General features: G+C 32.6%; 1 protein-coding gene and 1 pseudogene across 1 annotated transcript; one reads left to right on the forward strand and one right to left on the reverse strand.

Annotated features, from left to right (window-relative positions):
* The first annotated feature begins 36,539 nt into the window (after positions 1-36,539).
* Positions 36,540-37,756, forward strand: LOC132253348 (O-fucosyltransferase 19-like; annotated as a pseudogene).
* Positions 37,757-59,291: 21,535 nt separating this feature from the next.
* LOC100260767 (large ribosomal subunit protein eL20z) lies at positions 59,292-69,105 on the reverse strand. Its single transcript, XM_002268760.4, has 4 exons — positions 68,695-69,105; positions 67,326-67,401; positions 66,219-66,333; positions 59,292-59,630 (listed from the first exon to the last, which is right to left on the reverse strand). The coding sequence occupies exons 1-4, from the start codon at positions 68,876-68,878 to the stop codon at positions 59,574-59,576; spliced, it is 432 nt and encodes a 143-aa protein (XP_002268796.1). The 5' UTR covers positions 68,879-69,105; the 3' UTR covers positions 59,292-59,573.
* Between the last annotated feature and the right edge of the window lie 2,984 nt (positions 69,106-72,089).

Genomic DNA, 72,089 nt, shown 5'->3' on the forward strand with positions numbered 1-72,089 from the left:
GTATGATTGAAGATGTAATTCTTTGTAGATGGCCCCCATATTTGATTAGCAATTTGGAATGAGGAAGTCTTGGTGATTAATTTTTTTTTTTTCACTTTTTTGAAATTTAAAGTCAAATGTGCAAAAGCAGAGTACTTGTTCATCTCTTACTACTAGGATTGAAGTTTTTTCTTTATAAGATATATTATTGAAATGTTCAATGTGGTCAACAATTTTCAGGCAGTTGAACTTTATTCTTTTCAATATATCTTCATCTATTACATTTTTTTTAGTTATTGTTTTATTTGGATTTCACTTAAAATTTTCAATTTTGTTTGTGTTATAGAATTTCATGGTTGAAGCTATTGCACCAACACAAAATTTCATGGTATTCTCTACAATTTTGTCTTCTTAGTGCACACTTGTAGAATTCCAAATTAGTGTATTTATTTTTCATGATCCTTTTGTAAGAATCATCCTAATTATATATATTTATTTTGTTGTTTTTAGGTTTCTAGGAAGCTCTTTGGAGGAAAGAAGCAACATACTTTGGATTTCCACCCTAACAATTTTTATCTTGTTAAGATGACTATATTTGATGACGTTTGTTTCTTTACAAATTCTTTTTAGAAGGAATTTAAAATTAGAAAATATAAAAATGACTTGATTTATGAATGACTATTTTGTAATTATATTTTAATGATTTATTCTAATATTTGAATTTATAGCCATTAATTGTCATGATTAAGCAATTTGAGAATTTCAACAAAAAATTATTTACAAAAAACACTATTTATAACTTGATCTTAGTTGTGACCAAAACTTGTATGCAATTATATTATCCCTTTCAAATTTTAGTCACAACCAAAATATGCCCCCAATTAAAAGACCTTTTAGTAATAACCACTTACCACCCTCAACAATTGAATCTTTTTAATTGTAGAATAAATATGGCCACGACTATAGCCTCTAGAACTAATAGTCATGTTTTTTCTTATGGTCGCAACTGCGCCATCTAAAGTCATGCATTGTCATGGTCTCTTATATTTGCTCTCATATCTTATAGTCATGTCTTTTTGGTTTTTAGTCATGACCTTTGGTTGTAGCTATAAACCTATCATCTTGTAGTGTTCCCTTTTACAACAATAACATATTCTTATTCTCTGGTAGCAATTTCAAGAGCAATGACTTCTAAACTATCATTCTTCTTAAATGCTTAATTTTTTTTTTCTTTTAGAAAGTCGAGCAGGTTTGCTAGAGCCTTCTAATCTCACGACTCTTGTCTTGCTTCATTGAGGAACATAAGACATCATCATTTCACTATTAAAATTGAGAGAATATACTTTTTCATCTCTTTTTTATCGCTATCAAGTGGAGAATAGTCAAGATTTGATTGTGGTGTTTAGAATTAGGGAAATTGTTATCTTTTATGATGAGAGGGCTCATCTATATACAAAGGGTTTGAGTTGCAATGAGGAAAATTGAAGACTATCGCATTCAACAATTTCCTCTACATAAGCCACTCTCTTTCCCTTCTAGGCCTCTCAAGCACTTGTACGAATATAAACTTTTGCTTAAGGGACAAAAAGTAGTTGAACCTTCTACGATACTCTACAAGAAGAAAAGAAAAATATGGAAGTGAAAACAATTATTACTGCTAGAAGTGGGAAATAAAATAAAACACCTACATGCTTGCGCCCTTGCATGGAACACACCCCAAGTCTAGGGTTGTTAGTTGTAAGTACTAATTTAACATGGTGAACAAAGTGTCAAACCATAGAAACCCACTTTAAAGATTGCGGATGATATAATAGAAAGAATTTAGAAAATGAAATGTGGAAAGTCAACGACTATGAAGATTTGTTTGTACATAAAAGAAAATTAAATAAAGGTTGGGTTTGTAAAAGCAAAAAGATGAATCACTGGAGGAGAAGAGGTACCTTGATAGTCACTTTATAGGGTCGAATGCATAGTTTATTGAAAAACATAAAAGAACCAATCATGGTGAGCCTAATTTGAAAATCTAACTTTCAAAACCCTTTAAGACATTTCATCAAACATGTTATGTTCTACCCATATTTTCTCATTCGTTATAAAAAGACTTTTTTTTTTCATTTCTCAACACAAGATTAAAAATATTGTTAAATCAAGGTAAACACAGTAAATCAAAGGATATTCAAACCCTAACAATTTGGTGTTTTAAATTACAACAAATTAAAGAGAACAAATCCTAAGCATTTGATGTTTCAAGAAAACAACAAATCAAAGAAAATAATTATAAGCATTTAATGTATCAATAAGAATTAATTAAGTAGGAAAGTAAAGATTAGTAAATATAGACATTGAATATATATATCATAGTACTAAAGAGTTGTTTTTTCAAATTATTTAATATTTATATTGGTAAGTTAAAATAAGTGAAATGAGTTTGAAATAGTATATAAAAATGATTTATTGATTTTAAATATAGTTCTAATTTTCCTTCACTATTTGTTTTCTTCTACTTCTCTTTCTCTTGTATTTTTCTTCAAATTTTTTGGAAACCAAACATAGCTATAAAGTTTTTATCAAAAGGGCATGGATCTCTAAGTCTTACAACCCACAAAAATCAATAACAAGAAACTGAAAATGAAAATGAAAACTTCATAATGAAAAAGTAAAAATCTTAGAGAGCCTTCTTGTCATTTGTAAAGGTTAAAGTCATCCCACATCGAAAAAGACAAAAAAGGGGAACTTCCTTATCCTATAAAAGGAGGCCTTCACTCCATATACTATTAATAAAAAATAAAATAAAAAAAGGCTTTCATTCTTTTGTAAGTTTTTATGTTCTCTCTTTTTAATTAAAAGAGAGGTTATAGTTTTGTCTTCATATAGAGGATTTTTTTCGATCTTGTTTCATAAAGGTTTCCTTCTTAATTAAGAGGGTTTTGCCATGTAAGTGCTTTTATCCATTATTTTATTTATTGCTCTATTTTTCCTTTTTATTATTCTATTTTCAAATTATCATTGTGGGTATCATTTCATAACAATGGTATCAAAGCCTAGGTTTAGGACAGTAGGTGGTTACTATTAGGATAAAGACTTTAAAAACATGACATGATGTAATAAACTCTTGGATTTTATTATTTATTTAATAAAGTTTCGGTTCACTTTTATCTATCCTATTTCCATGCATTACATCTGGTAAGTACTCTAGCCTACATCTTTTGCATATACGTGAATTGGGTGCATTAAGAGTTACATGGAAGATCCAAATCATGGGCTCCTTGCAAATAGATAACTTGTTCATAGTCAGTTCATGGGTTTAGGCAACTCATTAAAGGCTATAGTACACCACCTCCTAATTGGAAGGATGGTCGGTCTTGGCTATTGAGATGGGTTTCCCATGGTGAGTGCACTAGTGTGTATACACATTGAATAAGACTTATTGTGAGTCATGACTTAAGGCTATCAAGTAGTCATGAATTCACCAAGCTACTTCGTTGTGTTGTTTCTCAACCTTGAGAGAATATTAAGCTTGTGTTGAAGTTAGTAGTGGCTTTGACCGATGGGTGAGATCGTAAACTGATCATATATTCCTTATGTATTAGGTCACTGTTGATGGAAGTCGGTAGCAATATGTATTCTTAATAGAGTCACCATGATATCTCTTAGGATTAAGACAGTGTGTCTCCTTGGGGGACCCTAAGGAGGTGTGTTCATGAAAACTATGGTCATAGTAGTTCCTTAAATGGAACTTGATGTAAGCTCTTTAAGGGTTTAGATATGTCTATTGAATACATAATAAGAGGATTTATAGTTCAAGGATAGTAGAGGTAGTCTTCAAAGATTGATAGCTTTCACCTTGTTAGATTACAGACATAAGTTAATAGGGAGACTGAACATAATGGATAGCAAGTCACGGACCTGAGCAATTGGTGTCTCATTATTATTTACATAGGATACTAAAGTTTAGTTGATTTTCTATAGTGGGATGTTGAATCAACTTCAGAATTGATTTTTTGTACTAGGTTCACTTTTATGCATAAGGACATTTTGGTAATTACACAAGGTTGCAGAAGGGTAAGTGAACAAGGTCTCTAGATGGGGCTAATTGATTAATTAGTAGGTCCTATTAGGTTAATTAATCAATTAGGCCCCGTTTTATGCTAGATTAAGTGACCTAAGCCCTTAGTGGACTCAAGTCACTTAAGCCTAGTAAGGAACCCTATAATTACCCCACTAGAGATTAGGAATCCCATAGTTTTTTTCTAGAGAATCGTCTTCCATGTCTAAAGAGAGAGAGAGTCATAGCCTCCACCCTTTCTTTCTCCACCGAATGTGTGTCAAGATCAAGATTTGAGTCATCAAGTGGAAGACTTCGGATTTACGAGACTTTTGCGATTTCATTCTTCATCTTCACCACATGGATTTGATTTGGGATCATCCGAATTTGAGGTATGGTTTTTGCTAGCATTTTCTGAATCTCTTTAAAGTTTAAAAATATTATTTTTCCATTGTGCATAAAATTTAGGAAACCTAGGATAGTTATGCATGTTCCTAACTTGATCCAAGCTTGGGAAACGAAAAGATCTGAGTTTTTCCCATTAGTTACTTTTGTGGTTAGTAAATGTCTAGGAAAGTTCTGTCAAAAGGGAGATAAAAGCTCAAGGAAAGTAGGTTTTAAGTGGGACCATTGTGACTCATCTACTTTCCTAAGGACTTTCTTGGTGTATTTAACACAAACACTTACCACTATGCTTGTTTATTGTTTACTATAAAAGTGATTCAAATTGCGACGAAATTTGAAATACAAAAATTCAATAGGAGAAATTTTGGGCTGTGGAAAATGAAAACGAAAGCCATCATGAGGAAGGAAAATTGCCTAGAAAGGCTATAAAATGTTGAAGATAAAAAGTAGGAATAAATGGATGGGGATGTCGTTGCAAGCTTGCATTTAGTAGTAGTAAAAATATACTATCAAGCGTCTCAATTACAATTAGCAAAATAAATTTAGGATACTTTGACAAACTTATATGAACCCAAGTCGTTGCAGAACAAAATATTCTTGAAAAGAGAACTCTACACTCTTTGGATGTTAGAATCTAATTTGGTAACTGAACACATCAACACCCTGAAAACTTTGTTTTCTCAACTATCAATTATGGAGCATAACATAGAAGAGAAGGAACATGTTGAACTTTTACTTTAAATTCTACTTGATTCATATGATCATCTCATCATAAATGTGGTGAATGGTTCTTTGAGGATAATGTTAGTCTTTAATGATGTTATGACTGTTGTACTTGAGGAAGAAAGTAGGCGTAAAAACAAGGAAGATAAAATATCATCTTCTCAGCAAACCGATGCTCTAATTATTTCTAGAGGAAGATTAGCAGAATGTGGTTCAAGTGGAAGTCACAAACAAAATAGGTCAAAGTCACAATGTAAGAAGAAAATTAATGTTATCAATGTGGAAAGCAATGACACGTAAAAATGAGTGTTGGCACTGCAAAGGAGAAGTAGAGAAAAATATGAAAGGAATAGAATATGAGCTATCAAATACTCAAAGTTGTGTAACAAGCACTATGGATGAAGGTAAAATCTTATACAATGAAGCAACAACAATTGCAGAAGGTTGAAAAGGATTTGCTGAAGTTTGGTTAATTGAATCAGTAGCAACATGACACATGACTTCTTAGAGAGAATGGTTTCACCAATATGAACCCATCTTAGGAGGATTAGTGTACATGGGTAATGATCATGCCTTGAAGGTTGTTGGCGTTGGCTCCATCAAAGTAAAGATGGATGATGGTGTGATGTGCATTATTCTAGAGGTATGACATTGATTGGAGCCCAAATATTTTCTCTAATGGCACATACTTGATATGATTTATGCACCATAAGACACTCAAATCATTCAACTTGATCAAAATTTTTGCCAAGGCCTTAGCCATGAATTTAACTTGCATTTTGGAAATTTATCTTAGGTTAAAGGAAAGAATAAGGTACAAGTTGAATCACTTTAGATTTTGAAAGATCAAGAAAGGATTTAAATGAGGAAATGGGTGACTCAAGACTCATTGACTATAAGGAAAGGCAAGAGAACATGTATAATGAAGCATGAAGTAAATTCATCAAGTTGAATGGAAATTTGGAATGCAAAATTTGGTGGCAACATGTACTCTAACTTTGAAGAAAAATGTGGAGCACTTCCTAAAGTCTATTTTAGGCAAGCTATATATCTATTCAAAGCTCTAGAAGTCAGGAATCCAACTCTTCAAATAGTATGCAAATTGGAGCTAAAACAAAGAAGTTATGACCGTTTGAAGATAACTTTGTAGAGATAAAGGACCATTTCGAAATCCAATTCAAAATGACCCCAATTTCGAATTCACACACTGCCACATTGATATTTTGCCTCCTCTACTTCGGGAATTGCATCTCAAGCACTTCATTCGCCCTAAGTGGGCCCCACACGACTAGAAATCATGATTTTATTTTTTTAGTCATTTTAGGTAATTATTTGTAAAATAAGTGACCAAAAGAAACATGCCACATGTTAGGTTTTTTGATGGAAACCATAAAAACTCGATATTTAGGTTTTCTAGGGAGTTCTTGATTTTTATTTTTAGGAATAGAGATGGCTTGACGATTCTTAGAGGAAGAGAAAAAGACCTTGAAAGTTTTTCTTCGTTTGTTTGTTTGTTTGTTTGTTTTTTTGTATTTTTTATTATTGAATAAATTATTGTTTGCAATTTCTTTGAAATCAAGAATGGTTCTTTTTTATTCTTTTATGGCCTATGTATGTGATGATATGCCTATAAGAGGCTAAAAAGCCATCTCAGGGTGAAACATGAAAAACCTAGGGTTAGATCCAAAGGGAAACAATGAGTAAAATCATATTAATAATGGAATGAATGAAAGGTTAGGACACTAGTATTGAGATCAAAATACCCTTTAAAGTTAGTTTGAATTAAGAGATGATACAATCACATATTCCTTGATACTAGGGATCCTTGGTAATTCTTGATCCCTAGTTATCAAAGGTTTTGTCATTATTATCTACTCAAGGCAAATCTACATAGAGTAGTAAAAGCTTAAAAACCTTAGACCTGAACCTAGACTTCATGTCCATTCACCTATTAGGTAATTAAATGGAATAAAATATTAAAAGTTAGGATACAGATTGACTTTGAGGTGTAGAACTCAGTTTGATATTGATAGACCATTCATTTTGATTACCTTAAGACTATTACATTATATACCCTTGTTTCGTTTAAAAGTTTATACTCGAAGTTGGATTATGGACCTGCGATCTTGATTAATTGAATTAAAAATCAATAATTATTCTATAATTTAAATAGGTTTATTTAGGAAAATTTTATCCATATTTTATTCTGATTTATTTGAATTAGAAATTTTTTTGCCTTTAGTAAGTAATTAATCATTTGAATCTAAGAATAAATAAACATATTACACTTAATCTCATAGGATGACAACTTGGAATATTACAAAGTTGTGGTAACTCTATCTATGGTTTTTCTTAGCTAGAGTTATCATGTATTTAGGCTTTAGTATTTTATTTACAACAGAGATTTACAATCAAGAAAATGACATCTAAAAGGCTTAGAGAAGAATCTGCTATCAATGAGACAACTAGATGACCTCTTGGACATGAATTCCATGCTAAAAAGGGAATCATGAAGATTATCAAAGGTCCGCTTGTGGTGATGAAGGTAGATAAGACTATCGCAACTTTGTATATGCTACATAGGAAGACATATCAGGAAACAGAGATTTATGTTGCAAACTCTAGAGAAAAATTAACAATGAGATGACATCACAAACTTAGTCACATGTTAGAAAATGGATTGAAAATCCTCTATAATCAAAAGTTGCTTCCTAGACTCAAAACTATAAGTTTACCAATCTATGAGCATCGTGTTATTATTAAGCAACATAGATTAATATTCAATAGATCTACTACAAGAAGTAAGGGCATTCTAGACTTTGTTCATTCTAATGTTTGGGAATCACTAGCCACATCTCTTGGGGGTGTAAACAATTTGGCGTTGTTTGTAAATGATTATTCTAGAAGATGTTGGGTGTAGCCCATCAAAAGAAAGTAAGATGTTTTTTTCAGTATTCAAAGCCTTTGAAGAGCAAAGAACACTTGAAATGGGAAAGAATATTAAATGTTTGAGGATAAAAAATGGAGGAGAATTCTATAGCCAAGAGTTTGATGCATTTTATAATCAAGAAGGCATATAATGACAGAAAACTATTGCTTATACTCCACAACAAAATAACGTAGCAAAGTGGACAAATGGAACTCTCGTAGAAAGAATGAGAATTATGTTGAAGATTTTAGGATTACCCAAAACATATTAGGCTGAAGTAGCCAAAACTGCCTACTACATAATTAATAGGTTTCCATCAATAACAATTGAGATGAAGACACTTATGGAGATGTGGACTGGTAAGCTAATGAACTATTCCTCTTTACACATATTTGGGTGTCCTGCTTATGTGATGTACAATGACCAAGAAAGAACAAAGTTGGATCCAAAATCCAAAAAATGCATATTCTTGGGATATGCTAATAGAGTAAAAGGGTATATCGCCTATGGGATCCCACTACCCGCAAGGTTATCATCAGCAAAGATTTCATCTTTATAGAAGACATGCTACAAAGTGGAGAAAGAGATAGCAAACTAATGAAAATGACAGATAATATAAGTTTCGTTAGAAACAAATACTCAAAGCCAAAACAGTTAGAATCTTTTGAAGTAATTCTAGAGCATAATGAACAAGTACCAATTGAGTTTGAGATACCTAAAGTGTGACAGTCAATCCAAGAAAGAAGAGAACCTTCCTGGCACTCAAAGTTTGTTCTGAAAACCAATGTTGCATACCGTCTTCTTATAGAACATGGAGAGCCTTTAAATTATCATAAGACCATAAACAGTTCAAATTCATTTTTATAGATGTCAGTAATGCAAGAAGAGGTTAAAGCCTTGCATAAGAACCAGACATAGAAACTTGGGCCACTACTACCTGGAAGGAAAGCTATTGGAAACAAGTGGGTCTATAATATTAAACATGATAGTAATAACCAAGTGGAGCAATATTGTGCAAGACTAGTGGTTAAAGGATATCCTCAGAAAGAAGGTGTTGATGTTAACGAGATTTTGTCTCCAATTGTTTGACTTACATCAATTCAAGTAGTCTTAGCTATATGTGCTAAATTTTATTTACACCATGAGTAGTTAAATTGCGTTTCTTCATGGAGAGCTTGAAGAAGAAATTCATATGCTCCAACCAAAAGGTTATGAAGAGAATAGGAAAGAGAACTTGGTTTACAAGTTAACCAAATCTCTGCATAGTCTAAAATAGGCACCAAGATGCTGGTATAAGATATTTGATTTCTTCATATTAAGCCTTGGGTATAATAGAATCTGTTCATATCATTGTATATATTATAAGAGGTTTAAGGGTGATGATTTTATTATCTTGTTGTTGTACGTGGATGATATGTTGGTTACAAGCCTCAACAAAGATCAAGTCCAAGAATTAAAGACACAATTGTCTAGAATGTTTAAGATGAAGGATTTAGGACCAGCAAACAAGATTCTAGGGATGCAAAATCACCGAGATAGACAAAGTAGGAAGATATGGCTCTCGCAGACAAACTATGTGAAGAAAATTTTATGTCACTTCAACATGCCTTATTCTAAGCCAATTTCTACTCTACTTCCTCAAGTATGAATTATAAATTATCCTCAAGTATGAGTCCTAGTAATGAAGTAGAGAAGATGGGACTATTTTGAACACTGTATGCATCAACAGTGGGAAGCATAATGTTTTCTATGATTTGTGGAAGACCAAACATTGCACAAATAGTGAGAGTAGTAATTCGGTTCATGGAAAATCTGAGGAGAGCACATTAGAATATAGTTAAGAGAATCCTTAGATACATCAAAGGGACCTCAAATGTTGCATAATTTTTTGGAGGATTAGAATTCATTGTTAAAGGCTATGTTAATTCAAACTTTGTAGGTGATCTTGATAAGAGGAAATCCGCAATGAGTTAGGTTTCAAAACTTCAAATTGTTGTGACTCTATCTACGACAAAAGCAAAGTACATGGTAGCTACACAAGCTTGCAAAAAAGCTATCTGGATTAAAAAGTTGTTTGAAAAGTTTGGGGACAAATCTTCTAACTAAAAGCTTAAATAGAAGTCTTTAGCTCTAAATATAGTCCTCTAATTTCAGCACCCAGAATAAATCAACTAATGAAATAACTTAAATTAGACCTAGGAATCAATTCTATGCACCGATTTCTTTAAAATATAGAATAAGCTCATGAATAAATAACAAATCCATGATCTTAAGAATGAGTTATAACATAGTAATTAAAATATTATTCATAAATTAAAATTAGTTATTCTAGTGAAGACCAAACTATGGATCAAGTAAAATGAAACTTTCTTCATGAATAAAATAAAGATGCTCAAGTTTTGCACATGCACTATTGTAGGCCTAGTTGTTGTCCTTTGTGGGAAAACCTTACCCAAAAATTTTCTTTCATGAATATAGTGAATCATAGAAATACGCTACTTAAATTCTTAGGATCCTTAGAACATTTTAGTATAACAACTTACCTTATCAACCCATATACAAGATTAGTAATTTATGTCATATGACAAACTCAAAACATATTACTAATTTGTACATTATTCAAACAAGTAATTAAAACAACTTCTCGTATCAATACAAAGAGTACTTTGGATAATTCAATTAACTAATTAATTTGGATTTTGAGTCCATGTTAGTAAATCAACACTTAGAAGAGAAACAATGGAATTAAATGAGTGTTTCATAATTGTCATCATTTTTTCCTCTTCATTAGGATAAATTTGTTTAAATTTTTTAATTGGACTTTAAATTAAAATTAAATATTTTAATGATATATTAAACATAATAAACTTAGCAAAGAAATCAAATGATCATAATAACTTAACTATTGAGAAAACAAATAATTGAAATGATTTGGAAAAAAAAAAAACCTAATTCATCTTCTATTGCATTAGGTATCCAAAATTTCATTCATGCGACTCATAAATTGAAATCAACACTAGTAAATTTGATTAGTGTTTGAAAATTGCAAAATATAGAGTTATAAATTTTAAATTAAAATTAAGAATTTGATAGAAAAACACAAACAATAAGGAATATGTGTTACCAAATTATTCCATGTTGACTGAAAATTTAGAAATTTAAACACATAAATTGCATAGTCAATCAATATTAAAATAAGCAAATTAAGAAAAAATATAGAAGAAGAAGGGTCTAATTTGAAGAGGGACGTGTAGACTGATAAAATAAACTGAGCAAAAGTAAAACCAGAACAGAGAAGCAATTCCACACTTTATTTGTACTGAGACAACCAATAAATAGGCAATACAATCAACTGGCTTGACAAAGCCATAACAACAAAGGCATAAAAATAGGACCATGAAACCATGTTTCAATAAATCTGCTGCCACCATCACCAAAAATCAGGAGATAATAAAGAGACTCAATAAACAATTTCCTATAGACCAGGACAACATAACAGATATAAGACTCAACATAAAACAATTTAATATTATTAAGACTTGGTCAAATGACCCATTGCACGAAGATATTTTATCACCCTTCCTTAAATTGATATCTGCAGAAATCAGTTTAGGAATCAATTTGCAAAGCCTTTCCTGAAGCAGCCACAACCTCCTTTGAAGAACAAACTCCAAGCATACTTCGAAGTTTCATAAAAACAGCAGGCTTGAGGGGCTTAGTCAAGATATCTGCAATTTGATTTTCACTTTTGCAAAACACCAAATCAATAACTCCATCTTTACATAAATCACACAAGAAGTGGTACCTCACATCAATGTGTTTGCTTCTCCCATGTAAGACTAGATTCTTTGAGAGTTTTATTGCAGAGAGGTTATCACAGTAAATCACTGTTGGACCTTGCTACTGGTTGTACAAAACTTCAAGTAACCTTCTCAGCCAAATAGCTTGACATGAGCTTGATGTTGCAGCAACGAACTCAACTTCCGTAGTTGACAAAGTCACAATCTGTTGCTTCTTTGATGACCAAGTAATAGCTCCAGAATTCAACATAAACACTGCTCCAGAAGTGTTCTTTCTATCATCAAGATCTCCAGCATAATCACTATCTGAAAAACCAATCAAACTTGATTTTTCACCCCTTTTGTATAGAATCCCAAAGTCTACAGTACCTTTCAAATAGCGAAAAATTCTTTTTGCAGCCAAAAGATGAACTTCAGTTGGATTCTCCATGTATCTACTGATTAAATTGACTGCGTGCATAATGTCTGGTCTTGTAGATGTTAGATACATAAGACTTCCAATGATCTGCTTGTAAAGAGTACTATCCACCCTCTTTCCTGCTCCACTCTTTGAGAGTTTCAGGCCAACTTCACTTGGGGTGATGACTGAATTACAATCCTTCAACATAAACTTGTCCAAAATCTCTAGAGCATATTTCTTTTGAGAAATGAAAACACCAGTAGATGATTGCACTACCTCAATGCCAAGAAAATAGTGCATTAATCCCATATCAGTTATATCAAATTCTTTCATCATAGACTTCTTAAAATCAGCAAGCATGGTTTTATTATTACTAGTATAAATGAGATCATCAACATATAAACACACAATTAAAATCTTCTTATCAACACCATATTTAGTGTAAAGAGTGTGCTCATATGGACATTTAATAAAACCTTCCTCAGTAAAATAAGCATCTATACGACTGTACCAAGCTCTTGGTGCTTGTGTCAGTCTGTATAGTGCTTTCTTTAACTTATATACCTGATTCTCATAACCTTGCTTCACATACCCTGGGGGTTGATCAATATAGACTTCTTCTTCCAACTCTCCATGCAAAAATGCTGACTTCACATCTAACTGATGGATAGACCATGAGTTTTGGGCAGCCATGGATAACACCAAGCGAATAGTGTCAAGCTTTGCTACTGGAGCAAACACCTCTTTGTAATCCACTCCGAATTCTTGCTTGTACCCCTTTGCAACAAGCCGAGCTTTGTACTTATCAACTCCACCATCTTTATTCAACTTTGTTTTATAAACCCATTTAACACCAATGGATTTCTGCCATTTTGGAAGTTCAACTAGCTCCCAACTATTATTTTTCTCTATAGACCCGATCTCCTCATTCATAGCCTTATGCGACTTTAAATCCTTGATAGCTTCTTGGAATGTAATGGGATCACAATCTAATAACAAAGCATAATGGGCAATTGTATCATAGTTATCAGATTGAACTTCAGTTACCTCAAAATCTTGCATCCATGCGGGCCTTTTTCGAACACAGCGAAGTCGTGATTCAGCAACTACATTACTCTCTGCTGCTGTTGATGAAGTTTCAGCGGCTATTGGAACATCATTTGGTGGACTTTCAGGTATAGAAATTGTAGGAATTTGTTGTTGTAGAAGCTGCTGCCTTTCTTCTTCAGCATCATTGTCAAAAATGACTTGAGTAGGCTGTTGCCCATTCCAATTCCAAGTGCTCTCCTCATAAAAAATAACATCTCTACTGGTCACAATCTTCTTCGTGAGTGGATTGAACAATTTATATGCTTTGGATGCTTCACTTACGCCAAGAAAAACACATTTTTCACCCTTATCATCATGTTTCTTCATTTTCTTGTCTGGGACATGTGCATAGGCGATGCAACCGAAAATTTTGAAGTGATCTACAGCTGGTTTCCGTCCACTCCAAGCCTCCTCTAGTGTCATGTTTTGAACAGAAAATGTAGGACTTTTGTTCAACACATGGATACTCCAATTCATTGCCTCCGGCCAAAAACTCTTTGGAATTTTGCCCCTTGCAAGCAAGATCCTCACCATGTTGAGGATGGTTCTATTTTTTCTCTCCGATACACCATTCTATTGCGGTGTATAAGCAGCTGTGAGTTCTCTTCGTATGCCTTGATCATCACAAAAATATTCAAATTCATTTGAACAATATTCTCCACCACGATCAGTACGAAGAATTTTGATGGATCTCCCTGTTTCTTTTTCAACACGTGCCTTGAAGCTTTTAAATGCACTAAAAGCTTCTGATTTTTCCTGCAAAAAAGAAACCCATATTTTTCGACTATAATCATCAATAAAGATAATTAGATATTTTTTACCCCCATTAGAAGTTGGATTAATTGGACTGCAAATGTCAGAGTGAACCAGTTCCAAGACATTCTTTGCTCTTCGCGACTTTCCTTGAGGGAATTGAGAATGATGTTGTTTGCCAACAACACATTCTTCACAAACTTGAGAAGGAATGGAAATTTGAGGAAGACCTGTCACCATATGTTTCTGTTGGAGAGTTTTTAATCCACCAAAATTCAAATGGCCATAGCGTAAATGCCAAAGCCATGAAAGATCTTTCACTTTAGCCATTAAGAAAGACTGGACACTATCAATCTTCAATGGAAACAACTTGTTTGAAGCCATTTGAACAACAACAATAGCACCTCTCGAAGGATCATATATCTCACAAGCACCCTTCTGAATTGTTATTATGTAACCCTTTTCTTGCAATTGACCAACACTTAACAAATTACTTTTCAAGTCTGGAACATAAAAAACATTGGAAATTGTTTCTACAAAACCATTCTTGGTTCTAATATTAATATCACCCTTTCCCATTACATTCACAGTAGAACAATCACCAAAGCTCACTGTAGAACGAAAACCTTCATTTAGAAAACAAAAAGAAGACTTACTACCACACATGTGGTTGCTGCAGCCTGTGTCCACATACCACACTTCTGCCTGAGGTTGTTCATTGACTTGAGCAGCCATCAACAAGGTTTCAACTTCTTTCTTTTCTGCATAATTAGATTTCTCTCATTTTTCTTTGTCGTTAGGTAATTTAGTATAACATTCAGAATGGTAATGGCCAAATTTATGACATTTAAAACACTCTACCTTGGATTTGTCAAATTGTTGATTTCGGCCTCTGCCTCTATTTTGGAAATCTGGTTGATCTTCATCAACTCTAAAATTGCCTCGTCCATTTCTTCCTCTACCTCCATCTCTAACTCCTCGAACTCCTCTTCCTTTGCCTCTACCTTGATTTGCTGATCTATTTGTTGTCAAAGCATTGTTGTTAGTTGAAGCCTTTAAAGCTTGCTCCTCCTTGTCCTCCTGGATGATTTTCTGCTCATGAACTAACAAAGATCCTTGCAACTCGTCAATTGATAGTTCATCAAGGTCTTTCGATTCCTCAATAGAACAAACAACATAGTTAAATTTTGGTGTCATTGACCGAAGAATTTTCTCAATAACAGTCACGTCTTCCATCTTCTCGCCATGAATTCGCATTTTGTTGATGATTGCCATTGTTCTTGAAAAGTAATCAGAAACTGACTCTCCTGGCTTCATTCGAAGCATTTCGAACTCAGATCGAAGTGCTTGAAGCTGTTGCCTCTTGGTTCTCGTTGATCCCTGGTACTTCTTCTTCATGGAGTCCCAAATCTGCTGGGAGGTGTCCTTGCACAGAATAGTTTCCAAGATTGAGCGATCAATAGCTTGGAACAAATAATTCTTTGTCTTTAGATCTTTTAATCTCCGTCCTTCAATATTTGTTTTCTGTGCATCCGTCATTGGTGAGTTCGTTGCTGGTTCTGCTATCCCTTTAGAAACTACTTGCCAGTACTCTTTAGATCGTAAGAAATTCTCCATCAACATGCTCCAATAGTCATAGTGACCATCAAAACGTGGAATTGCAGGTTGCACAAAATTTTCAGAGGCCATTATTTTTTTCTGCTGCTGAAAGGAAATAAACAAAGCTGCTGCTATATGACTCTCTGTCTCACAAACTCTCTCTCTCTGTTTTGGCACTCTCAATTCTCACTTTCTGGTTTTAACCCACTTTTCTAACGTTAACCGGGCTTTGATACCACTGATAAAATAAACTGAGCAAAAGTAAAACCAGAACAAAGAAGCAATTCCACACTTTATTTGTACTGAGACAACCAATAAATAGGCAATACAATCAATTGGCTTAACAAAGCCATAACAACAAAGGCATAAAAATAGGACCATGAAACCATGTTTCAATAAATCTGCTGCCACCATCACCAAAAATCAGGAGATAATAAAGAGACTCAATAAACAATTTCCTATAGACCAGGACAACATAACAGATATAAGACTCAACATAAAAAAATTTAATATTATTAAGACTTGGTCAAATGACCCATTGCACGAAGATATTTTATCATAGACACGCTATCCTAAAGCTACTATCACCTTCTAAAGTGTAGGTACCAATGATCGATAGTTGGTCTTAGATATCTCAACAATGTATTTTCTATGAGCACGTTCATAGGAAGATTGACTAAACCATTAACATCTCATTGTTCAAGAAAATAAGAAAATAACATAAATAGAAAAAATGTAAGTTTTTTAAATATTTATGAAGTTTTAAACTTTATAGAGGATTGTTGGGAATTCGATATTTAAAAGTTTAAAACTTTCATTATTGAAAATTGAATATTTATTATATATTTCATTTGGTTTGGAAAATAAATTACTTTTAGGGTTAGAAAATTATAACTTAATATGTAATTCAATAACCTTAAATATTTCTAAATGAGCCTTAATATTATTATCCGTTATATATATAATGGATAATTCTCATTAAAACTCATAACTCCCAACCTAATAGTTGGAAATATTAAAGATTATTAATAAAATTAAGAGATTTTGACTTGCCAAAATATTTTTTACAAAATATTTTTATTCCATTATTAAAATAACTAAAGTTTTAAACTTTGTTTTACCAAAATCTCAATAGTATGGGTATAAAAGTCCTCTTTAGTAAAATAAATCTTATCTTAAATTGGGTAAAGGTATCAATTCTAAAAAAAAAACTATTATTCCATTTATTCAACTAAATCTAAAAGTAATTGAATTGCCTACCACCTAACAAAAAAGTCTAATAGTAATATTATTAAAAAAAATTTAGGAGAACCAAGTCAACCTATGAAACAATTATAGGTCTAGAGGTGAAAATACGGGACTAACAACCAAGATATGTTACTTTTGACCCTTTGGTTTTAGGCCAAAGGCAAAATCATCATAAACACCATCACATATTCTTGAAGTTACATTTGTTAAGAATGTATTGGCTTGACCGAACATATAACTTAGAATCCATGGAGTGCCCATATGATCAATATAGTAAAATAAGTGAAATAGTATATAGGAGGCTAACAAAAATAGTATAACATTATAATGATGGTAGCTTGAGATAAGTTAATTTGTAAATATTATGTTTCATTAAATCATTTTCCTCTTTTTTCGAGTTGTCATCTAGAAGACTACTATCTATATATTTTGGATCTTGGAGTTAATAGTTTTATAAACCACTTCGGTAGTCTCACTTTGACAAGAAAAATACTTTCAATCTTTGATTAACATGTAACAAGCTCATAATCTAAACAATTGATCTAATATTATATCATACTCCAATAGAAGGTATCTAATTGATTTTTTTTATGTAATTTCTTTCACATAGGATTGCAATTGAGAAATATATTTTAAATGCACTTATAATGGTGTTCAATTGTTAGAAACATGATTTTCGAAAATTTGGTGAAGAGATATTATTCAAATAAATGATCTATTTCCTTTCTATTTAAACTTTAGCACATACTATTAAAAAATTTCTTTGATAAAGATTCAATAAATGATAAAGTGTAGAAAGATGAATGTTGTTTATTAACCGTCTAAGGAATGGAAATTAATATACCTTTTGGTTCTAAAAAACGGATCTTTCTTTTTAAAGTTATTTTGAAGAACCTTAAAAGAAAGTGGAAAACTTAAATTAGTAGCATGAAACTTATTTTGTCCTTTTAATACCTTCTCTTATTATAGATTATAACTTAAGTACTATAACACATATATTATTGTAGAGTAACACATATAAGGATAGGTGTTGCTTAATAAATGTGTCACCTAGTGCCATTTGCAAATGAAATATAATAAAGAAAGTTACAATTATAACAATGACAAAGAAGACATCTTAAGTAATTTTAGGATTGATGCATTATTAGATTAAATAAATTAAAATACAAATATCTACCATATGTCCCTATTTTAATTAGGCTACATTGTATTTGAAGTTTTTAAAATACATTATCTATAATTATGAATAAAATAAGATTTTGTTTTTTTGTTTTTTTGTTTTTTTTTTTTGTTTTTTAACTTTCTAAGCTTGTCTCATTCTCATCGTTACTCAAGGCAAAGTTGAAAACATTTTATAGAGACAAATATAAAAAAAACTAAAAGAAAAATATGTGTTGTAATATTTTAAGGATTAAATAATAATTTTCAATGAGATATAATTATAATTTTTATTTTCTATTAAATTGATGATGAATCATGCATTTTATTTATTAATTTCACTATCAAGACAATATATTTTAAAATTACTTTTTAACTCTAAAAGCAAGATATAAGTTTACTAATTAAGAAAATAATATGTTTCAAGTTTACTATCTTACCATACTAAGATGTTATTTCATTTTTAAAAATTTAAAACACACATCTATTTATTTTTGTATATTTAAAATATAAAATGTGAAAAATAATTTATATAAATAAATTTAGAAAATTAAGAAAGTTTAAACAATATATTAAGGTTTATATCTTCCACGTGCATTTTGTGTGCGACATTAACAAATCTATCAAAGAAGATTATAAAATTAGTGATTGTGATCATTATTAAGTTTCCTTATAATCAATACCAATTTTCTAACAACCTTACATTTGTAGTATTAAAATTTATTCAAATATATATTTATCAAATGAATCAAGTCATGAAAAGTGAATCTTTACTATTTCGTCTTAATTCTTTAATTAGTTGGAAAAAAGTGCAAGATATTTTTAACAATAGTGTTTATATTTTAGAAAAAGAAAACATAAAATTTTCATTTAAAAATATTATATACTTTTAATAATTTATATATTTCTCTATTTTATCTTGTATTTTATGATTTTACACGTAATGTACACGTTCATCTAATTTCTTTTTAATGAGAAGTTAGTATCAAATTGGATTTTTAGTTTAGTTTATGTATTGTTCTTAATTAGTTATGGTGGTTATTATTTATTTTGTAACACACTTCAAAAAATTTTGCATATATTTTATTATATCAATTTTAAAAAAAAAATTGACATTTTTTTAAAGTCATAATAATTTATTCCATTCTTTTTTTTAATCATCTAAAATAAAAATATATAGTAGGTATATGAAAATAAGACAAAGCACACATAAAACTTAAACAAACTAAATATTTAAAATTTATTATGAAACCTTGTTCTTCCTTTAATACAATGGAGAAAATATTTTTTTTAATGTATAAATCTTCTTTAAAAAGGTATTTAGAATTTGTTAAACCTTTCTTCTCAAAAAGTAAATAAAAATTAAAAATTAAAAATTACAAATTATATTCATAAATAAAAAAATGATATAAGTGAGTGGAATCAAGTAGTTAGAATAGAAAGAAAAATGATAAGGAAATATTTAGCAACAAAAAATAATAATCAAAATATACATAAGGCATGCATGTACAACATAAATCAATCCTAGTTTTTATCAAATCATTACTAATTACAACTCTTTCTCTAGTTAATAAACTTGATTCCATCTTTATAGGACCTTATGAAAGATGACACCCTAGAATGGTGAATGACATATATATATATATATATACATATACATACATACCCCCAAGACCCAATATGACTAGAGTATATGATAAAATTCAAATATAATAATCATTCAATTTTTTTCCTAAATGATAATACTTTTTTATTTTTCATTAGAAAGCATATATGAAGTCAAACATTCCTAGTGTCCTCATGGATGCATTTTCTCTTGATGCCTAACCTCCACATGAAGAAGTAATATGTCTTGGGGGGGGGGGGGGGGGGGGGGGGGGGTGGGGTTCATAATAACCTATTCAATACGAAATATTAGAATTAGGATAATTTTTTATTGAAAAAAAATTGAAACTTCAAAAGGAAGTGGAGATGATTCATCACACATTTTCTAACCAAGTCCCAACTAAGCAAATAAGTTTACAAGACCATATCCTATAGCTTTGATACCATTTTGTGACACCCCAAACTTCGAAGTTGAGGGCACCATGGTCCTTCCCATATCAATTTGAAATCAAAACTAAAATAAAATATCTAAAAAATAAATTACATTTTCTCTCAAACACTTAAATAAAAATTATAAAAATTAATATTAATTCAATCTTAAGTAAGCAATCTTAAAAAAAAAAAAAAATGGAAAAAAAATCAATTCTAACAAAAACAGCATTCCTATTCTGATTTCTCCTCATCAATATCACTTGTACTTGAAAAATAGAATAATATAGAAGGATAAGCTCAACAACTCAATAAGGAAAAATAGCTTAATAAGAATGATCAAGTATAGTACAAAATTAAATGTTGGGAGATATCATTTTTTTAACATAAAAATCAATTAATAGGTAAACTCATTTAATTCAATAATTAAATTCAATTTCTTTGAAAAATTCAACACTTTCAATTTAAAGATAGAATAAAATAATATACTTTATACAATCAATTAATTTTTAAAAGAATTTCATAAACAAATATTTTACTTTGGTCTACTCACAATAACACCATGTCAAAATAGTGAGACTTACACTCAATAGCTAGCCTAAATTTGTTCCTCTTATTGGTGGAGGAATAGTTTCCAATCATTGGTATATCAAAGGCCAATAACATCTTATTGGCTACCAAAGGTAATTGAAGATCAACAACTTATCCCTTATTGACCAAGGCCATTAATATCTAGAGTTTCCAAAATAATTTCAATTAATTGAAAAGGTGAAATTCACTTGCATAACAATCAAATAAATATGATATTCCCAATTTATTTTATAAACCAAGGAACAAATTAGAATATATTTTAAAAAAAATCACTTAATTCACTTTAGGGAATTCAAACATTTTGATACCTTAAAAAAAACATATGATAACTAATAGGAAATTATAAAATTACTTATTGCAATATTAACCCTAATATCAAATAAGTCACTCAAAATCCTGAAAGACTTACTCCACACCTAACATAAAATTCTAAAAATAATTATCAATATTTACTATTTATAATTTGACCTTCCTAATGATTTTATTTGTTAATATTATTATTTTTAATTTTTTCAATTAATATCATTTTAATTAATTAATTATCTAATGATATGGAATTAGTAAATGGCTAATTAGATAGGAGTATTTCTTATTAATATATTCTATTTATTCATTTAACAATTATCTAGCCATTGCATTAATATATTATTATTTTATTATAATACTCCTTCGTGTACTATTCTTATTTATTTATTTTTCAAGCATGTCAAATTTTATGTACACTTTCATGCCAAGAAAGCTAATAAAAAATTAAAACTCAAAAGGCATTAGAAATTAAAACCTTACCATCTCCTCCAACAAGGTCTAACACTTCAACCACCTCTTTTGTTTCATCACAACATCATTGTAGCATCCTGTATGTGAGTCATACACCACCCAAAAACTCTTTTATTTTTATTATTATTATTCTCTTTTCTTACGGTACACATGCACAATAGTGCTAAGTTACGAACATAAAAAGACCTTAATTCTTATGATTCCCAACCAAATCCTTGTTTTCTTTTTCCTTTATATATATATAGACAATTACACCCTCTTTTATTTTTTTATTGATTATTATTTTCTATGAGCCCAAAATCAATTTGTACAAGTCAAGCCCAAAGTCCAAAATTTTATTTTCTTAAATAATTAAATTATACATTTACCTTTGTTGTAAAAAAAAAAAAAAAAAACCAATTTTCATGTTGACAAAAAATTTGACAATTAAAATAGATGGCGAGTGTATGATTGAATTCATGGATAAAATATATATTTTTTCAATGAGACTTAAATTAAATTTAATTTCATATTATTATAAATTAAATTTATAATTTTTTTTGAAAGTTGTTTTTAAAAATGGTTTGCCAAATACCCTTATGTGGACCCGCGTTTTTTATGTGCGTCCCCACTCGACGGCGAGACTAGTTTTTTAGTTATTTGTGAAAAATTGATTTTTAGAAAAAGACTTGGAGTCGCCATTTATTTTAATTTTTTTTAAAGGGAAAACAAAATAAGAAAGAAAACTCTATGTGACTCCTTATTTGGGAAAAACATGTCTACAAAAATAAAATCTGAATTCGGGGGTCAGGTTATCTATTAGGAAGGTACAGTGGTGAGCTGTAGCACTACTTTAAGCTCGTATATGTATGACCTCTACTAAACAAATTAAGGGAATTGGGGCAATTAATTAATTAATTATGGATACCGAGAAAACTAATCATGCAAAGAGTATGCACAAGTCATGGTAAAAATCAATTTACACAAAAATAATGATGAAACCTAATTACAAGAATACATGAAATAAGTGACGAGGATTATGCAAATTGATTTATTGATCTAATTAAAAATATATATTTTTTCAAAAAATTTCAAAGGAGTTTATTAAAAACAATTTCGAATGAATTATTTCAATTTATTTATTTACAAAAAAAATAAAAAGAAAAAGAAAAAGAAGTTTCAATTTATTTTCAATTAATGATTTGATTTGATTTCACTTGTATTCAATTTCCAAGAAAGTTATTTACACTTAATACTGTTAAAAGAATTTATTAAAAATAATATATATATAAAAAGAAAATAAAATAATTTGATTTTATTTAAAAATAAATAAATTATTTACCTTTGTTAGAAAAAAAATGAATTTTTATAATTTTATTTAAAAAGTATTTCAAGTTTAATCCTTATTTAAGAAAAATGTTTTTTTATAAATTATTAAAAAATAAATTATAATTTTATCAATGAAAAATGTTTCAATTAAAAAAAAGACCAAGACTTTTACACTTTTATTTTAAAAGAATTAACATTCAATCCAGTTTTATTAATACAAAAAAAAAATTAATAGAAACAAAATTTTTTCTAAAATTAATTACAAAAATGTTTCAATCCTTTTTTTTTTTTTATCTACCAGAAATTATTTATTGTTTGATTCTATTAAAAAAATTAAAATTATTGGAAAAAAAATGGTTTATTCAATTTTATTAGGACTAAAATAAATAAATAAATAAATAAAAATTAAAGAAAAAAACTAAAAAGAAATTTTATCTAATTTTATTTAAAAATTATTTTTCCAGTTTTATTCATAAAAAGAGTAATACAATTTTATTATTGATTTAAAAGAAAAATGAACTTCAAAATTTTATATTTTGTTTAAAAAGAGGATTTTATATTTTCGCAATTTTATTTAAAAATGGATGAATTTTATTTGACTTTCACCATAACAAAAAAGATTTTTAAGATTTTGTGTTAAAAAATTTCAATTCAATTTTATTTAAAAGAAATTGTTTACAATTTTATTTATGGAAAGGAAAACAAAAATCTCTTACAATTTTTAGTTAAGGTAAAATTTGTTTAACCTTTATTAAGAAAAGAAATTTGCCCTAGATTTAAAAAAGAAAAAAGAAAAAAAAAAGAAGTAGAATGTTTTTTTTTATAAATTTATCTAAGAATAAAATTTAATTTGTCATTCACTTCAAAACAAAAACCTTTAGGGGGTGTTTGGTACACGGGAATAGGGAGTGAGAATAGACATCTCATTCATTTTCTCCCTTATTCCTATGTTTGGATAAATGTTAAGAAGACGGAAATGAAATAAAAAATTATTCCGACGGAAATCAAATCCAACTTATGAGTCGGATTTGCATTCATTAAAAGTAGGTGGTATTCTGATTCATTAAACCTATTTGATAATATAAAATAACCCAAATTACTATTTTACCCTCTTATCTTGTTTTTCAAACCCGATGTTTATCTTCTTTGTAAAGGTAGAGATCCATTCATCATCCACTTTTTATCTTCTTTGCAAAGCTAGAGACCCACTCATCATCCAATTCTCTGCAACAAGTGATTCTTCCAAATTAAATCAATTAAACCTTCCACAATATTTAAAAAAAAAAAAATCAATTTCTAATTTATAGGGTTTTGGATGTTCATTTTGATTGTTGGATCTAAGATTCGTCATTGTTTGCTGCAACTAGGTTCTGAAAACTCCCTTCTACATCTTCGATCATATTTACCTTATTTTCTCTTTCTTCTTCTACTTCTTTATATGTGTTTCTTTTTCTCTATAAATCGATTAATCTTTTTTTTTATTAATTTATGTTTGGAATCTTTGATGTTTCTTTATCTTGTATTAATGGAAATTGGAGAGAAAAATTGAAATGGTTGGAAAAAGATTTTTCGATTTCACGTGTTTACAATATTGAAAATTTTTAATGGTTAGGAAAAAAATAAAAAGAAAAAAACAAAACTTTTGGTTTTTTAATAATAAATTTGAATTCTTTTATTTCCTTTTTTGAAAATAGGAAAAACATTTGCTAACTTTGAGAATTTAAATATTATAATAAATAATTTTTTTTTGAAAAATATAATTTTATAACTACTTAAACATGACAAATTATTCAAATTTTTAATAAAAATAATAATTGAATATTTGTTCATTAGGGTTATACGATTTTTTATGGTTAATTTTTTATTTATTGAGTATATATATATATATATATATATATATATATATATATATTTTAGTCTTATTATTTAATAACAAATAACCTCTCAAATTTTATTTTTTTAAAATAAAAGTAAAAATAAAAAAATATTTTAAATTATATGTAAGGATATTATTGTAAATTTATTTCTTTTTCATTTCCATTCCTATTATTATCAAACATTGGAATGGAAACAAATAATTATTCCAATCTTACATTCCTAAGTTCATCCAAATGCTAGAAATGGAATCATCAAATTCATTCCATTCCACTAAGAAATAGGAAAGGAAACAAAATATTATTTCCATTCCCTATTCCGACATGTCAAACACCCCCTTACATAATTTTATTTACAAAGACATAATCTTGGCTTCCAAAAGAGATTTTTTTTTTATTAGTTTATCCAAAAGAATTTTTGTTTAATACTTATTAAAATAAAATCTTTTACAAATTTAATTGAAAAGAAAGAAAAAAAAGAATTTTATTTTACCTTAAATAAATAAAATACAAGTTTATCTAAAAGGAATTTGGCTTATCTCATATTTATTAAAAATGGTCTTGACAATTTCAAATTTATTAAATACATAATAACCAATTATAAAAAAAGATTTATTTTTTTAAATAATTTATTAAAAGAATATTTATACAAGAAAAAGTTTTTGATATAATTTTAGCAAATGATTTTTATTTATTAAATATATATATATATATATATATATATATATATATATATATATATATATATATATATATATATAACCTTATCAAACAAATATTTTAGATTAGTAAACAAATATTTATTTAAAAGAATTATTTTTTTATTCCAAAATGAATTTTCGGTGCAAAGAAAAAATAAAATATTTTTCAAACAAAAAATCATTATCTTATTATAGGATTATTCTATCAACAGAAGGATAAAACACAGATAAATTACACTTTTCATACATTTTTCATTAACAAAAATAAATAAATAAATAAATAAATGAACAAACGTTAACTCAGCATATCAAATACAAATAACAAATAAAACAAATCCATAAATAACAAATTAAATAGATATGCACAATAAAAATCTAAACAAATCCATTTACATGTATATAGGAAAAAAATTAAAAACAAATATATAGAAGGACAAGGATTAATAAATAACCTTAGAAGTGCAGTCCCAATAATAGTAATGGCCCTCAAAAGCTTCCAAAATGAAGCTAAAAAAATTTCCCAACTCTCAACCCTTACAAAACACTCACATAAAAATACACACAAAGAGAGAGATCTCATTTTTATTTTTATTTTCACAAAAGAAAATTGAGAATATATACAGGAAGTCTCCAATTCTGTCATCTCCAATCTGCCATTGCCCATGCCCTGCTTCAACCACCCCAAACTGCTCCCAATATACTATGCCTCTTCTCGCTCTCAGCACAGTGTCAAGATACCAACCCGAACATAAGGGACCCAAAGGAATAATAAAGCAAATGGAATTAGGCCCAAATCAAACTAAACAACAATCCAACAAGCCAAGGTCCAATACCAATAAATAGAAAACAAAAATCAACCCAAAATAGGCCCAAAGGAATAAATCAAATGCCCATTAGGAAATCCAATAACCCAAATCCAATTATCCAAAGCAAATACCCAAGGCCCATAAACTATTACTGTGTGAATTAATGGGGAGAGAAGTTACCTCCCTTTGAAGAACCCATGTGCAAGTTGACATCAAGTGGAGAAGACGGAGGCACATCTACGATGACAATGGAGGAAAAAAATAAAAATAAAAATAAATAAAAAGGTAATAAATAAACAAATAAAAACAATAGAAAGAGAAATAAAGTGTCGTGGCCGGCGAATAGAGGGGGCGATAGTCAATGGTGGTGCGAACGACAACGCTATCGGCGGCGGCTTGGTAGTAGTGGAATTGGTGATGAAAGTGGTGGAAAAAAAATGAAAAGAGAAGAGAAAAGGAAAAAAATGAAGAAGATGAAGAAATGAGGCTGTGAGTGGGGTGACAAGAAATGGGTGGTGGAGATGATGGGTGAAATGGGTTGGAAATGGGAAGAAAGAAAGAAGAAAGGAAAAAGAAAAGAGAAGAAAAAAAATAAAAGGAAAAGGAAAAGTGCTTGGAAAGGTAAGAAGAAGAGATAAGATGAGAGAATTGAAAGAAAATCAAAAGGAAAAAAATGGGTGTGACAGCTGGTGAAGAAAGAAGAAAGGAGAAAGCATGAGGTTTAGGGTTTGAAATGGAAGGTGAAGATTTGATGAAAATGAAGGGCCAAGATTTGGTTTTCTTAAATGGGTATGAATAATGGGCTTTAAAGGTTGGGCAAAAAAAAAACCAAAATAGATAGGCCCAAAAACATTAACCAAATAGGCCTTAAAAAAATAATAGTAAATAAATAAAAATAAACTAAAATAAACAAAAAAGGAAGGGTACGAGAAAATTTTTGGGGTCTACAAATATGCCCCTCTTCGGTAGAGTCCACGAGTAAAGTGTATACACAAACGAAATGAAATGGATTCTATCGAAGAACAAGAAAGACCACCAAATTTGTCCCACTATGACATGGGCCCTCTTAAACTAAAATAAGAACAAAGGGGCTTTAAAACCTTAAGAAAGAAAGAAGAACTAAACAACAAGAAAATGAAACTCTTAAGGTGTCTCTAAAGTTACACTATGGATCCAAACTCCCTTCGAAAGGTCTCTAAAAGTGATTCGAAAATCAATCAATGTCGAAGTCGAGTAGCAGTCGAACCACTAAGAAGCATAGGAACGAAAGTGTACAAAGAGAAAAACCATACATGTACCATACGAGGACACAAGGCATAAGGTATCCAACAATACGATAGGAATATGCGATATGAGCTCAAAGCTTTATGTCGCATGCAGGACAAAGAGGAAAATCTATGGGTGATGCTCTATGACGAAGAATTGAGAAGCACATATGTAACAAAGTGAGAAGTATGGTGAAATGTGAAGCTATGAGAATAGGGCATGCAATGCTGGTGATCAAGAATATCAGGAGTTGTGGCTTTGAATGACAAGACTGACTCTAAATGCTAAATTGAGAAAAGAATGGCTCTAGAAGCTAAACCAAAAAGCTAACTCTAAACACTAAATCAAAAAGCCTACAGGTGAAGTCCTACGATGGTGATACAATTGAAATGCCCATAGATCAATCTATGGTTGTGAAACTCTCAAAGGTCCACAAATAAAAATCTATGGTGGTGATAATCTCAAAGTCCCAAGGATGAAAATCTGTGGTGGTGAATCAACTGAAATGCTCATAAATGTCCAATCTATGGTGGTGAGATAACTGAAATAAATGCCCATAGATGAAAATCTATGATGGTGAGATAACTGTAACAAATGCCCATAGATATACAATCTATGGTGTTGAATCTGAAATGCCCATAGATGTCTGATCCATGGTGATGATAAACTAATCAAGGCCCATAAATGAAAATCTATGGTGGTGAATATGAAATAACCATAGATATCCAATTTATGGTAGTTAAAACCGATCAAGACCCATAGATGAAAATCTATGGTGGTGAATCTGAAATGCCCATAGATGTCTAATCTATGGTAGTGAATCTGAAATGCCCATAGATGTTTGTTCTATGGTGGTGAAAACTGATCGAGGCCTATAGATAATAATCTATGGTGGTAAGATAATTGAAACAAATGCTCATAGATGAAAATGTATGATGGTGAGATAACTGTAACAAATGCCCATAGATACACAATCTATGGTGGTGAATACTGATCAAGGCCCATAAATGAAAATAAATGGTGGTGAAACTGAAATGCCCATAGATGTCTAATCTATGGTGGTGAAAATCTGATCAAGGCTCATAGGTGAAAATCTATGATGGTAAAAACTGATCGAAGCCCATAGATGAAAATCTATGGTGGTGAATCTGAAATGCCCATAGATGAAAATCTATTGTGGTGAATCTGAAATGGTCATAGATGTCTGATCTATGGTGGTGAGAATCATTAAAAAAAAAAAGATGCCCTAAACAAACTGATGGTAGGGGGATGCCTTAAACAAATTGATGAAAGATGAATGCCCTAAAAAAAATGAAGGAAGGGGGATGCCCTAAACAAACAGACAGTAGGGGGATGCCCCAGACAAACTGACAGTAGGAGGATGCCCTAAACAAACTGACAATAAGGGGATGCCTCAGACAAATTGACAGTAGGAGGATCCCCTAAATAAACTGAAAGAAAAGGGGATGCCCTAAACAACTTAGAAGAAAGGAAGATGCCCTAAACAAACTAGCGGTAAGGGGATGCCCTAAACAAAGTGACGGTAGGGGGATGCCTTAAATAAGCTGAAAGAAAGGGGATGTCCTAAACAAATTGAAGGTAGGAAGATGCCCTTAAACAAACTGAAGGTAGGAGGATGCCTTAGGTGATAACTCGTAAAGATCGACAAATGGGTCTAACAACCATGAAATCAGAATGAGATATGATAAACCCAAAGAGAGGGGGATGCCCCAGTAGAAGAGCTTTAAATGAGGTATTCCCTAGTATGACAACTTGTAAAGATCAAGAAATAGATCGAGTAGTGAGAAAATCTACAAAAGGTCTGATGAACTCAAGGATGAGGGTATGCCCTAGTGTAAGATAGTAACCAACATAAGAAGCAGAATGTCACCATACAAGACACTCAAGGATATGCTCAATGATGATGCAATGAAAAAGTCTAACATCAATGAATAAAGGCTTAAACAAGACCATACATCATAGAAACTATGCTGACAAAGCAAAACTAAAATAACAGACCAAACAAATGCTGACTAAGATTCCAAGTCTAAAATCTAAACAAAACAAGACATAACATATCAACTGTTGATATGAAAACATCATCACAAATACATCAACAATCTAATAGGCCATGCCATCATGGAAGATGTTGAACCTAATGTCCAAAGGCATGTGAAAACTCAACTAGAAAGCTCAAGACTAGTCTATATCCTCCTCTGATCAAGATAAGGGGATAAGGTCATGTAAGATGATGAAATAGGTGGGTTCAAAAGAAGATATGCAAGGCTCTAACAAGATAAATGAAGGTATAATGGAATCAAAGGTAGGATGTTTGGATGTCCAACAAAGGAAAGTGGGTAGCCAAATCAAACTAGGTGAGCTGAGAAGACTGATCCCAAAAATATCATCATCTCTATAATCCATCGGAAGCAACAATCATAAATAGAAGGTCAAGTCTCAATGTCAAAATCAGTAAGGTGGCTATGCCCCAATGCGATGTATCAAGAAGAATGGTTGCATATCCGATAAAAAAAAAAAAAAACTCTTTAAGGTGGCTATGCCCCAATGTAAGGTCATACCACAACTCCTAGTCCATCACAATCAAAATGCTCTCCAACAATCTCAAATATCACCCACGTGAGAGCTATCAAAACACAATGCATGATATCATGGCCTCAAGGTGGTCTTAAGACTTGAGACGTAATGTAGGCTAGGATAATAGGGTAAATAAATGAAGGAAAACTAGGCTCAATAATCCCAATGATAAAACCCCATACCCTCGTGTATAAAATGCAATATGCATAGAGAATCTCATAAAACATGGACCTAAGGTTGTCTAATATGAATATATCAGTGAAGAAGAAAGAATCCAAGATGAATATATCAATGATGAAAGAGAAGAAAAGAAGAATATTGAACTGCAAATGGGATATACAAGAATGATGTGTGGAAAATATTGAACACAGAATGTAAATCGATATGAACAAAGAACAATGTAAGCAAGACGAAAGAACAACCATGAGAAGAAAAAAAAAGAAATCAAAGGAAAATGAATGAGCACTAATCTACTCAAATCAAGTCATGGAAAACAGTCAAATCACCGATGCATGGACTAATAGAGGAGACAATAATCCAAAGTCCCTAGGAAAAGGTCACCCGTCTCTCACACACAAAATACATAATGAGATAGGCATAAGAGGAAAAAGACATTTGAAAACTCACATAGGAACTCTCATAAGCAACTAACTAAAAAAATGTAGCTTTCAATGGCCAAAATACACACTCAATGGAGAAAGACACTGTATACATACACATATGCGTTTTTTTTTCTTTTATTTCCTTTCTTCTTTTATTATTATTTTTTTTCTTTTACTTGCACATACTTTAAATATCAACAAACGAACTCCACTAAGAATACATAATGAAATGGATATACTCTCAAACAATGATGTACATGAACTCTTTTTAACAAGATGACCTTGTCAACTAAGGATCTCCGAACCAATGTCCATGAGATAGGAGTAAAAAGGGACATGACTATCTTCCATGCATTAAAATGTGAGAAGTCATCACTCATGGCATAGAAAGAAACACGATGATAAAGACAAAGGATATAAACAATGAGGTATGATGAAAAACGATGGTAGGACGACAAAAAAAATAATGAAAAAGATGAGTTAATAAGTCCATGGCTCATGAGACTCCCGAATAAAGCATATATACATAGGAAGGCCCCTATCCCTGTGTAAAAGGTGATCAAGGCTATAAGAAAGAAAATATTATGATGCTCATGCGAGGATCAAAGAGCTAGCAATGGTTTAGATGTTAATAAAGGTAATAGGGTGTGAGCTAATCGAAATAAAGGTCACCCATCCTGCAACCACGGTCTCAAACATCGTGCTCTCAAACCCTTAAATGATCGATACTAAAGATCAATGTCCATTTGATATAACCACGTCAACCCTTTGGAATCGTGCACTAAACTGTGCTCTAAATGCTCCATAATAATCTCAAAGATAGTCCTCTCAAAGCAAAGTAAACGCCGATCTCATCAGGCACAACTGTTCATCACAAGCCAACTCTCATCATACAAGATCAATCTCTATACTCATGGTAGAATAAGTGACAGTCCCATCAGAGAATCAACCAATCTTCACATTGTAAGCCACTAAAAGATCATAAGCCATCCCTCACCATGCAAGATCAACCCTGGCCTCAAACTCCTCACACTCTACCTGGTAGGATCAAAGAAGGGATATGCAAATCTAGAATAGCTAGGGATGGAAAGGTCATATAATGGTGTCAAGGGTGATAGTGTGTAAAGCTCAAAATAGGTGGATGTAGGTCGAAGCAAATTCAAGGTGTGAGAATGAGTAAGGTACTGCTCCGATCATAAAAAAGTGGGTCACAGTCTTGAACTCCCTAGGTCAAGTCTCTAGTCCAAGGTCAAAAAGCTCAATATGCTCTATGATGGGTCAGGCCTTAAAAGCTCAAGGTGCAAGTGAATAAATGCATCAAGGGATAATACATTATATCACAAAACACAAGCATATGTTCATAAAGAAAAAGGAATCCAATGGAATAACTGATGAGTACATCATGTTAAAAGAAGGATAACAAAGACAATGCTCAAAAATCAAGTTATAGACTCTAAATGTCAAAAGTAAAACAAGACTAAAAAATAGTGACTGGTCCTAACACACATTTCTATCCATAGAGGGAACAAAATCTAAGCGTCATCGCACCAAGGTAAGCCAATCATGAGTCAATCACCCAAGTCAATAAGATCAAGGACTACTAGTGAAGGGGTGTCTGCATGCATGACTTGAGCTGATGTAAGAATAAAAATCATATCAGATTGAAGATGTCCAAATGTCCCATAATCAACTATGTCCTGTATGACATATCATAGAGCAGTGCAGCAATCGGTGTGATGCCCTGCAGACTGATGGTATGCACAATATAGATCAAGTCAAAACTATGAAGGCACAGGATTTGGAAGTGGCCTAAGAGCCAAATGGGCCAAAAATCCCATGGCTTGGAACGTCTCAAAAACTCTACTCAGGAGTATGCCTAAGTCTGAAAAGTGTCTCCAACATCATCAACGAGGGTGAAACTGTTCCTAAGGAACTGTAACGACCGGAGGATCCAAAAGTTGAGATGTAGGTCATGTCAATGTAGCCAATGTAAGGGGTGGGGAATGTTGTTGGAGCACTGAATGTGGGTGAGGTCATGGTTGTGAGGCACCCAAAGTAATAGATGCTGGTGAAGTCAAATGTGGCAATGAAAGCATCACTACTCTTGGAGCTCCTCTCGATGACGATTGATACTTTGACAAAATAAGCTCAATCCTTCATGTCAAATCCATCATCATCTCATAAAGAGTAGTAAGAGTAATTGGTCTCGTCTGACATGATGAACCATAATTGAAGAAGTTTAATCTCAATGTACTCTGTACCATAACCATCATGCCATTAATCTCTGCTCGGGAACTAGTCATGGTACTCAAACTATCCGAGACTCTAAAACAAACACATGTAAGAGACAAAACAAAGCAACACATAATGCTACTCAAGATAACAACATATAAAATGCATGATATGAAACAATAATAAAACAAAATAAAAAGACAGAAACACATACTCAAGAAAAAAAAACAACATCACTAAGTCAAACGAGAGTACATCATGAAAAATAATAGGACAATAAGGTTCATTCTCGAAACATGAGTTACGAACTTGAATCACTAACTGTAAAACAAAACTCAAATATGAAACAAAAGAGAACAAAAACTCAAATGACCAACTAAAATGTAGTCCCAAAATACATCAACAAAGTCTGCTATATCAAAGTCTCTTGTGAATATCAGTGCCCTAGGTGTCTAAAACATGATGGTATAAACCTGAAGAAAAAGGAACTGCATATGTTGAATAGGCTGGAAAGGAATTAGTAGCCATATCTAGACCAAGATCAATATCTGTGGTCGATACAGGAAAGTTAATTGCACCCATTTTAATAAGATCCTATATGGTATGACGTAGAGAAACACAATAATCAATATGGTGGCCTACCATTTGGTGAAATCCACAGAACTCATGAGCACAAAAATACGGAGACAAAGTACTCGGGGACGGCCTGGGGGCCAATGGTACTAAAAAACCAGTAGCTCTGAGTCACTCAAAAGCTCTATCCAAAAGCATCCCCAAATCAAATAAGTTCTCTAATGTAACCGATGGGGACGAGACTGCTCATGTCGTGGGGTACTAGTCTATGGATGTTGAAATTGAAATAAAATTCGTACTATGGCAATATGAGAATGCATAGAAGGATACTGCTAAACTGATTGAGGATGATGATGTTGTGAGAGTGGGAAATCACTCCTAGGTATCTGCAATGATCTAGCGTAGGGATAATAACCAAGTCGTCAATGTTGAAAGCTCGCAGAACATACACCTCCATAGCTCTCAGATGATCCAACAACTCTCTTCCCTTTAGTATCTAAGGAAAAAGTAATATTTGACCATAATTCTCTAGATATGCCATCATCCACATTGAACAAAGCCTTAACCAATGATCTAAAATCCTAGAAAGAGACCCCCGTCAAACGTCGAGCAAACCTAGGTTGTGAACTCCTAAAAAACATGCACATCTGATCTCTCTCGGTAGGTCACTCAATCATCTTCATAGCCTTTTCCCTTTAGCGAAAGATAAAAGAAGAAACAAGCTCATTTGATCTTTGTCTAAGAGACTTAAGCTCTTTACATGTAACACCAGTATTACCACTGAATGAATACTGTCTCAGAAACTCCTATGCTAAGTCCTCCTAAGTTCTTTGACGAGATGACTCTAATGAAGTGTACCATCTCTGTGTTATGCCACTCAATGACAATGGGAACAAAGTGAGCAACAGTGCCTCATCTAGACCAAGAGCCCTCATAATGGTGTTGTAAAGTATGAGATAATACGAGGACATCCAACACCTGTATATCTCTTTATCTCAGGCCTCCTGAAATCGACTGGCAAAGTGGCCACTGGCATATCATCAATGTCATCCCAAGAAATTGTCTCATCAGGATCGCTCATTCATCTAATCCTCTGCTCAAGTTTGTCCATACGAGAGCGAGGATCCTCAATAACGGTAACTAGTGTGACAATGGGTGGAACGACAACAACTTGATCATGTGAAATAGTATGCAAAGTCTGTGTAGCTGGCATCTGAACAGGTAGAGGTGGTAGTGGCACTAAATTATATGGTGTGTCCTCGGGCACTACATGCCTACTGTGTTGAGTATCCATCCTCTAATTCAAATTGGTCAATGCCTCCTGAATCGAAGCCACAGAAGTGGTAAACTAATCAACTGAAACCAACTCTAAATCTATCTATAACAGCTCTGTGATATGGATCAACCTTTCTTCAACTCAACCCAGGGCATTGAACCAAGACTAGGACTACAAATAAACCCCTACAAAAGAACAAAACAAAACAACTCAAACACGACTCATGCAATGGTGTAGGATGCAACGAACAATGACCAATGCATGATACAACACAACTTAATACATGACAAGGTATGATACACGATCCTATGATGACAATCAAAATTTGGATATATGATAGAAACTCTAGAGTCACAAGAGTGTCTAGTGCGAGATGGCTACAAAAATGACTAAAGAAATTCTATTAATGATCCAAAAAATGAATGAGGTATGAAGAGAATGAATGAGGTGCGAAGAATAACACTATCACGAGATCGATACTCAATCTATAAACAAAATATCCTTAATTCACTTTCAACCCGAGCTCCATAAAGAAAAAATGATAAGGTGATCAAGGTAGATCTCTAAAAAATGTATGAATGTGAAAACGAGTCTTTCACCTTTTCATAGTGAAAATGATAAGCATCAGGTTGAAAATGGAATCAAATGAATAAATCAAAGAATGAAATATCAGGCCCATGATAAGTGTATGTAGACCCTTCATTTTGTCCTTCTAGCACATGTCCTATTATGTGTTCGTTTGGTGCTTTACAACAATTCCACGGTGCCTTATTATTACTCATGTAGGTTATCTTTTATGAGCCACCTTAGAGACTCTAATTGAGAGATTTATCTAATCCCATTGCGACCCTTGGTAGCCCTAATTTAGACTTAGGCATTGTCCTAAACATTCTAGATACCTTCCGACTTGCACACATTCACCCTAGGTCACTTAGGCACACTTTTAGACTCACTTATTTTTGCATGGTTGCATGAATTGCATGACTTGTGTGGCCTACGTGGCTTTCTTTTCTTATTATTTATTTATTATTTTTGTTTTATATTATTGTATATTATTATATTATAAGTTTTCTAACTCATATTTTCAGGATTTTTGCATGAGGAAATGGGCTGCCATCTATTTGGAAGGAGGATCACCAAAATTTTAGAGAAAGGAAAGTGACAGCTGCATTTTTTTTATAAAGTTACCTCCACCATGCATATAAGGAAGACACGACTATAAGGAAGGGGAAGAAGTTGTTGCCCATAGAAGAATATATGGAAACTTCCATACAAAAAGGAATTTTTAGAGAAACGCAATCTCCATGGACAGATAGATACATGGGAAGAAAGACAAGATTTTATTATTTTCTAATTAGGGGCGCAAATAGCAAGGAGATTCAATACTAAGATTAGGCACTAAAAGAAAGGCATGCATTGCATCCTTAGAAAGCATCTCCAAGTCCATAAGGAGAGAGGGACTTTTCTTGGCTGGTTTTAAGGGTTTTAAAAGAATAGTGATTCTTGGGGCCTAGGCAAGAAGGAGCAGAACTGGTGGTACACGGGTTTTGAAGGGATTTTGGAGAGGAACGGCAACGGGAAGCCAAGTGATCAGAGTCAAGACTATCCAGTCAGTGAGAAGGAGAGGGAGAAAAAGAAGAAAACAAACAACACCGGCCAATAGAAGTGACAGTTTTCTCTCTCTCTCTCTCTCTCTCTCTCTATTTCTCTATTTTCTCTTACTTTCATCAACTTTCTCTGGGTTTCTCATTCGGGAGGAGTTTTGGTATCCTGGCGATGTCAAGCGGTGGCGTGAACTCTTGCAACGGTAGTCCCAGACTCGTCGGGCCAACCACCACTAAGCAACGCGTGGTGGATACGATAGACGTTGAGAGATCTTCCAACTTTTCAGACGTGTTTGAGGAAGAGGACAACCCTAACAGTAACAATGGCGATCACCACCGCCATTGCCACCACCCGTTAATCCGCTATTGGCTATACTTCGTAGTAGGATATTCTTCTTTACACTAGAGACGTGGCTACTCAAGATTGAGAACGGGTGTTCATGGGCGGCGAGGACTGTGTAGTAGCTGAGATCAAAGAGGCACATGGGACGAAGGATTTTTGTAGGATTATTGTTGTTCATTTTTTTTTCTCGGTGTTTGTGAAGTTTTTGCTTATGAGTAGCCATGTGGAGGTGAAAGAGAAAAGAGAGAATGGACTTTTGATTATACAGACGTTCAAGGAGGATTGGGCAATGGCGTAAAAAGGTTGTGGCAAAGGATGAGGCTTCAGATACTGTCAAATCCCTTCAAGAAACCAAACAGTGATAACTATCACAAATGCATTACTAGACCAATGAATAGGATACGGACTAGTTCAAAGACCAGTGGTTAACTACTAGTTCATGCCAATGGTGGATTGAATCAAATGAGAATAGGAATATATGATATGGTTGTTGTTGCCAAGATTAAAAATGCCACTTTTGTTCTTCTTTCTCTTGATCATGAGTCCTTTTGGATAGACCCATGTAATTTTAAAGATATTTTTGACTGGAAACTTTCATAGAGGTTTTAAATGATGATAATGAGATAGTTCCATCTTTGCCACCAAAATATGTAGCAATTAAGCCTCTTCAGAAGGCCCCGGTTTCCTAGTCACAGGCTAGTTACTACAAAGGGGAGATGCTCCCACTACTTAAGTGGCATAAGGTGATAAAATTTACCCACACTAATTCACGACTTGCGAATAATGGCCTTGCAGCCTCAATACAAAGGCTTAGGTGTGGTGCCAATTATGAGGCCCTCCAGTACAAAAAGGAGATTGAGGAGCTTGGCAAGATTTTGCTCTACCGACTTAAGAAAAACAATGAACCATATATTGCTCTTCATTTAAGATATGAGGAAGGCATGCTTGCATTCACTGGATGCAGTCACAACCTTACCACGGAAGAGGCTGAGAAACTTAGAATTATGAGATACAATGTCAATCATTGGAAGAAGAAAACTCTCTGATGCATACAAAAAGGTTGTCACTCATATATAGGTGGACGACTAGATTTTTCTAAGGAGAACCACGCATCAAGTCTTCCATCCACACGGTTGTAGATTTTGGGAGACTCTCCAAAACAGTTCTCTCTAGACAACCACATACCATTACAGGTCGTTTTGTAGCATGCATAGCCGACTAGGTAAGTTAGATTTTTTTTTTTCTTTTTTAGTTTTGATTGATCTTATCTTAGTTTATTGATTTTTTTTTTTTTAGAATTCTTAGTTATTAATTTAATTGATCCATGTTATTCAAGTTTTAAAATTGTTAGTTTCAGTTTTAATTTTTAATCGAAATGAAAGCTAGAGGGTTTATGTTTCAGTTTCAATTTTTTAACTGGAATGAAAGTTAGAATTTTTAGATTTTAGTTTTTATTTTTTTTATTAGATTAAAAGTTAGAGTTTTTATTATTAGTTTTGATTCATAAATATTGGAATGAAGGTTAGGTTATTTGTTAACTTTAATTCTTAATTGATACAATTTTAACTTTGTATTTCATTTTTTTTTTTTAGAAATTTTAATAAGTTAGTCTAATCAACACAAAGTTGTTTGTTCACTTTTTTTTTAGTATGTTAACTTTGATTCTTGTTTGGTCCAATTTCAATTCATGTGTTTTTCTGAGTTTTAGGTGATTAGTTTAATTGATCCTATAAGATAAAGTTTATGCTTTTTAATTTCGAATTAGTTTAGTTTAAACCTATTTTTTAGCTTAAGTGTGTTGGTGATTTTAATCCAATATTTTAAATAATCATGTTAGATAAAGGTCAAGTTTTTAATTCCGATTTAGTTCAATTTTAACTTCTTTTTTTTAGTCTAGATGTGTTTGTGTGTTTAGTTGATCATATGCTAGTTCTTGATTTGTTATTCTCAATTTAGGCGTTTCTTGAATCCTAGTTGTTAATTCTTGATGGATATCTCGTTAGTTTATTTGATCTAAATATTAATAGTTTATTATTTCGATAGCTCTTTATCAAATTTAATCTTTGGAGGCCATCGGAAAATAGTGAAGATTGGCCTCCATTCTCACCACTTTAGTTTGCTCGGTTGTCAAAAATTTTACTTTGTGATTTTGTTTTCTTATGTTTTGTTGTTTTCAAATTAATCTCTTTTATTTTAAAATAAAATACTTTTCTCAAAAGATCCCTTCGAAAATCTATTTTAAAAATTCATTTAGAGTCCTTAGAATCGAAATCTCATTTTTTTTTTTTAAATAATATGCAACCATATCTCAATCAGTTCGCATCTCTCTCAGTTTTCAATAAAAATTATGGTTTTGAGTAAGACATGAATCCAAGCTTGTGGTCCCAAATAAATGGGATAACTCTAGGCTAGATTTGTGTATATCAATTGGGGAATTGGTGAAACCCCTACATAAAATCATTTTTCAAAACTCTTCCTTGTTGCCAGTTTTCACTCAATCACTAACCCTTTACCTTTAAAGTTCGTTTCAACAACTTCAGAATATCTTTAAAAAATTTCCAAAACTTGTATGATTTCCCTCACTTATCAAATTTGAATTTAAAATTTGTTTTGAGTTAGAAAGCAACTCTAGAATAGAAGATATAAATGAGTTTTTTGGAGGGCTCTGTTTTCACCCAATTCTGGACACTCAAAATATTTTTGTAAAAATAAAATAACAGATGACTTTTAAAATTTGATTCAATATTTTTTCTTAATTCTATACTTCCTAAAATTGATCTTAGACATATAAAATATTAAAAAATACGCATTTTTGAGGGAGATATGATTTTTCAAATTTGTACCTACTACACATGATGGAATCTGGACATCTGTTTAGTTGGAGTGTTTTAAAAATATTTTTGAGTACTCCCCGACCCTGGATTTATTTTTCCTGTGATATAGACACTTTGAAAGATGTGTATGATTTTTTGTGATCACTCATTATTTTTTTTTTAAATTCGTTTATGAATGCCACTTGTTTTTATCTAATCTGGACTTTGTGGAACTTTTGGGTTTCTTTGTTGCAATTTGTCATTCGAATGAGTATTTGGATTTTGGTATCTTGTTCTAGATGTGTAGGAGTTATTTCCTGAAATTTTTTGTGATTAAATTACATTCCAAGTCATTTTTTTTAGAAATTGTTTTGTGATGCTCCCTTTTCTAATTGCATGCTGATGATATTGTACATTGCTTGAATTATTATTATTTTTGGAGTCATTTGACTTACCTTGCCTCAATTTTGGCTTTGGTACTGTATGTTAGACATAATAAAGATGTTATATAATTTATACTTTTCCTAACCACTCTAGTATTTTTGGAGGAATCTTATCAATTATGCATGCTATCCAAGTACACTCTCTATCACTTACTTTTCGGAATTTTATGAACATGCATGTTGTTGTGAGCCATATCTATGTCTGATTCCATCCTTAGGTGCTTAGATGTGTGTTAGATTTGCTTGGATAAAATGCATGTTATGTACTATGTTTCTACACTAACTTTGATGTTTTATGATAGCACTTGAGAAGTAGTCTAGGTACACATTCTAACCTTCCTTTGCGATTGTGATTTGATTTCTTTTTTAGCATGCTAGTTCTGAAATCACCTTAGCCTACCTAGGTATCTTTAATCAATTGATTAATTGTCACTTTTCCCTTGACTTAGTCATTAGAGACCTCTTTAGGGTTAGAGGAGTGCTACCTCTTAGAGGTACCTTCCCAATAGGTAACCTGATCCTCGGACCAAGACTCGGGTTTTTTCAAGACTTGTTTTTCCAAAATTATGGAGTCACTTATTTAAGGTTTTCTTTCTTGTTTTATTTTCCCTTTTAAAATAAAATAAAATAAAATAAGTGTCGACTCCAACTTTTCCAAAACTATTTTTTCACCAATAAAAAATGAGTCGCCAATTGAGTGGGGAAGCACATGGAAAATGTAGGTCCATGGTGTAGAAGGGTGAACATGATCAATGAGCATACCCTACAAGATCAAGGCAGCTCTAAATAGAAAAATGAGTAGACTTTAAAGAGTCTCTAGTAGAAGCAATCATACCCTTCGATGGTACACAATCTCTTACACACCTCCAAAGAGACGAGATGCTTCCATGCAAGGTGGTCATCACCTCAACACATACACTACCTCAACATCCCAGGGGGTTTCCTATGGTGAAAGCTCTTGCAACTCTTAACACTCAGTAGTTAACTAAAGTGCACAGTGAGTGGTGTGGGTGCATCCGAAAATCCTATGAAGCTAAAGCAGAAAATGAATCACTCTGGTCACACAAATGTCTATGAAACCTAGCTTTGGGCTATACAGGTCTTCAAAGATCATACTCCAATCAACATCAATGTGTTGACCTCCTCCAGAATGATCCCAAACATAGATGTAGCCCATCACTAAACCCTACTCTAAATCATTAGCTCGGTCGAAGAGCAAACAAAGTAACAAGTCTCGTATCAAATACAAGATCAAGGGAAACAAGGTCGACTGAGACCAGTGAGTTGGAGGTAAGGGGATAGATGTGTGTCCCACATAGACAAACAAGACACGCATCACATAGAAGAAGAGCAGTCATGCACCAAACAGTCATGCAAATAACAGGTATATCACTCATATCTACACACAAGCTAGGTAGAGATATGATAAACAAGATAGGTATATAGCAGAATGGACAATATGTTGAGACAAACAAGATAATATACAACAAAGAGAATCAATCATACCAAGATGAATGAGATATATAAAAATGAGAATATACATGTCCAGGAAAGCAAGATAATCATACAACAAGAAGAGTCACTATCCTAAAGTAGGTAAGAGAATCAATCGATGTAATCAACATGTCAATATAGCCAATGAACAATAATAACCAAACATGAATCATAAAGAAAAAGGGTAATCATGCAACATGCAATCATACAAAACAGATACATACAAATATAAGCAAATATATACAAGCGCACATGATAACAAGAATCAATATATAATAAGGCACATGCAATATATATACCAAATAATCAACATGTCAACACTCATATGCCTTAAAACATGCAAATATACAATAAAGGCACAATGAGGGGGTATCCACTAATAGATTAATCAAACACCACATTTCCTTCAACTCAAGTTCAAGTTTGACACTCTAAAGATCCCCAATGGAGTTGTCATTTTATGGACCTGCGTTTTTCACGATAGTCCCCACTCGACCGTGAGACTAGCTTTTTATTTATTTGTGAAAAATTGATTTTTTAGAAAAATACTTGGAGTCGCCACTTATTTTAATTTTTTTGAAAAGGAAAACAAAATAAGAAAGAAAACCCTGTGTGACTCCTTATTTGGAAAAGACATGTTTACAAAAATATAATCTAGATCCGGGGGGTTTAGGTTACCTATTAGGAAGGTACGATTGTGAGCTATAACACTCCTCTAAGCTTGTATACATACGACCTCTACCAAACGAATTAAGGGAATTATGACAATTAATTAATTAATTAATTAATTAATAAAAACAATAGAAAGAGAAATGAAGGGTCATGGTCGGTGAATGGAGGAGGTGACGATCAGTGGTGGTGTGAACGACAACGCTATCGGCGGCGGCTTGGTAGTAGTGGAATTGGTGGGAAAAAAATGAAAAGAGAAGAGAAAAGGAAAAAGAGAAAGAAGAAGAAGAAGAAATGAGGTTGTGAGTGGGGCGACAGGAAATGGGTGGTGGAGATGATAAGTGAAATGGGTTGGAAATGGGAAGAAAGAAAAAAGAAAGGAAAAAGAAAATAAAAGGAAAAAAAAGAAAAGAGAATGAAAAAAAAATAAAAGGAAAAGGAAAAAAACTTGGGAGGGTAAAAAGAAGAGATAAGATGAGGGAATTGAAAGAAAATCAAAAGAAAAAAAAATGGGTAGGACGGCTGGTGAAGAAAGAAGAAGGGAGAAATGATGAGGTTTAGGGTTTGAAATGGAAGGTGAAGATTTGATGAAAATGAAGGGCCAAGATTTAGCCTTCTTAAATGGGTATGAATAATGGGCTTCAAAGGTTGGGCCAAAAAAAACAAAACAGATAGGCCCAAAAATATTAACCAAATGGACCTTAAAAAACAAATAAATAATAGCAAATAAATATAAATAGAATAAAATAAAACAAATAAAAAAAAAGGGTATGAGACAAATTTTAGGGTCTACACCTTAGTTTTTAAAAATAACAAAAAGTTATTTTTTGTAAGGTAAATTTTAAGTTTTAAGTTTTAAGTGTATACCTCTCTTCCTTGTTAATAAAACTTAAAATTATTACATCTCTTCCTTTTCACCCATTCCTTTTTTTTTCTCTCTCTCTCTTTCATGTTACTCCTGAGATCACCTCTGTGGTCGAAAAACACACTTTCTTTGATAAACTGAGGAATACTCTTCTCAATAGAGCATACGTGACCTTCTTGGCCAATCATGGGGACAGCGTGGAAGGTGTTGTTGGGTTGGCCAAGGGTCAATAAGGTGAAATCCTCATGGAGCTACTAGACGACCATTTTTATGTTGTAATGGATTGTTTAGAAAATATGGAGGCATGGGCCATAACACATGATAGGTACTGCCAATAATGTCTTAGTTTTGTTTTGATTTTGAAATGTTCAGATTTTTAGCATCTATTACAATATAAAATTTTGTATTGTGAAAACATTTTGTGCTTTCAATTGTTGTATGCATTGGTATTGATTTGGTTGCATTTTTTTAGTCCATAATTGGAACTTCAACTCACTTCACCATGAGTTTGAATAAATGCCAATTCCAAGAAAGAGAGAGAGAGAGAGAGAGAGAGAGAGAGAGAGAGAGAGAGAGAGAGATTCTACCATGATTTATAACTTAAAATACTTGGTCTAAATTAATGATTTGTTATATCAATTACACACGATTTTTAAAAAATATATTTTGACCTCATAAATAGACCTTTTAAGTATATAAACTCTATTTGCATTTTAATCTTGTTTGGTAAATATGGGTGAGTGGGAGTGAATGTTGGCCTCACTTGTTTTTTTTTTTTAAATTAATTTCAATTGCAATTTCAAGCAAAAGAAAAATTAATTTAAAAATATTTTTTTTTAATGATAGTTATAAAGCATTCATTTTGGAGGTTATTTTTCATTACTCTTTATTTCCCTTCCATTTTTCCATTAAGAACCAATCTCTCTACTCTCCTATAATTTTGTTTTTTCTTTCCTTTTACTTATCCTTTTTATTTTTGATGAAACATAAGACATCCGGGTTACCTTTTGAAATGCCCAAGAATCCCGATTGGTTGTTTCACTAACCAATTTTCTCATCTCAAGTCGTGAATGAAACTACGAATATGAAAACCATTCTTTTCTCATAGCACAAGAGTCTTGACCTTTGTTTTCACAAAGAAAAATAGGAATAACTTCAAGAGAAATGACTTTTTATTTTTTCAAAAGAATTGTATTTTTTTTTTCAAGGAAGAAAACATATTCTTCACTTTCATTTTTAGAAAAAGAGATAGGAGAAAGCATATTCTTTTTCTAGTTTTTCAGGGAGAGAGAATTCTCACAAAGTGAGAAAAAAAACTTTTATTTTATTTTATTTTATTTTAATAGTGGTAGTTTTTTGGTAGTTTTAAATCTCCCAAAACCTGCCCCCTTATTTTCTCACATTTATTGGGTCGAGTCAGGTCGGGTCAGCCCACTTAGGCACTCAAACCCAACCCAACATATCCCACTTACACAAGATGGGCTGAACTAGCCCGATCACTCATCCAAGTTCATTTGATTCCACCTTTGAAGGTCATTCACACAGGAAAATGGGTCGTGTGACCATGCGAGAGCACACCCGCAATTTGGGAGCTATAAACTTATGCACCTATTAGGGATACATAGTAGCTTAACCCCAAAAATTATAAGTGAACAATAATAATCATGTCTCGTTGTACCCTAGACTTATTTAGTTACATTTTTAATGTATACATTTAATCCCTCAATGTTCTATAGTATCTAACATTATAAATGTATTCACAATAATATCAACTACAAAAGCAATATAACCGATCGACCATGAACACTTCTTTATCAATGTAACTTAAAAAAGTCTTCCTTATGAGCTCATGTCTTTTAGATCCAAGTTAACCGTTTGCCTAATATGTCTCATAAGGACAAAATTTTTCATTTTTGTCAAAAACATACCAAATTAAGAACATTAATTTGTCACCTTAAAACATAGTCAAAAGTACAAAGAGTATAAAAATGGGTTATTATAATTGTAATAAGCCTTAAGGATCTCACATAGTGAGGATACAGGGATTAATCACTCACTTTTCTTATCAGTCATATTTAAATACATGTAGTATGAAATATATGTTATGATGGTTTCTCTCCACTTAGAGAGTGTATGTTAAACTACCACCATACAGATGTCAACTAAGAGCTTCACACTAGTAGCTTGTTTGAGTTTTGCATTTATGGTTCTCCTTAAACCTTTTATGCTAAAACTCAAGTCCGGTTCAAACAAGCGAATGTAATTGTGGACGATTACATTCAATCAAGATGTCATTTATTATAGACCTCATCTTGATACTTAATCAAGGCAACACTCATCATCTCTTGTATACTTTAAACTCACTTATCATCATTAGTATATCGTGTCTCATCCCAACTCATAAACATATTGATTGGGGTGGTTGCTTGTGTGAGAGAGTCAACATCTGCCTGTTGACATACATATATATGTAAGTACCAATTACATATTCAATTATATGAATAACAAATACTCATATCATCTTATCATATATAAAGCATCATATATCCAATCAATAATGATCCATGACATATGATCCACATAGATCATAACCTAGGCAATCCCAATGACTTTACATGTACAAAAAACATGTTTTTTTAGAATGGATTTCATGAATGGATCAACAACCATTTCACACGTAAGTAAATATTTAGGATCATTTCCTCTTCATGTAATAATATCTCTTTAAAAATTATTATTGACATCTAGATGTTTAGTTCTTCCATGATATTTTGGATCTTTTACATAAATTGTTGCAAATTGATTGTCACTAAAGACTGTCATTGGCTCAAAAACATCCTTGACTATTCCCAAACTTGCAAAAACTTTTCAACCATACGACTTCTTATATTATAGTTGAACAAACAATAAATTCAGCTTCCATGGTTAAATTGTTTCTTGCTTTTCCATAAGTTGGCACCATTATTAAGCAAGAATGTGTATCTTAATATTCATTTGTGCTCATCTAGATCACTTTCCCAAACAGCATGTGAATAACCCACTAAACACAATTCTTTGCCTTGATAACAAATGGAATAGTCCACAGTGCCTTTTAGATATCAAAGAATTCTCTTTACTTTTTTCCAATGCATCATTCTAGGATTTTCTTGCTAACGACTCACCATCCCAAAAACATAGCAAATATATATATAGTCTTATACACATCATAACATACATTAGACTCCCAACAACACTAGAGTAGGGAACATTAGTTATTTTTCTCTTTTATTTTGGAGTCTTTAGACCCATTTCTTTACTTAAGTTTTCACCTCTTGCAAATGAAGTGTCAATGGGATTGCAATCTTGCATATTAAATCATTCAAGGATATTCTTAATATAGTGCTCTTGTGAAAGAGCCACTAGTATGTGAGAACGATCTCTAAGGATCCTTACTCCAAGATTCTAAGATGCTTCTCTCATATCTTTCATCTCAAAAGAAGATGACAACCATCTTTAAATGGTTTGAAAAAACTCCAAATCATTTCCATCTATAAGCATATCATCCATGTTGTGGACCCCGTATTTTAGCTCGATGCATTCCCACTCAATGGCGTGACTCGCTTTTTATTTATTTTGTGAAAAATATAATTTTTAGAAAAGACTTGGAGTTGTCACTTATTTTTGTTTTATTTTTAAGGGAAAATAAAATAAGAAATAAAACCCTAAGTGTGACTCCTTATATGGAAAAGACGATCTATGGAAAACCAAAGTCGGGTCTGGGGATCAGGTTACTTATTGAGAAGGTACAGTAAAAGACCATATCACCCCTCTAAACCCCTAAAAATGAGTCTCTACTAAATAAAGTGAAGCAAGCATGAAAATTAACTAGGAGATCAATGTATACCAAAATGATCACAGATCAAAAGCAAGTCATGATAATGAATAAATAAACAAAGTGAGAGTGAGAGCGTACCTTAAAGATAAGTAATAAAACACTATCATGAAACAAAGTTAGTGCATAATAATGAATACAAAATATATCACATGCATATTAAAAAGCCAGAAAAAGATCAAGTAATATTCATTAAGCATAATAGTTGACAATCGAAAGAGAAAACTCATATTTAGGGGCCCCACCAAAGCCCATTTCATTTTGCATGAATTAATCCCACAAATTCCATTAATTTGCAATGATGAAAATTGCTTTCATGCTTATTTAAAATCAAGAGAAACAAAAGATTATTTGAAAATCAAAGAAAATTTGTGAAAGTGCTTACCTAAAGGGAAATGTAGCAAATTTATTAAAAATGAGATTTTTTGACCTAAAACCCTAATTAAGGATGAAAAGTTGTAGAGTTAAAAAAAAAAAAAAAAAAAACATTTGACAATTGGAGTGAAATTAAGACTATTTGAAAGAAAACTAGAGTTTTTGAAATTTATTTGAAAACTGAAATCTTGAAATTTAAATTTAAAATTTTGAATTTTGAAAAATTATTTGAAAATGGGAGTTTTGAAAATTAGAATTTTGAAAATTTATTTGATAATTGAATTTATTAAAAAATAAATAAATTTGAAGATTAGAATTTTGGAAAATAATTTAAAAATTGGAGTTTTGAAAATTGGAATTTTGAAAAAAAATTAAAAAAAAAAATTTGTTTGAGAATGGAATTTTAAAAAAAAAAATTGAAAATTATTTGAGAATGAGATTGCTTAAAAATTAAATTTTTAAAAGATTAATTTTTTTTAACCTCCAAAGATGAATTAAGAGGATGACACGTAGCTTGGGGAGTTGTGAGCTGCATGTGGGCTGCGTGGTGGTCGTGTGATGGTCGTGTGGTTGCTATGGGCTGCATGTGGGATGTGTATGGGCTGCACATATGTTGCATATGAGCTGCATGTGGCTGTGGTGGATGTGTGGTGGTTGTGGGTTGCATGTGGGTTGTGTATTGGTTGCACATGGGCTGCATATGGGCTGCTTGTGCATGAGAGAGAATGGGAAGAAGTTTAAGTGGAAGAAATAATGAGAAAAATGGGTTTGGTGGCTGCATATGCATGAGAGAGAATGGGAAGATGGAATTGTGGGTATGAAAATGGCGCACCCAAAAGTGGCCATGCAAATATGGAGCTCAAGAGTTTATAGGGTGGCAGGAAGCAAGGGATGAGGTTTTGGACTTTAGATGGTGGCACATCTTCATCTGGAATCACATAGCTTTCATGCATGGGTCAAACATTTGAGTGCTCATTCGACTTCCATGTAATAAGATTGATCATTGGAAACATTCTTTCCTAAGGGAGGCTTGCAAGTTTTAAAAATCTTCCCCACATCGATTAATGAAGCTTTCTCATCAGTTGAAACTGAAACGAGCTCGGGAAATGTAAATGACAGTGAATAGGCAAGACCAGAATAAGGAATCCATGTTGAAACTTTCAGCATAGTCCTATATGCTCATAGTGAAGCTGAGTTGCATGTGACTATAAGCGGGCTGTAGCGTTTTGCCAACTCTAGATGATGCAAGTGCAATGAATCTAGGCATGTTGAAGGTAGACATGCAAATTGGAAACATATGTGCGTGGGCCCGTGGTAGAGAAGTTAAGTGGTGAGAGAATATTTAGGAATCTGGTACATATTGATCAAGCTTTTTTTTTCTGGGAGGCGCATTGAATAAGTCCTCTTCATCATTTGCATACTAGTTATGGGCTTTGAAAATGGCACACCCAAAGGTGGCCATATACTTCTATGCAGAAATAGGGGGCCCGGGGTGCTATGGTTAAGCATTGGATATGGATTTTAGGTCTTCTAATCTTGGATTGACTTTTGATGGTTCATGATATACGGAAAGTGTAGTGAGCATGGGTGATGCGTTAGCATTTATGAAATGATAGAGAGAGAATGAGGGTGGAAATGTTGGCGTCTTTGGGAAACTTTCCTGGTGAGCTGTTGAATTTATGGAGAATGTAAAGAGTGAGGAATGCATGATGGAAAGGTGCTAAGGGGATTGAGTGGTGTTTAGCGGGTATGAAGAATGGGTTAGTCTAATGGAGGTGACTATGATATGCATTAGAACGGCTGTGGTGAGCTAGAGAAATGAGATATGTTCTGCTCAATGTATGGCATGGGAATTGGCTGTGATGAAGGTGCAATGGGACTAGGCTGATTTGGCTTAGATGATGGTCACTGCATAGCTTGATTTTCATTTGTGCGGGCCCGGGTGAGTGGTAAAATGAGCGAATCTTCTTCTTCACTGCTCTCATGGCGGTCAAGTCCCCTTATCCGTGTCAAGTTGAAACTACTTTTCCAACTATGACTCAAGAACATCGTCAACCAAAAAAAGATATTGGTGAACCCATCACAATCAGCAAGACTTTGAGCAAGGTCAAGTGCCCCTTTACCGTAATCAGTCTAGTTAAATTGGAAAACCCTTGCTTTGAGGGTGTTTGGCTTTCAGCATAACAAACCCGCAACTTTGTACCTTATCTATACCCAAAACATAGGAGAAAATACCCATGAGGCAAAAACAGAGGAACTCGAAGCATGCACATGGATTGATAATACATAGAGATGAAGATAGAAATACCAGATGCAGATAAATGAACAACTTAGAATAGAGTATAACTAAGATCAAGAAAGATAATCGAAACAACCCATTAAATGGAAACCCATTTCATGCTGAAATTAATGGGTTCCATGACCAGTGGTTCAACATGAAAGTTCAAAGTAAATATTAAGGTAAAGTCACCAAAAAACTCCTACTGAAGAGTGAGCCATTTTAGATCAAAACACGAGAGAAAAGTAGTGCAACATCATATTTATTCCAAACAAATCAAACAATGATCAGAATCAACCAAAGAGAATGAAGAACAAAGTGATGAAGAAAATGAATAAGAAATATGCATGGAAAAGGTACCTGAAAGTGCTCATCCAATCTCCCAAAGACCGGTAAACTTCCTCTCTTTGTTACTTGTGATTTACCCCATGCAACTTCTTTTCTCTGCCCTTTGCTCCCGTTCTCTTTCCTTTCAAGCTCTCAAAAAAATTCCCCACAACCTTGAATCTCAGGAAACTAACCACCACCGCCCCCCCACCCCCAATCCTTGCTCTATTTTTTGCTCTCAACCTCTATTTCTCTATTTTTGCTCTCAAAATCCCCTCACCTAGCTCTCTGTTTTTCTTCCAAGCTAGTTTTCTGCAACTTCTTCCTTCCTGAATGCCTTTTTCGGACCCTTCTCTCACACCTCTTCAATCTAAATACTTCCTTTCTTCAAAATAGCCCCCCATGCTCTGTTTTTCCCGAAAAATCCCATCATTTCCCCATGTCGAAACCCCTTAGAAAGTTGGCATCCCCTCTTTTCCTAAGCATCATTTTTTTCACTACAAGTTTTTCAAAAATCAACCTCCTTTTCGATGTAGTCCATCCGTTCCCATGTAGCCCCTCATTTTTCTCTTTCCTAATCCTCTCTCTTTTTCTGTGCCTCTCCATTGCTTCCACAACTTTTGATGCAGCCCCATTGAGCTGCCACTGGAATTTTCAAGATTGTGATGAGCCTAGTAATAGGAGGAAGAAAATAATGGGCCTAATACCGATACATACAAGTTGATGCATCAAAAGTGACATTGCTTACTAAATCGTGCATGGTAGTCATGTAGTTTCCAATGGACTTCATTTCTTATCAAAAATAATTATTTCGTTTTTCTTCAAGAAACTTTTTTTTTTTTACCTAAGTAAATAAAATAAAATAAAATAAATAATAATAAAGTAATCAAAATAAAATATAATGGTAATAATAAAAAAAATGATAACAAAAATATACAATGACCATATACATAAAAAAAAAGTAAATAAGAAATGAATAAATAAATAAATAAGATAAATAGATGTAAGTACGTGACACATATTCATTCAAGTTACGTAAGCACAATGAAGACCCATCCTGAACTGAGGTGGAATAGGCTAAGGTGGTGGTCTCGGTGCTAATGCAGTCATCAATCCTCCCTCTACAAGCTTTTGGAAAGCTTGACTCAAAGGCATTCCCAACTGGGAAAACTGTTGCATTTATCTATGTGTAGGTGGAGCCCTAGGCTAGAGATAATGAGTGGGTGGCCTTTGTGTGGCCTGAGTAGCATAAAATGGCTGTGGAGCTGGGTGTACATATGCAGGAGACATAGGTTTAGAAGGAACAAGTGGCCTATAATGCACATGGGGTGATGATAGGTAATAAACTCCGAAAGTCTGCCCAACTGTCTGATAATATCTAGGAGGCCTTGGTCTGGTGGCATTGATGGCACTTACATCCCTGATCTTTGTTCAATAGTTGGTTTCTTCCCCTTCAAGTCTGAAGGGGAAGACTCAGACCACAATCCTCTAGCAATACCCTCTTCAATACCATATAATGGCTGCACTAAAGATCCAAAGTTCATGTGTGGGAATCCCATCAAATGCCTAGCAAATCGAGGTTACAAGCTTCTCATAATCATGCTGATTTGATCCCTCTCAGATGGTCTATCAATGATCTGGGCAATCTTCTCCCTCCAACGGGAATGAATGATGTGACTGTCTCATCAGGCCTCTGCCTTAAGGCCTCCAACTCCCTCCCTAAAACATTTATGACAATGTTAAATGCAAATTGTCATAGGAACTCTTGGGCTAAATCATCCCATGTACGACGGCGTGACACATCCAAAGACGCGAGCCAACGTTGGGTCATCCCACTCAAGGACATGGGGAATAGTATAATCATCTTAGCCTCTTCCAAATTGTGGGCCCTCATCACAGTACTATATAGTCTCAAATGAATGCGGGGGCATCCAATCCCCATGTATCGCTTGATCTCTAGCATCCTGAACTTGGCCGACAAACTGGCCACTAGTAGTCCATCAAAATCATCTCATACTATCTCTCCATCTAATACTTTCAACTATCTCATTCTCTGCTCAAACCTATCCATGTGTGCATGGGCATCCTCCGAGGTTGGAACAGCCACCATGGCAGGCGGTGGGGCAACCTCAGTCTGACTCTGTAAAGTAAATGGTGTAGGTTGTGGAACTGTTTGACCAAGCAGGGGAGGTGGTGGTATCTGATTGTCCTGTGGAGCTGTCTGACTAAGCGGGAGAGATGGTGGAATAGTAGGATCATACTGCACACTCTCCTGAACTAGAACTTGTTAGGCCTGTTGCCCATCCATCCTCTGACCAAGACTAATTATGGCCTCCTAGATCGAAGTCATAGCAACAACGAACTGATCAACTGTAACCACCTGTGAATCCATATATGTTTGATCTGATTGGTCTGACACTCTGATCAATCTACCTTTAACTCTGATCCAAGAAGCTGAACCCAAATAGAACGTATCAATACTCCTACAATAGTGGAAATACTAGATAAGATACAGTGTAAGGGAAACTCTATAAGGAATGTCTATCAATTATGCAGGAAGGTAACCTAGAAGTATTCAGACTGATACTCAATTCTGAGCAAATATATAAGAGACTACTACGAAGGTAGCTAAACCTATCACTACTAACCTGGCTCTGAAGGCCCATAGATGCACCCACATGTAGGAAGGGAATCCTAATAGGAGGATCTAAGGTTGAACCTACAAGGCCAAGGTGGCTCTGCCCCTTTACTATAATCAGTTCCAATTAAATCAAAGAACCTTTGCTTTGAGGGTGTTTGCCTTTCAGCATAACAAACCCGCAACTTTGTACCTTATTTATACCCAAAACACAGGAGAAAATACCCATGAGGCCAAAATAGAGGGACCCGAAGCATGCACATGGATTGATAATACATAGAGATGAAGATAGAAATACCAGATGCAGATAAATGAACAACTTAGAATAGAGTATAACTAAGATCAAGAAAGATAATCGAAACGACCCATTAAATGGAAACCCATTTCAGCTGAAATTAATGGGTTTTATGACCAATGGTTCAACATGAAAGTTCAAAGTAAATATTAAGGTAAAGTCACCAAAAACTCCTACTAAAGAGTGAGCCATTTCAGATCAAAACATGGGAGTAAAGTAGTGCAACATCATATTCATTCCAAACAAATCAAACTATGATAAGAATCAACCAAAGAGAATGAAGAACAAAGTGATGAAGAAAATGAATAAGAAATCTGCATGGAAAAGGTACCTGAAAGTGCTCCTCTAATCTCCCAAAGACTAGTAAACTTCCTCCCTCCTTGCTACTCGCAGTTCACCCCCTACAACTTCTTTTCTCTGCCCTTTGCTCCCGTTCTCTTTCCTTTCAAGCTTTCAAAAAGTCCCCAAAACCCTGAATCTCAGGAAACTAACCCCCTCCCCTCTCCCAATCCTTGCTCTGTTTTTTGCTCTCAACCTCTCTTGCTCTTTTTTTGCTCTCAAAATCCCCTCACCCAGCTCTACGTTTATCTTCCAAACTAGTTTTCTGCAACTCCTTCCTTTTCGAATGCCTTTTTTGGACCCCTCTCTCACACCTCTTCAATCTGAATACTTCATTCTTTCAAAATCCCATTTTTTTCCCATGCTGAAACTCCTTGGAAACTTGGTCTACCCTTTTTTCCTAAGCACCATTTTTTCCACCACTAGTTTTTCAAAAATTGACCTCATTTCCCATGCAGTCCACTAGTTCCCATGTAGCCCCTCATTTTCTCCTTCCCAATCCTCTCTATTTTTTCATGCCTCTCCATTGCTTCCACAACTTCTGATGCAGCCCTATTGGTTTGCCACTAGAATTTTCAAGGTTGTGATGAGCCTTGTAACATGAGGAAGAAAAGAACGGGTCCAATACTGATACATACGAGATGATGCATCAAAAGTGGCATTGCTAACTAAATTGTGCATGGCAACCATGTAGTTTCCAATGGACTTCATTCCATATAATAAAAAATAATTCTTTCGTCTTTCTTCAAGAAACACTTTTTTTTTTTTTGCCTAAGTAAATAAAATAAAATAAAAAATATAAAAAAAAATAAAAAAGTAAAAACATAAAGTAAATAACTAAATAAATAATAATAATAATAATAAAGTAATTAAAATAAAATATAATGGTAAGAATAATAATGATAATAATAAAAATAACGATAACAAATTATACAATGACCATATATAAAAAAGTAAATAAGAAATGAATAAATAAATAAAAAGATAGATATAAGTACGTGACGCATATTTATGCAAGCTACGTAAGCCATGTAAGCCATGCAAGCTACATAAGCCATGCAAGCCATACAAGTGACTTAAGGGTGCCGGAGCAAGCCTCAAAAGGACTAGGCATACCTAATGGGCCTAAATAAATCTAAACAAATTGTCATAAATGTGTATCTAGTATCCAGAATGACTCAAAGAGGTAAGATATATGAGTAACAATAGGCTTCCAAGAACTACTATAAAGCATTGAAAGAGTACTTAATCAAGGTATGTGTCAAGGGGACAAAATGAAGGGTCTACACATGTATAAAGATAATAACATACTTATCTTTATTTCACTTAATATAAACACAATGGTCCTCATCAATCATTGTGAAAACATACGAAGTTATTGCACAATGAAATCTTAAGTACCACTATCTAGATGATTGTTTAAGGCCATTAATCAATTGATTTAACTTGCCCACTTTGTGCTTTTGGCCTTGGAAAACGAAATCTACTGGTTGTTCCGTATAGATTTCTTCATTCAACTCTCCATTAAGGAAAGTTGTCTAAACATCCATTTTGTGTAGCTTTAAATCCATATGAGCTACTATAGCTAGAATAAGGAAAATTGAGGCAAACCTAACTACTAGAAAGATGGTTTCCTCATTGTATATACCCTTTAGCCACTAATCGAGCTTTATAATTTTCAATGAATCCATCTGTCTTTCGTTCCATTTTAAGAACTCATTTGTTCTCAATAGCTTTTCAATTTGAAGGCAGATCAACCAAGTCCAAGAATTGATTCTTTCTCATTGACTCCAATTCCTTTTCCATTACTTTTCTCCATTCATCCTTAGTTGGACAAGTAAGAGTCTCTTAAACCAACTTAGGCACAACATCATCATACTAAGTGACAATATGAACTTCCCTTTCAATCTCAAATAGTCGTTGATGAATAATTTATCAAGAAATTTTTCTCAACATCGACTCTTTTATTATACTTACTACAAGTACTAGTTCACTCCCACTCGATTCAAGCATCAATTTCTATTCATGTATGGATCTTATTTCTATTCATGTATGGATCTTATGTCAAGATCCATCATTTCATAAAGAAGTAAATCCCTATCAATCTCACTTGTACGTGGGAAATCATCCTTTAAGAACATGACATCTCATGATTTCTAATTCAATGATCATTCCATCTTCATTCTCACCTATGAACACATACCCTTTGGAGTGTTCATTGTATCTTATAAAAATACATTTCCTTCCTTTAAGACTTAATTTTCCATATTTTTGAGAAGGATTGTGAACATAAGCCACTGACCCCTAAGGTCGCAAATAACTAGGATCAGGCTTTCAGTTATTCCATAACTCATATGGAGTAGATGGAACAAACTTTGAGGGTACTTGGATAAGTACATAAAAAGTAGTCAACAATATGTCTCCCTAATATGAAATGAGAGGATTTGTTTGAGCCATCATTGACTTAACCATGTCTAACAACATTCTATTCATCCTCCTAGCAACATCGTTTTATTATGGAATCATTGGAATGGTCTATTGTGTACCAATACCCTTTTCATCACATAAATCTTTAAATTGTTCTTATAGATATTCTCTACCTTGATCTATTCTTTATGTTTTAATCCTTTTGTCCAATTGATTCTCAACTAAATTAATGTAGCATTTGAAACAATCTAATGTTTCTGACTTATGAGAAATCAGATAAACATGATCGTAATAATTAAAGTCATCTATAAATGTGATGAAGTACAAGGCCACATACATTGCTCTAACACTCATAGGACCATCAGTGTCAAAATGGATTAGTTGCAATAATGTTTCAACTCTAGTTCCTTTTTTGAATAGTTTTTTTTTTTTTTTTTTTTTGTAGTTTTATCAACTAGACGATATTACAAGTTGGCATATCAATTTTAGTGAATTGACCAAGAATATTTTCTCTAGCTGGTCTATTCATTCTTTCTTGTCTATTATGCCTAAGTCTAGCATGTTATATGATCACATTATCACATGCATTTCTAGAAGTAGTCATTAATGAATAATAACTATCATTAGTATTAAACAACATATAGTTATCAATGTCAAGAACCATAAAACCATCCAAAATAAATCTATAACCATAGTATGTTGTTCCTAAATACAACTCCATTACTGAATCATGAAAATTTTAAATTGAAACCTAAACCAAGAAGAATGAATACGAAGACCAAGTTTCATCGAATATCCGAAGCATAAAGAACATCATGTGGGAATAGGGTATGTTCTTTATGCAATTCCAATTTGTATGTTCCAATACCGTTGACCTCAACTTTGAAATTGTTTCCTACATAGATCCATGCATCTTGTATCAAAATTAATTCGTTAAAACTCTACATATGCTCCCTAGTCTCTAGCTATATGGTTAAGGGGGACTAAGTCTACTTTGCCTCAGTACACTCATGAGTAAAGTGACCTTTGTTACCACAATTATAGCATTTCAACTTGCTCTTATCCTTCTTAGCACACTTAAACTTCTTGCGTGTCTCAATCTTTCCTTTCTTTGAAGCATCATCAAATTTCTTGTTCTTCTTAAAGAAGTTTTTGTTACACTTAAAGTCGGGAGTTCTTCTAGAACTGGATTCAACTACATCAGCTTGTTTATTAGCAACCATAAGTCGCTCGACTTCCAATTCAAGATGGTGAACTATACTATCAAAGGTCTTAACACTCTCATTATGTGTCATATTCACCACCATATGTTCCCAACTCTTTGGTAGAGATTTGATGACCATATCAACTTGTTGCTCATCAATGAAGACATGTTCGAATGTCTTAAGCTCTCTTCATTCTTTTTCATCTCCCTGAGATGTTGTTTCATTTGTATGGTTCAGTCACATCTTGTAATTTCCAAATTTCATTATAATTTCTCTCAGCTTTGTAGCTGAAAATCCACCATACTTTTTCTTTAGAGCTTGCTACATTTCATGAGCAATATAGTAATACTTAATCAAGAGATCATCTTGCAAACAATTTAACAACGTATTGTGAGCTAAAAAAACTTTTTTTTTTAGGCCATATAAGCCTCTTGATCTCTTCTATGTTGAGCAAAGTTTCCTTGTTTAGGTTCTTCCATGACATGATTCAGTGTTTCAAGAGCTTCTTGCTCTTCAAGGATATTTTGAACTTTGCGATGCCAAAACTCGTAGTTATCGTCATTTAGTTTCTCATCCTTGTTTAGTTCTACTATCATGTTCCTAGTTGTAGTCGACATATTCAACTACTTAGAGATAATGCACAATCTTATTAATTGGTACTTTTATGGATATTGATACTTTTACTTGCTATAATCATCTTCTAATATGTAATAACCTTAAATTGCAATAGAAACAAAAGTTCACTATGTTCCCAATCAGCTCCTATATACAATTTTAATTATTACAAATTAGAAATAATCTATGCAAGTATTTCTAATTTTAGACAAGAAATTACTCAAAATTTTTTTTAACCTAAAACCTCCCACTCCATAAAAAAAATAATATTATACAACTAACATGTAACAATAACGTATACAAAGAACCAAAGACATGCATGTACATAAAAGACATATTCATTTATCAAACAATAAATATTCATGTCATATCTTGCATATAAGATATTTACATTTCATGTACAAAGTATAAAAAAAAAAGTAACATGTAGAAAAAAAAAAAAAACTAATCTTCTTCTCTCTTGAAGCTAAAAGAAACAACATTAGGATTATTCACAATGTCTACTATAACTCTAGATGTTGTTTTTAATGACCATAATCTTTTTATGGAAACATAAAACATTTAGCCTAGTTGGTAGAGTACAAGACTCTTATCATAATGGTCAAGGGATCAAGAAGTTTTAAAACTCTCAAAAACTGCTCCCCTATTTTCTCACATTTATTGGGTTGGGTCGGGTCAACCCACTTGGCACCCAAACCCAACCCCAACAATTTTATTTTTTTTTTTAGCATTTTCCATTAATCAAATATAACCTATGAAAAAAAAAATCAAATATAATTAAAATTAATTAAAAACTTATACATTTTTAAATTATTTAATCTTCATATAGAAAAACTAAAATAATTGAAATGAGTTTGACATAGAATATAAAAATAATTTATTAATATTATTTTTTTATTCACTTTTCTTTCCTTTTATTTTTTATTTCTATCTTCTTGACCTTGCACATAGCATATATAAACCAAAAAAATATTTTTATGGTACTTTTTTTATAACATATATAATAAAAAATGATTTTTGAAATAATCATTCATCAAGTAATTTTATTTAACGATCAATTAAATGATTTTCTAGATTTCTAAAAATGATTTTTCAAAGTTTGTCAAAAGAAAAAAAAAAAGCCTACTCGACTAATTTGATACTTGCCAAACTCTCAACCTCAGTAAAGCATATGAAAAAAATAAATAAATTCTAATGGTATATATGACAACTATTTTCAATAGCGATTTTCTATTCTTTAAAAAAAAAAAAAACATAGAATCACATTAAATTGGTTTCATTTATTTTCTTAAAAACGTTTTAAAAAATAATTATACAAATATAAATGATTAAAAAAACCTAGATATAAAAATTATGTTTGAAATATATTTAAAAATATTAAAAACATTTTAAGCTCCCAAACAAACTTTTATTATATAAAACATTTGATAAAAGTTTTCAAAAAAACCATTTTTTAGAATTTTTCTCTTACCAAATAGAACCTAAATTGTTGGATAAAAGTAAAAACATTGAGACCAAGACATAAAGGATGAAGTTAGGTACAAAGCAATAAGGAATAAAAAACAACACATTATGACACCTAATTGACCACTCTTTAGGAGGCACCTATTTGATACCATAACGAGGCCCATTATTAATGCAAGAATTAGGTTCTAAGCATTAAAAAGGGTTTCTAACACTTTCAAAATCATTCCCAAATAGGCATTTAAGCCATCAAGCTGGGCACGGTCATATATCCACTCAGTTCATGCTGTCTATCAGTAGCCTTCAGGTGAAGATGGTCCTGGTTGGATGATCACTTGTTAAACTTCAGTACTCATCCTCATTTTAAAACAAGCGATTCTGTTTTCCACCGATCCCCATGTCAACATCATAAATATGAAAACAATAATCATTCAGCCCCAAGGCATCAAAAACTCAACCTACATGCAACTTAACCATGACTCGTTAATGGATTATAAATCTGATACAGAATCCAAACAATGTACAATACAATTACAGTCTGAAAGTTCCACAGCTTTACAATCAAATAACATTTTCTTCTGAGACATTATAGTATATGCATCAATATATGAAAACCATCACCATGCTACTTGGCTGCAGTTTGAAGCAATACTAATAACTAATGTTTTGAAATCTTGATAATAAGGTTGACACTGCAAGTAATTGACACCCAGAAATCTTCTCCACAACTGCGGCCATGAGGCTACTACTCACCTGTTCCCTTTGTTACTCCAAAAATAATAGCAATTGTGGCGAGAATAGCCTGCACAATACATTAGATTCAAGACTTTAGCAATGGGCCAATAGACTTTTAAGAGTTCTGATTTCTATTGTTATTTTTCTGATAGGTAATATGACAATTAAGAATCAATTCCATCAATATACTGAATAGGAGAAAACGAATGAGTCAAGAAGCGGCATGGTTCAAAGTATCATCTCATTCCACTTGTATAGGCAATCAACTTAGTTTTGGGTAAAACAAATAATAGCAAGAGATGCTGGAAGAATTTGTTTCCATATAAGACAGGTATCGGAAAGCCCAAAGTTGGTGACACATGTTAGTATTACCACAGCATCTGCTATATCTCACAAGATGAATAAGACAAATAATTCTTGAAACATGAATAAGCAACAGATAATCCTTGCAATAGATCCTCTGGTACTGCAAGATTACATAGTTTAGTCAAAACACTGGTCTTATAACAGCATCGTTGTTAAACTAGAACCACCAAAAGATTGACCTGTCAAACCCATTGCAGTCCATGAAGCTAAAGGTAGCATCAGCTTTCTAGTACCTCAAATTAAGAGTACCAATGCTCCACTTTATGAATATTCCTAGTCCTCTAGCCATCATTTCTTAAAACAATCATGAAATTTAACACAAGTAAACAATATGTGCAACCATGCGTAAAACCAACTTTATGGGCCTATGCATGACACTTCTAGTTGATGTGAAATGCAATGCACACCCCTACGTGTTTGAAATAGTTTTGTACACATGAAGCTGAGAACCTTATTTGTCCATAATGAGTGTACTATGCCTTTTGAAAACCTACTTTGCAAATTATTCACCTTTTGAAAGGTGGGACACATGTAGACACACAAGTCATGACAACAAATGTATGGGTTTGACACCAATGCTTTCCACAATATCAGATACCTTTCAACCAAACTATGCTACAGCCATGTTCACCATGAAAACATATGATTCACTGAGGCCCCAAGATTCTCTGTTGCATTGAGAATAAAGAGAAGGATTTGACACAAAATATACATGTATATGCAGTAAATTTTGAAAGAAAAAAAAAAATGGACATGATACAATAACAACAACTAAAATGTAACTAGAACTATATAGGTGCATCTGAATTTTTCTAGTTTACACCTCTGGAGGAGAACCACAGCTCACAATGGAACCTGACTTTTCAGAATTGATTTTACAAAACTTACACACTTACTATAAATAATATGAAATACTTGGTCAATCAAAAAATGTGTTATAATTTACCACAAATCGCTTTGTGCCAGCCAATTTTTTTTTACAATTTGAACACAAGACCAAATTGAGTCTTTTTCCAACATGTCCAATAAGAACACAACTCCCTTTTGATGTGAATGTTATAATTAGTCAGGTAATTTGTTTTTATTAAAGCAAATATACTTTGATTATACCCTTAAAGAGAACTGTAATTGCCTGTTGCATGCAGCTTGAAAAAAAATACCACATTGTTTGTTAATTTAATAAAAAAGAATTACAGAAAAGAAAGATAATGGTTACCTTCATAAAAGAACTAGGAATAAACTTTTTTTTCATGTTTATTCCATTTAGGAAGATATATTTATAAAAAAATTTTACTAACAAATAGATAATACCTCCTAAAAAATAGTGAATTATCACACTAATCCATGAAGAAAAAGTAAAAATCACAACTAATTCACTTCTATCTTTTCTAAAAGACATCAACTAGACAACTAATCTAACTAACAAAAAAAAAAAAAAACAATTAAATAAAAAGTAATATCAAGCCCTCCTACAAAGTCATTACATTTCTCTCCCCCCTCAAAAAATTGCCCTTATCTTTGAGAGCTATTTCAGAGAAATCTCAACCTAAAACTACTTCTACCACATTCTCAGTCTATCATGTTCATCTTCATTTTCTTCTTCATTTAACAAACAACCTTCAATGAGAAAAATAACCCTTTACACCTGTTGCTAGGGATGAATTTCTCATTACAATGGAAGGAAATTCCTTTATCTCTTCTTTCCATTAATTGATCCAAAGTCAACCTTTTACCGGGAAACAGATTTTGACTGCTATATGGAACATGATGCTTATCAGGTAAATGAGTTGCCTCCACGTTTGTTGCTTTTTGATTTTGAGTATGACATTTTGCATCATAGAGTTGAGTTAACCCAACTGTAGCTGTGAGATTGTTTGGCCGGGAGGCTTGGACATCAACCCAAATAATCTCTTTAAGGCCACTAATAAAACAACCAACCTGTTGTGAGGGTCACAACTTCCTTGCTTTGTTGAGTAACCTACTAACTGGCCTTGATGATCATGAATAGACATTGCTTGTTTAAGTTTCAAGAGGTTACCAAGTTGTCTTCATATCCAATGGGTCCATTTTGGGTGTGCAAGCCTCCTCAAGAACTTTCCATGTAACAAATTCTTCAAAAACTGGTACCATAATTGGGGATCACCTTCTAAATGATAAGTTACCAGAGGAACCTACCCCTCCACAGGGGTGTGTTGAAATTCAAACAACTGCTCAGTTTGGAAGATTCAACTAGTTAGGTCTTTGCTTTTGTTGAAATGAGGAAATTCTAACTTGAATGAGAAAATTTTCACATTTTTATTAACATCCATAAAAACATGAAAATATATTCACAATAGGCAGGTTTGTACAAATCTTGTACAACTAGTACAAATATCTTATATATTTAGTACAAGTGTCTTATACATGTGTGAAAATATAAAATAAAAAAATTGTATTTGACATTCATGCACATGTGTAAATAATGTTTCCGCTAGTATAAAAAACAAACAAAGAAAATGAAAAAAAAAACACGTAAATATATTCACAATAGGCAGACTTGTGCATGCCTTGTATACCTAGTAGTGATGCCTTCTACATATGCAAATACATATATATATATATATATTTGACAATTATGCATGTGTAAATAATATTTTCAATAGTTTGATATTGAAAACAAACTATGAGAATCAAGAAAAACATGCAAATAGAGATGTGTGAATGATAAAGGACATTTTTGTCCAAAAATTTTTATGGACTTGACAACAATTGTGCAAAATATATGCCCTTTAGAGCCATTATTACACTCACCTACCCCTTCAATGTAATTGTCCCTTTTTTGCCTGAGTAGTAATGTGTGAAATTATTAGGGATTGTTTCATTTCAAATGGAGAGGAATATCCCTTGCTACCTGTTGCATTATATGAAAAATGAATCAAGAGTTTGTCGATCATCCTTTTGTGCATTGTCCATGGGCTTGGGAATAGGTCTTTGATTTTTATTATTTTTGGTGTATATTTGGTTCTCCCCCAGTTGAAGGATTTTCTGTTGAGTTGGTGGGTTTAGTAGGCTACTTCCTTTGTGGGGCTTGGTGGGTTTGGAGAGACGAAATAGAAGAATCTTTCAAGGGATTAAAGTATTGAAGATAAAAAGGTTTATTCTTAGATCCCAATGGGTGTACTCACTGCTCAACAGGCACTCTGGTGCATTTTTTGTTCTGGAAGCTAATGTCGCCTGCTCTAGGTTCCAGTCTTTCCTTTATGTTTCTTTGGTTTTGATCTCATATTCCCAATATAATTGGGTTGGGCCCCTGCAGCATTTGATCTTTCTTAGTTATTAATCATTAAAAAAAAATTAAAAAAACTTTTTTTAAGAGAAAAAAGAGAGCTACTTTCAATCTTAAATTCTCTAGCAGTATGACATAATACTTTTCCATTTTTTTAGAATCAAAACTTTTTATTTGGAACAAACTTAGAACCATGGTTCAAAGTCGCGGTTTTGGTCATCAACTTGACAAGTCCTAAGGCACATTGGTCTCAATGTCTCAGATCGGTATTGGGTGATACGCAAAAAATTATAGTTTAAAAGCTCAAAACAATTTAAAAAGATTACGAAAATTATATAAAGATAAATACAAATAAATAGAATTAAAAATTAATCAAATAAACTTTTATTATATATAAAATTATTCGAATTGTGATAAAAGCATACCTTTAGAATGATTTATATAAATATTAAAATCTAAAAAAATTAATTTAATCACTTAATATTAAATATGTATTATTGAAGATGAAAATAATAAAAAGTGAATTTATTGTTTATAATTTTTTTTAAATTAATATATTGATTTTTTTTAAATATTTTCAATCATTAAAAAAATACATCTAGGAATCATCTTTCAAAAAAATAAACATCATTTTTCTTATCAAATATATTATAAATAAAACAATTATAAAATGGAGAATTTTGATTTGAACGAGCATATTTGAATATAAAATATTTTTCCTATGCATCTATTCATTAATTTGAATTTTTATATTCATATTCATTTTCTATTTTATTTATGTAAACGTAAATATTCATTATTAGTTTACTATAATCCTAATTCCCATCAAATTTGCATTATCCATTTAAATACAAATATTCACCACATATTCATTAACTACATAAAAAACAAATACCCACCCAACTTTGTAATCCTATAAGATACCCATAACCCATTCACCTAGCAAATACACATTTCCCTTTTTTGCACAGTACCCATTTCCCCTTTAAAACGACAGCTTTGAGCTCTCTGCTTCTCTACACAATACCCATTTTTGAAGGCTCAAAAAATAGCCCTACGAAGATACAAAATGACAAAGATGCAAAAGGATGAAAATGCAAATACAAGGATGAAGACGTAAAGGGTATGAAGACTCTGATCTCTCCATACTTTTTCGCTTTCATGGGTTTCGATCTTCTTCTCTCATCCACCATTTCCGTTCCAATATTACCATTTTTTCCATCACCTATCACCCAAAGAGCTTAGTTTGGACATAATCTTGGGGTTATCTCAAAGTTTCTATGTGATTCAACAAGTTTATTCACGAGTCAAACAAATATTGGACTCGGGTATCGGTCCGGTACTAGTCATGGCCAAGGCGGATATGACTCAGCCGAGATTTTGAACCCAGCTTAGAACCAAACCACATTTGATAACACTGTTTAACACTTACAAACATTACTAGAATCATACACAGGTCTAATATTACAAAATCAAACAATAGGAGATGGGGAATCTGATAATAGAGGACAAGGACTGAAGGAGTAGTTGGAGGAAAGCTTCTATTAGTGTCCATAGCTACAAATAAATAGGGAGACAGAGGGTCCCCTTACCTCAATCCCCTAGAACTTTGAAAAAAAACAAAGAGTGACATTAATAATCATAAAAAATTCTCATAGAAGATATATCCCATTTAATCTATCCAATCCATTTCTAACCAAAATTGATCTTTTCAAGAATTGAAAGCAAGAAACTCCAATTGACATAGTCATATGCCTTTTTAGTGTCTAGCTTACACATAATACCACAAGTATTGCTCTTCAACATAAAGTTTATGGCCTCATTGGCTATAAGAAATGTATCAAGGATTTGTCTTCCCTTTACAAAAGCTTTTTGAGATTTGAAGGTCACTTTTCCCAACACCTTCTTCATTCTCTTTGCCAAAACTATAGCTAGAATCTCATATCAGTCACCCACCAAGCTGATAGACCTAAAGTTTTTCAAATCCTTTGGACCCCCTTTCTTTGGGGTTAATACAAAAAGCATAGAGTTGAGACTTTTCTCAAATCTCCCTCCTTCATGAAACCTTTTGAAGAATCCCATCATCTCATCCTTCACAAAATCCCAACTGAATTGCCAAAAGGCCATGATAAATCATCCAGCCTTGGAGCCTTATCCTTGTTCAATTCCGACAATGCACTAAACAGCCCTTCCTCTGAAAATCGTTCCTCCAATTTGTCAACTTCCTGATCCTCTAATGCTTCAAAAGAAAAACCATTAATGCTAGGTCTCCACTCCCCTATATTAGATAATAGATTACAAATTTCCATAGCCACCCCTTCCTTATCTTGTCCTCTTCGGATAGCCAATCCCCATTAATTTTAATTCTTGACATAAAATTCCTCCTTCTGTGAGCATTAACCATTTCATAGGAGAACTTTGTGCTTCTAACACCCTCATTTAGCCAAATCTACATTGTATCAATTACATATGCATAATCAACAGCATTTTCAGCAATTAACTGTTGATCTTCAACTAACGCTCTTTGCCTTGATCCAATAAATTCTTAGTAAGTGAACATCTAATTAAACTAGTTTTTTATTATACAGTTATCTTTAGTACTTTCAATGTATAACTACAAACTGTTTTAGCACATATAGTGCAATGCATACAATGTATTTTGTAGTAGTCCTAGAAGCCTGGTTCAAGTGGCAAGGGGTTGGAGTGGGGATGTAAGGGGTCATAGGTTCAAGTCCTAGGAGGAACAAGGAAAGAAAAGGGGGGAAAGAAGGCGTAGAATCTAGTTTGCAGTGTGACACTTACATGTGATGTGCACCATGTATGAGGCAATTTCTAGGCAATTAACATGCCACTAATTGCCCAGGTTTTTTGACAACAATATTTGGAATAAAAAAAACACAAGGAAGCAATAAAAGTTCATGACCATTACAAAACTTAAAGGTGAACGAGAAGACACAGGTGGAAAAGTAAGCACTAAACATCTTCCATAAAGTTAAAATCAAATGAGCAATAAAGTTTACTCACAGCAATTGTGCAGGCAATGTAGCCTGGTTTCTCTCTGTAGTCTACTCTGGCACAAAGTAGAAGGAAGAACCCAACATACCAGGGGACAGCAGCAAGGAAGAAGCCAATGATGAACCTTCAGATATTCAACAACTAGGTACCATCAATTACAAAGAATCATAGATTTAAACATAAAAAATAAAAAGAATAAGACGAGGAAGATATTTAAGGTATTTATGGCAGGACTGGAGTACTGACTTTAGAAAAGTAAGAGAACAAATTTGTGATAAATATGGAAGATGAGACCATTTAGCAATGCCCTAACACCACTAACATCAGATGAATGAAATTAGAAAAGCCTTGCATGAGCAGTATAACAACGTTAATGCTAAAAATTTACCAAAGAGACATAAGTGTAGTTCCAGTTACTATTAAAGCAATAAAACAAAAATGAACAATTATTTTGAAATCCTAATATAAAATTCTTATATGTTAGATAAAAGAACAACTTAATCTAGACTGATTGAAAGATCGACCACACACAACCTTATGAAGAAGTCATTGTCTCACTAGTTAAATTTGAACACAAAAATATTTGGCTATAATAAAGTAACTGATTCAGCATTTTTAAAACCTAAATTTTTCAGGCAACTGATAATTTATCTAGTAAGCTGAGCTCACCAATCTGATAACTTAATCCAACTTATCAAACACCGACCAGCTCAGTAAGCATTAGCCATTGAATCTCATCAAATAGGCATTAAAAAGGCCAGGACCAACAATTGTTCTTGACCTATGCTCTTAAGCCCCTACATGGAAATTTCTCTAGTATGCTTTTTCAAAATCATCTTTATTTGTCCCTTCTGTTCCTGATGAAAGGGGTCTGTTCCTTGGTCATCTCAGGTTTGGTTTTCTCCAAGTCATTTTTCCTTGCCTAAGTGTGGCTGTCATAAAATTTAGCTGAACTCAAGAATAATAACTCAATCCACTCATTTACATTCAAGGAGATAGATGCAGAAGTATCATATAAGTTAGAAGCCACAGTTGCATCTCTCCACTCATTACTTACTGTTACAACAATTTATTTTAAATATTATTCTAAGACACAAAACAATAATCATGACTTACAGGAACCAGCCAAGACCAATGCCACAGCAAGGAAGGCGACGCTCTCTTACAGGTGTTCCTTCAGCAACCGCATAACCTGGAAAATCATTGAAAAAAAAGAGAGAAAAACCAAAAAATAGAAATAAGAATATAAGAATATGACCAAGTTAAAAGAAAACAATAGCTTTTCACACACTATGGTGGGGTTCAGTTGAATTACAAGAAAATTGTATCCTAAAGTTCGTATGTAATGCATACGCAGTAATTTTAAATACTGGCATTTTCAAGGAAACATATCAAACACTAGCACCTTAATCTTATAGCTTGGATCTAGCAATTCTCTATCAGGAATTTGAATCTAACTCCCTAGCAAAATTTCTAGTCAAATGTGATGAAATCAGTTACAGATATTGATAAACAAGTAGCATCAAAGATCAACTTCCCTGGTTTTGACAAGTATGATTGCATTATTTTATATACCTAGGTGATGCATGGGCCCATCAGCCTGTGAAGTATTTGAGCCAAAAAAATTCCAAATTTTTTCTTACACGTTACATTTGGTTTTATCTCAAAGTTAATAGTAACCAAAACTGATTCTGACCTTCAACACCTTACAAAATGACTACCATCAACACCTATTGACCTGCTGCAGTAACATATTTGAATGTTTAAATTCCTTAAGAATCATTGAAATTCAATTAAAAAATATGTAGAAGTAAATTCATAGTTGAAGACATGTTTCCAGTTTCAACCCCAATAACAACTATATATAGCTTTTCTTCATCTATGTAATTTCTGGAGATCCTTAAACTTGTATCTAAACGATGAATAAATACAAGAATGATAACTACAGAGGAATACAAGAGCGTACCCTGGAATCACAGGTACTAAACAAACCTAAAATCAAAAAAGGGCATCCCGGAATAAAGAATTGCCTTAACTTTGCCAGCATCTATACAAAACTTCAAATTTTAAGGCCCTCAAAGTCCAATGCAAACTTGTCTCGGAATCACCAATTACATATCATACCTAAGTAGAAATTTGCCTCACATTTGATATCTTTTACATTTCTCTAAAAATTTCGATAACGTTTTAACATTTTAATGCATTCTTTTAGCATACCACCGCATTTTAGCCAATAACAAGAACTATATCAATAATTAATCCACGCTAACATTTCAAGTTAAAGCCAATTAACTTGAACAAGTCTTCTATCAATTTTTCAACTGATCTTAGCCAATTCTCTTGGGAGAATTTCAATCAAAGTTGATACTTTGATTCCCTAGCTAAATCATATCAAAATCAGACTGTATTGATTCAGTTCAGATGATAATCTCAGGCCACGACCTGAATATGGAATTCCACGCAGCCAAACACGCCATACACATACCTGGAACGGCTTGGTAGCCATGAGCATAGTACTGAGGAGGAGGCGGAGGCGGAGCGGAGGGCTCGGCAGCCCCTGGCGGAGGGACTGGCTGAGGGAAGCCTACGGCCGGCGGCTGAGAGTAGGTGGGAACACCCTGGAAGGTTCCGTAGTGCTGATCGCTTCTGTTCTTGGATTCTTCGCTCATTTTCTAGGGTTTGCTCTGCAAACGGTATACCGATTTTTCTTGATCAGTTCAAAAGCCGTGAGAGAGAAGAGTCAATGGAAGGTGAACTACTGGAGAACAGTGGTTTTGCTTTTGACAGAAGAAGGGGAAGCGAGTAATTGGAGGGATGAGAGTAAGAGGAGTGGAAGCAGCCAAAACGGGTGTGGCAGTTGAACAGAGGTGGGACGTGGCGTTGCGGCCGGGGTTATGAGCTGGATTGGAACTTAGTGCTCACAGAGGGTTCACCGGGGATTAGTGTGGACCCCATTTTTTGGACATCGTTTTCCTGAATGACGTGGCAGCACCTATATAATATTATAATTCATAAAATGGATGGCGATATCTCCGTAGACACTTCACAGTCGTAACTTTTACCACGATTTTCTTTTCTACTTTATTTATTGTGGGAGTTTTTATAAAATGAAATAAATAAAAAAAATAAAAAATAAAAACAAAAAATTGATAGGAATAGCTGGAGTTCAACATTGTATTTAAAAATTTTTACGTCAAAATATAATAAATGTATTTAAAAATTAATTTACCAATATCTATAACATGAATTATTTTAATAAAAATTATAAATTATATAATAATAAATATATATAACAAATTTGTTCTATAATCCCTATAAAGCGGTTTTAATGACTTCAAAATTATTGTAAAACCAATACTATGGATTGCATTTTATAATGTACACTAGAACCAACACCATGAAATGTAGAACAACATCATTAATGGTGCTTTAAAACTAATGTCGACAATTATGCCTTTATTTGATATGATAAAAGTAGGGTATTTGTCTTTTTTAACATTTTGCTAAAAATAATTTGCTTTCTGACTTTAAATAATTTATTTTTATACTTTTTCATAACTTACTATAAATTTTTTATTGAACAGAAAAAATTGATATCGATTTTTTCTAAATGGAAAAAGTAATATATTAGGTTTTTTTTTTACTTTTAAATGTTTAATATAAATAAAATATTACAAAAACAAATAACTTAGTACTTAATATTATTAAGCATTATTTAGTTTTAAGTTATATTTAAAATTAAGTAAAAAAATAAATACCACCTAATACTTGTAATTACAATTTTAGATGATATATTAAAAACCAATGTCTGAACATCGATTTTTGTTTTATTCAATTTCACACCCGAACCAATCATGTTAAAATAAATAAAAGGCAATAACAACAATAATAGCTCCTTCACATGACCTAAAGCATTACTTTGATAATTAGCTTCGAACTCAACCTATTCCCACCATTTTTAATAGGAAAAAGCTACCTTTTCCAAAAACTCTTATTATGGTGCAATAAGGTCTTTTACATTCAATAAGCATCATCCAAACATTTAAATTGTAATGGAATTATGACTACAACTTTGAAATAGGAAATATTCACACTCAACCTTTGTTCAAGTCCCAAACTCTTTTTTTTTCAACTACGAGTTAAACTTGAGTTAGATTTTGGTTGATTTAGTTAAATTGGAATGAATAAGATTGAATTAGTTTAAACCTATTTGAACTTTTTTTCTTTTTTTTAAAAAAAAAGGAAAATCTTTTAAGAGATATTTATTTCAAATGATAATCAATATAATACTTTAAGATAATAAAAGAATCAAAATATTTTTTAATAAAATGAAATAGTACATGATATTATTATAATTTTTTTTCTTAAAATTGATTTTATTACATAGAATAATAAATCTATGAATATTGTAAATACTAAATCAATTTCAAATTAAGCTCAATTTGTTCGAACTCTAAGTCAAATTCAATCTAAATTAAGTTTGGATTAAAAAATTCCAATCTAAGTCTAACTTAAGTACAAAATGATTACCCAATAATAATAATAATAAAAGGACAATCAAAGTGCACTTCATCAAAGAGCACTTCATGCCGTTCACATCAAGGATGAAAACCAAGTTTTAATAATAATATATTAAGAGCTAAGGACAATCAAAGTGCACTTCATGCCGTTCTCATCAAGGATGAAGACCAAGTTTAGGTTAACTATATGTAAGATTGGGATGCACTAGACTATGAATGCATATCATTTTATTTAAGGCCCCATACCTTATCCAACTAATGTTAAATCACTTTCATATTTTTTTTAAAAAGGATGAAAATTGTTTTAAAGAAAACCAAGATTCAAATCAATGCATTTTCTATTGAAAAGGTTTTCTAAATATGATAGAAGTCATCTAGTTGGTTTTTCTCCAATGTGTTTAAGCTAAACATGAAGAATATTCATAAAACTTTTCAAGTAAAAGGAGACCAATTGATCAAGAGGCTTTTCAATTTCAAGTGGTAGTAGCCACTAGTTGAGCTTTGAAGCTCAATCGGTCGAGCATTGGTAGATTTGTAGCTTAGTTGATCGAAGTTGTCTACTTCCCAATGGATACCTATTGTACTTCTTACCTACAATCAACACAATACAAAATCTTTGTAATGACAATATTCTCATTGGAACTCCTATATTAGGTTCCACCACTTCATTTACTACTAAGAGAAATGTTTAAAATCATTGTTCATTTAGCTATTGAACCTTTGAGTGTACATTGTCCAAGAACTTACATCTTCATTTAGTACACCTTTCATTGACTGCCTTGAGGCTTAATATAAATACAACAAGCCACCTTTGATTTGTAAATTCACCAAGCACCTCCCCCATCGTGAAACAACTTATGTTAAATATAATAATCAAAGGACTAATAAGCCATTTAAGAATATTTAGTTAATTTTTTAGAGGAAGCTTTTTGGAAGCTTCATGTCATACTTCATTTTTCATTATAAAGAAGTGACACAACCCATTCTTTCACATGCTATTACACAAAAGCCATTTTTCAACACCATTTCCCACAAAAACCAAGGCAACCATGGAGGTGAATTTTTGCAACCTTTCTACTTTTTCTTTGCCTTTCATATTTCATTTGAAAACTAATGCCCAAATATTTTAGGGTTTTACGAAATTGATAAATATTATTATGTTTATTCTTATTCAACATAATGTTGTATGTTTAATAAGTGTTTTTTTTTATTAGGATGAGATGACTTCTATCTTAGAACCATGAGATGACTTCTATCTTAGAACCCTTTTTTTATGCCTAATGAAGTCAATAACAACTCTTATAATATAGAAGCAATTGGGGGATGATGTTTTTCAATGAACTGATGATGAAGAAGATTT

The sequence above is a fragment of the Vitis vinifera genome, chromosome 19 (assembly GCF_030704535.1).
Source record: "Vitis vinifera cultivar Pinot Noir 40024 chromosome 19, ASM3070453v1".
Taxonomy (NCBI): domain Eukaryota; kingdom Viridiplantae; phylum Streptophyta; class Magnoliopsida; order Vitales; family Vitaceae; genus Vitis; species Vitis vinifera.

Bases quoted from the DNA above. Each gene is read 5' to 3' on its own strand.
- LOC100260767 (XM_002268760.4), bottom strand. From the start codon at position 68,878: ATGAGCGAAGAATCCAAGAACAGAAGCGATCAGCACTACGGAACCTTC. The intron at 67,402-68,694 runs GTATGTGTATGG...ATGATTTTCCAG, and splicing joins TGGCTACCAAGCCGTTCCAG to GTTATGCGGTTGCTGAAGGA. The intron at 59,631-66,218 runs GTGAGTAAACTT...TGTATTGTGCAG, and splicing joins ACATTGCCTGCACAATTGCT to GCTATTCTCGCCACAATTGC.